At 43.3% G+C, this 72,089-nt stretch overlaps 2 protein-coding genes across 5 annotated transcripts; both read right to left on the bottom strand.

Annotated features, from left to right (window-relative positions):
- Positions 1-41,087: 41,087 nt before the first annotated feature.
- On the bottom strand, positions 41,088-43,649 carry LOC123120590 (caffeoylshikimate esterase). The gene is made up of 4 exons (XM_044540594.1): positions 43,345-43,649; positions 42,960-43,270; positions 42,293-42,532; positions 41,088-41,610 (listed from the first exon to the last, which is right to left on the bottom strand). The coding sequence occupies exons 1-4, from the start codon at positions 43,496-43,498 to the stop codon at positions 41,308-41,310; spliced, it is 1,008 nt and encodes a 335-aa protein (XP_044396529.1). The 5' UTR covers positions 43,499-43,649; the 3' UTR covers positions 41,088-41,307.
- Positions 43,650-51,498: 7,849 nt separating this feature from the next.
- Positions 51,499-57,971, bottom strand: LOC123124632 (caffeoylshikimate esterase). Of its 4 annotated transcripts, none has more exons than XM_044545219.1 (8): positions 57,840-57,971; positions 57,607-57,700; positions 57,441-57,473; positions 54,506-54,652; positions 54,106-54,236; positions 53,793-53,930; positions 53,603-53,701; positions 51,499-51,788 (listed from the first exon to the last, which is right to left on the bottom strand). In XM_044545219.1, the coding sequence occupies exons 1-8, from the start codon at positions 57,867-57,869 to the stop codon at positions 51,771-51,773; spliced, it is 690 nt and encodes a 229-aa protein (XP_044401154.1). In that variant the 5' UTR covers positions 57,870-57,971; the 3' UTR covers positions 51,499-51,770. The 4 variants fall into 4 exon arrangements, with proteins under 4 accessions (XP_044401154.1, XP_044401151.1, XP_044401152.1 ...); XM_044545216.1 differs by lacking the exon at positions 51,499-51,788 and adding an exon at positions 52,974-53,500; XM_044545218.1 differs by lacking the exon at positions 51,499-51,788 and adding an exon at positions 53,307-53,478.
- Positions 57,972-72,089: the final 14,118 nt, after the last annotated feature.

Here is a 72,089-nt window from a genome sequence, read left to right as displayed (position 1 = left end):
GTGACGTGGGCAGCATGCGTGGGGCGGTTCCCGCACGCATGCGTCACATCATAGTAAATGGGCAGCGCGACCCGCACCTTCCCCATAAGAAGGGGAAACCGTGGACGCACTGTTCCTTTTACCCTTCGCGCAATCCCAATCTCGGAAGCCTCCACTTGTCTTCCTCTTCTTCCCCAAGCTTCGCTCTCGCTCTCCGCCATCGCGTTCCCGCCGCCTTCTGCCTTGCCCTTCTCTCCCAGCCGCCATGGCGCCGAAATCCGTCAAGGGCAAGGGCGTGGCCAAGAACGCCGGGGCGGCGGAGCCGCCGGAGAGTGCGCTGGCGGTGCAGCGGACGCAGTCCGCCTTCTTCCCCTCGACAGTCGACGGGTTCGAGCTTCGGGAATCCTTGAGGCCCCTATGGGGGGTGAAGACGGGGGAAGAGAATTTGGGGCATCCAGCCACGCGCGTCATCCCCGCCGACTACACCGAGGCTGCCCCATATCGGTATCCCTTCTTTGTCGACTATTTTTCTTGCGGACTTTGTCCTCCCTTCTCCGATTTCTTCAGGGACATCATGCACACTTTTGGCTTCTGCCTCTTGGATTTTACCCCGAATGCGGTGGTGTGCATGGCCCTTTTCGCGCACCTCTGCGAGGGTTTCGCCGGAGTGCACCCCAACACGGCGCTCTTCCGCCATTACTTCTTCCCTCGGATCCAGACGGGAGGCGCCATTTCGGGTTGCATCGCCTGGATCCCAAGATCCAAGGGAGCGTACCCGGATGGCGCCATGAAGGAGAGGTGGGAAGAATGGCGGGGCCGGTGGTGCTGGATCGAAGAGAAGGACCCGCCGGCATTCTGCGAAGTTCATCGGGCGTCGCCGGTCCGCAGAAGCGATTGGAGCGACGTCAACGCCGATGACGAGAAGCTCACGATCGCCACCACCAGGATCCTTCGGCTTACCGAGGCCGGGCTCACCCTTGAGATGATCGAGGCGGACTTCATCTGCCGCCGGATCGCTCCACTGCACAACAAGGGGAGGCCGGCCTGGCTCTTCACGAACCCCGCCAACATCATGCGGCTTCGCCCCGGCCTCGACCACAACTTCACGGTGATGGGGCATGCCCATTTCTGCCAGCGGCTCTTCCAGTTCTATGTGGGCCGCGACGGTGAGGTCGAGCGGACCGGCAAGGTCGCGAGGGCCGCCGTGAAGGCCGGCAAGGTCCTCAAGGGGCCTTTGTTCAAGCTGCCGACGGCGGTGGTCCCGCTGTGCAACAACTCGCGCCGGTCTGATATCATCGCCATGATGCCGGACTGCAACGCGCATGGCCCTGACCTGAGCTAGAAGGAGCCGGAGGACGCCGAGGTGCAGCAGTTCTTCGACACCCTGCACGAGGGGTATATCAACACCGACGCCGAGCGGCTGCTCATCCAGGACACCACCCAGGCGGAACTGGATTACATCGCCACCAGGGCAAGGGAGGCACAACTTGCCGAGGAGGCCGGCAGTGCTGGCGGTGTGGAGGACAAGGCCGCGATGGCTGCGGAGGAGGAGGAGCTCGCCCGGTGGGCGGCGGCCGCCGGGGAAGCCAGCAGCGCCGGCCCTGAGGCTCCTCTGGTTGAGGAAGCGGCCGACGAGTCGTCGTAAGAAAAGGCTGGGGCCGTTGACCCTCCGGCCACGGGGAGGGGGCGATTCCTGCGGCGGGCCATCTCCGGCGAGCTGGTGCGGCCTGTCAGGGCCGCACGGCGGCCAAAGTCCCCGGAGGAGGCCGCGCATCAGACGAGAGTTGCGGCGGCGAAGAAGGTGGTGAAGGCCGCGGCAGCGAGGAAGAAGGCATCTGCTCCTTCTCCATCCACGCACCCGCAGACTCCGCCCTCCTCCCCTCCTTCGGCAGACGCCGACGCGGGGGTCACTTTCGATTATGGATCCCTCAGCCCGAGGAGGAAGAGGAAGACAACAGAGGAGGAGGCGGACGACGAGTAAGTATCTAGTTCCTTTTCGTTATCTCTGCCTCCTCAATCTGTGTCGCTTGTCTTGACTTGTCTTTGTCTTCGCAGGGACATGGAGACGCTGGCCCAGAGAGTGAAGAGCGCCAAGGTCTTGGCGGGTGGCCAGCCCCCGGCTGGTACTTCGAGGGCGCCACTGGTGATGTTGAGCAGCCCGGACAGCAGCCCCCGGCATAGCCCCCAGCGTAAGTTCATCACTCTTCCCTCGTTGACATGTGTCAGGGGCACGACACTTTGGTGCTGACCTTGCCAGGTACGCAGGAGGAGAGCAGCAGCAGGAGGAGCCGCAGAGGGCTACTCCCAACACGCCGCCCCCATCGACCATGCCGCCCCGAGGGGCGCCCCCGGCAAGGGCGCCAAGCACCGAGCCCATGCACATGGAGGAGGAGGAGGAGAACTTGGGTGCTGGCGGCTTCGCCTCGACGCCAAATGTTGGCAGGGAGGGGACTTCCGTTTCCCATTCAGGTACTGGCGCTGGTAAGTCGCTCGCCGTTCGTCCCCGTTCCTTTTTCTTTCTGCTCTTGGTCTTGGCCTTGCCTCACTCCCTTCTTTGGTGTCCAGATCCCTTCTCGGTGAACCCAGAGGACGTGGACACCGTCATCGAGGACGTCGCCAAGGCTGCCGAGGCGGACGCCGAGAAGATCGCCGCGGAGGAGGCCACCAAGGGTGCTGCTGAGGACGCCGCCAAGGGGCTCGCCGGGAAGGCCGGCAAGGCCGCCGCTGAGGAGACCGACAAGGGGCCTGCCGGGGAGGCCGGCGGGGCCGCTGCCGAGGAGGAGGAGGAGGTGGCTGATGACCAACCTTCCTCTTCTGCTGCTTCCGGCTCCGGCAAGTACCTGAGGGTGAGTGACGACTTGTTCGTCCACCTTCCAGGCGTGTCGAGCACCAGGACACCCGTTGAGGGAGAGGTGTTCGACGACGAAGTGCTCACCGCTGCCGGGCTTGAAGTCGTCGACGAGCCGATCGTTGGCGGCGACGGCTCGCAGGAACAGCGGCTCCTCCACGCCATGGGCGCCAGCTACCGGAAGCTCCAGGCGCTCCACCGCGCCCGCCTGGACAAAGCTAAGTCCAGGACGGCGGTGGTGGAGCAGGCGGAGGCGGACCTCTAGAAGCGCGTCGCTGAGACGCAGGACTGGTTCCGCGAGGCTCACAAGGAGCTGAAGGCCGCCTAGGGCGAGCTGGCCAAGCGCGATGTGGAGCTCACCATGAAGCTGGCCGACATCGAGAAGCCCCAGGAGACGGCGGAGGGCTTGGCCGCGGCAGTCGAGGCCGCCTGGACTGTAACACCCCGGATGTAACTTTAAGAGCTCGGGAATTGTCTTATCCATCCCTTGCATATTATAGTTCATCACGAAGCTTTTGTAGCTTGGTGGCAGTGATTGAAGAACTCTATCAATGACACTATCAACCGGAAGATTAACTCCCAGTTGAGTCAAGTGATTGTGGTACCTAGACATTCTGAGTATATGTTCACTGACAGATATATTCTCCTCCATTTTGCAGCTGTAGAACTTATTGGAGACTTAATATCTATCAATCCAGGCATTTGCTTGAAATATTAACTTCAACTCCTGGAACATCTCATATGCTCCATGACGTTCAAAACGTCATTGAGGTCCTGGTTCTAAGCCGTAAAGCATGGCATGCTAAACTATCGAGTAGTCATCAGCTTTGCTCTGCCAGGCGTTCACAACGTCTGGTGTTGCTCCTGCAGCGGGTCTTGCACCTAGCGGTGCTTCCAGGACGTAATTCTTCTATGCAGCAATGAGGATAACCCTCAAGTTACGAACCCAGTCCGTGTAGTTGCTACCATCATCTTTCAACTTAGCTTTCTCTAGGAATGCATTAAAATTCAAAGGAACAGTAGCACGAGCCATTTATCTACAACAACATAGACATGCAAAATACTATCAGGTACTAAGTTCATGATAAATTAAAGTTCAATTAATCATTTTACTTAAGAACTCCCACTTAGATAGACATCCCTCTAAACATCTGAGTGATCACGTGATCCATATCAACTAAACCATGTCCGATCATCACGTGAGATGGAGTAGTTTTCAATGGTGAACATCACTATGTTGATCATATCTACTATATGATTCACGCTCGACCTTTCAGTCTCAGTGTTCCAAGGCCATATCTGCATATGCTAGGCTTCTCAAGTTTAACCCGAGTATTCTGCGTGTGCAAAACTGGCTTGCACCCGTTGTATGTGAACGTACAGCTTATCACACCCGATCATCACGTGGTGTCTCGGCACGACGAACTGTAGCAATGGTGCATACTCAGGGAGAACACTTGTACCTTGAAATTTAGTGAGAGATCATCTTATAATGCTACCGCCGTACTACGCAAAATAAGATGCATAAAAAGATAAACATCACATGCAATCAAATAAGTGATATGATATGGCCATCATCATCTTGTGCCTTTGATCTCTATCTCCAAAGCACCGTCATGATCACCATCGTCACCGGCTTGACACCTTGATCTCCATCGAAGCATCGTTGTCGTCTTGCCAACTATTGCTTCTACGACTATCGCTACCGCTTACTGATAAAGTAAAGCAATTACATGGTGATTACATTTCATACAATAAAGCGACAACCATATGGCTCCTTCCAGTTGCCGATAACTTTTACAAAACATGATCATCTCATACAACAATTTATATATGATCATGCCTTGACCATATCACATCACAGCAAGCCCTGCAAAAACAAGTTAGACGTCCTCTACTTTGTTGTTGCAAGTTTTACGTGGCTGCTACAGGCTTCTAGCAAGAACCATTCTTACCTACGCATCAAAACCACAACGATTTTTCGTCAAGTGTGTTGTTTTAACCTTCAACAAGGACCGGGCGTAGTCAAATTCGATTCAACTAAAGTTGGAGAAACAGACACCCACTAGCCACCTATGTGCAAAGCACGGCGGTACAACCAACCTCATGAACGCCGTCATGTAATGTCGGTCTGGGCCGCTTCATCCAACAATACTGCCGAATCAAAGTATGACATGCTGGTAAGCAGTATGACTATTATCGCCCACAACTCTTTGTGTTCTACTCGTGCATATAACATCTACGCATAGACCTGGCTCTGATACCACTGTTGGGGAACGTAGTATTTCAAAAAAATTACCTACGATCATGCAAGATCTATCTAGGAGAAGCATAGCAACGAGCGGGGAGAGTGTGTCCATGTACCCTCATAGACCAAAAGCGGAAGTGTTTAGTAACGCGGTTGATGTAGTCAAACGTATTCGCGATCCAACCGATCCAAGTACCGAACGCACGGCACCTCCGCGATTAGCACAAGTTTAGCTCGGTGACGTCCCTCGAACTTTTGATCCAGTTGAGGCCGAGGGAGAGTTTCGTCAGCACGACGACGTGGTGACGGTGATGATGAAGTTACCGGCGCAGGGCTTCACCTAAGCACTACGACGATATGACCGAGGTGTGTAACTATGGAGGGGGGCACCGCACACGGCTAAAAGATCAACTTGTGTGTCTATGGGGTGCCCCTGGCCACGTATATAAAGGAGGGGAGGGAATAGGTGGCTGGCCCTAGGGGGGCGCGGTAGGTGTGAGGAATCCTACTAGGACTCCCCAGTCCAAGTAGGATTCCCCTTCTCTTTCCTATTCCTAGTAGGAGGAGGGAAGGAGGAGGAGGAGAGAAGGAAAGGGGGGCCGCCACCCCAACCCTAGACTAATTCGGTTTGGGCTAGGGGGCGCGCGCCACTGCCGGGCCGGCCTCCTCTCTTCCACCACTAGGCCAATGAGGCCCAATAACTTCCCGGGGGGTTCCGGTAACCTCCGGTACTCCGAAAATCATCTGAAACGACCCGAACCATTTCGGTGTCCGAATGTAACCTACCAATATATTAATCTTTATGTCTCGACCATTTCGAGACTCCTCATCACGTCCATGATCTCATCCGGGACTCCGAACAAACTTCGGTCATCAAAACACATAAACTCATAATACAAATCGTCATCGAACGTTAAGCGTGCGGACCCTACGGGTTCGAGAACTATGTAGACATGACCGAGACACATCTCTCGTCAATAACCAATAGCGGAACCTGGATGCTCATATTGGCTCCTACATATTCTACGAAGATCTTTATCGGTCAAACCGCATAACAACATACGTTGTTCCCTTTGTCATCGGTATGTTACTTGCCCGAGATTCGATCGTTGGTATCATCATACCTAGTTCAATCTCGTTACCGGCAAGTCTCTTTACTTGTTCCGTAATACATCATCCCGCAACTAACTCCTTAGTAACTTTGCTTACAAGGCTTATAGTGATGAGCATTACCGAGAGGGCCCAGAGATACCTCTCCGACACTCAGAGTGACAAATCCTAGTCTTGATCTATGCCAACTCAACAAACACCATCGGAGACACCTGTAGAGCATCTTTATAATCACCCAGTTATGTTGTGACGTTTGATAGCACACTAAGTGTTCCTCCGGTATTCGGGAGTTGCATAATGCCATAGTCATAGGAACATGTATAAGTCGTGAAGGAAGCAATAGCAATAAACTTAAACGATCACAGTGCTAAGCTAACGGATGGGTCTTGTCCATCACATCATTCTCTAATGATGTGATCCCGTCCATCAAATGACAACACATGTCTATGTTTAGGAAACTTAATCATCTTTGATTAACGAGCTAGTCTAGTAGAGGCATAGTAGGGACACACTATTTGTCTATGTATTCACACATGTACTAAGTTTCCGGTTAATACAATTCTAGCATGAATAATAAACATTTATCATGATATAAGGAAATATAAATAACAACTTTATTATTGCCTCTAGGGCATATTTCCTTCAACTACGTTCCCCAATAGTGGTATCAGAGCCAGGTCTATGCGTAGATGATATGCATGAGTAGAACACAAAGCATTGTGGGCGATAATAGTCATACTGCTTACCACCAACGTCTTCCTTTGATTCGGCGGTATTGTTGGATGAAGTGGCCCGGACCAACATTACATTACCACGTTCATGAGACCGGTTCTACCGACGTGCTTGCACACAGGAGCCTGGCGGGTGTCTGTTTCTCCAACTTTAGTTAAATCAAGTTTGACTACGGCCGGTCCTTGTTGAAGGTTAAAACATCACACTTGACGAAAAATCATTGTGGTTTTGATGCGTAGGTAAGAACGGTTCTTGCTAGAAACTCATAGCAGCCTAGTAAAACTTGCAACAACAAAGTAGAGGACGTCTAACTTGTTTTTGCAGGGCATGTTGTGATGTGATATGGTCAAGACATGATGAGATATAAATTGTTGTATGAGATGATCATGTTTTGTAAAAGTTATCGGCAACTGGAAGGAGCCTTATAGTTGTCGCTTTATTGTATGAAATGCAATCGCCATGTAATTGCTTTACTTTATCACTAAGCAGTAGCGATAGTCGTAGAAGCAATAGTTGGCAAGACGACAACGATGCTTCGATGGAGATCAAGGTGTCAAGCCGGTGACGATGGTGATCATGACGGTGCTTTGGAGATAGAGATCAAAGGCACAAGATGATAATGGCCATATCATATCACTTATTTGATTGCATGTGATGTTTATCTTTTTATGCATCTTATTTTGCTTAGTACGGCGGTAGCATTATAAGATGATCTCTCACTAAATTTCAAGGTACAAGTGTTCTCCCTGAGTATGCACCGTGCTACAGTTCGTCATGCCAAGACACCACGTGATGATCGGGTGTGATAAGCTCTACACTTACATACAACGGGTGCAAGCCAGTTTTGCGCGTGCACAATACTCTGGTTAAACTTGACGAGCCTAGCATATGCATATATGGCTTCGGAACACTGAGACCGGAAGGTCGAACGTGAATCATATAGTAGATATGATCAACATAGTATGTTCACCATTGAAAACTACTCCATCTCACGTGATGATCGGACATGGTTTACTTGATATGGATCACGTGATCATTTAGATGACTAGAGGGATGTCTATCTAAGTGGGAGTTCTTAAGTAATATGATTAATTGAACTTTAATTTATCATGAACTTAGTACCTGATAGTTTTTGCATATCTATGTTGTTGTAGATCAATGGCCCATGTTACCGTTCCCTTGAATTTTAATGCGTTCCTAGAGAAAGCTAAGTTGAAAGATGATGGTAGCAACTACACGGACCGGGTCCGTAACTTGAGGATTATCCTCATTGCTGCATAGAAGAATTACATCCTGGAAGCACCGCTAGGTGCCAGACCCGCTACAGGAGCAACTCCGGACATTATGAACGTCTGGCCGAGCAAAGCTGATGACTACTCGATAGTTCAGTGTGCCATGCTTTACGGCTTAGAATCGGGACTTGAAAGATGTTTTGAACGTCATGGAGCATATGAGATGTTCCAAGAGTTGAAGTTAATATTTCAAGTAAATGCCCGAGTTGAGAGATATGAAGTCTCCAACAAGTTCTATAGCTGTAAGATGGAGGAGAATAGTTCTGTCAGTGAACACATACTCAGAATGTCTGGGTACCATAACCACTTGACTCAGCTGGGAGTTAATCTTCCTGATGATAGTGTTATTGACAGAGTTCTTCAACCACTGCCACCAAGCTATAAAGGCTTCGTGATGAACTATAATATGCAAGGGATGGAAAAGACAATTCCCGAGCTCTTCGCGATGCTAAAGGCTGTGGAGGTAGAAATCAAGAAGGAGCATCAAGTGTTGATGGTTAACAAGACCACTAGTTTCAAGAAAAAGGGCAAAGGGAAGAAGGGGAACTTCAAGAAGAACAGCAAGCAAGTTGCTGCTCAAGGGAAGAAGCCAAAGTCTGGACCTAAGCCTGAAATTGAGTGCTTCTACTACAAAGGGCCTGGTCACTGGAAGCGGAACTGCCCCAAGTATTTGGCGGATAAGAAGGATGGCAAAGTGAAAGGCATATTTGATATACATGTTATTGATGTGTACCTTACTAATGCTCGTAGTAGCACCTGGGTATTTGATGTCGATTCTGTTGCTCATATTTGCAACTTGAAACAGGGGCTACGGATTAAACGAAGATTGGATAAGGACGAGGTGACGATGCGCGTCAGAAATGGTTCCAAGGTTGATGTGATCGCCATCGGCATGCTACCTCTACATCTACTATCGGGATTAGTTTTAGACCTAAATAATTGTTATTTTGTGCCCGCGTTGAGCATGAACATTATATCTGGATCTTGTTTGATGCGAGACGGTTATTCATTTAAATAAGAGAATAGTGGTTGTTCTATTTATATGAGTAATATATTTATGGTCATGCACCCTTGATGAGTGGTCTATTTTTGTTGAATCTCGATTGTAGTAATACACATATTCATAATATTGAAGCCAAAAGATGCAAAACTAATAATGATAGTGCAACTTATTTGTGGCACTGCCGTTTAGGTCATATTGGTGTAAAGCACATGAAGAAACTCCATGCTGATGGGCTTTTGCAATCACTTGATGCTTGCGAACCATGCCTCATGGGCAAGATGACTAAGACTCCGTTCTCCGGAACAATGGAGCGAGCCACTGACTTATTGGAAATAATACATACTGATGTATGCGCTCCGATGAGTGTTGAGGCTCGCGGCGGGTATCGTTATTTTCTGACCTTCACAGATGATTTGAGCAGATATGGGTATATCTACTTAATGAAACATAAGTCTGAAACATTTGAAAAGTTCAAAGAATTTCAGAGTGAAGTGGAAAATCATAGTAACAAGAAAATTAATTTTCTACGATCTGATCGTGGAGGTGAATATTTGAGTTATGAGTTTGGTCTTCGTTTGAAACAATGTGGAATAGCTTTGCAACTCACACACCTGGAACACCCCAGTGTAATGGTGTGTCCGAACGTCGTAACCGTACTTTATTAGATATGGTGCGATCTATGATGTCTCTTACCGATTTACCACTATCGTTTTGGGGTTATGCTTTAGAAACGGCTGCATTCACGTTAAATAGGGCACCATCTAAATCCGTTGAGACGACACCATATGAATTGTGGTTTGGCAACAAACAATTGTCGTTTCTTAAAGTTTGGGGCTGCGATGCTTATGTGAAAAAGCTTCAACCTGATAAGCTCATACCCAAATGGGAGAAATGCGTCTTCATAGGATACCCAAAGGAGACTATTGGGTACACCTTCTATCACAGATCCGAAGGCAATATATTCATTGCTAAGAATGGATCCTTTCTAGAGAAGGAGTTTCTCTTGAAAGAAGTGAGTGGGAGGAAAGCAGAACTTGATGAGGTAATTGTACCTTCTCCCGAACTGGTAAGTAGTTCATCACAAAAATCAGTTCCAGTGATTCCTACACCAATTAGTGTGGAAGTTAATGATGATGATCATGAAACTTCAGATCAAGTTACTACCAAACCTCGTAGGTCAACCAGAGTACGTTCCGCACCAGAGTGGTACGGAAATCCTATTCTGGAAGTCATGTTACTAGACCATGACGAACCTATGAACTATGAGGAAGCGATGATGAGCCCAGATTCCGCGAAATGGCTTGAGGCCATGAAATCTGAGATGGGATCCATGTATGAGAACAAAGTATGGACTTTGGTTGGCTTGCCCGATGATTGGCAAGCCATAGAGAATAAATGGATCTTCAAGAAGAAGACTGGCGGTGACGGTAATGTTATTGTCTACAAAGCTCGACTTGTTGCGAAAGGTTTTCGACAAGCTCAAGGAGTTGACTACGATGAGACCTTCTCACCCATAGCGATGCTTAAGTCTGTCCGAATCATGTTAGCAATTGCCGCAGCTTATGATTATGAAATTTGGCAAATGGATGTCAAAACTGCATTCCTTAATGGATATCTTAAAGAAGATTTGTATATGATGCAACCAGAAGGTTTCGTCGATCCTAAAGGTGCTAACAAAGTGTGCAAGCTCCAGCGATCCATTTATGGACTGGTGCAAGCATCTCGGAGTTGGACTATACGCTTTGATAGTGTGATTAAAGCATATGGTTTTATACAGACTTTTGGAGAAGCCTGTATTTACAAGAAAGTGAGTGGGAGCTCTGTAACATTTCTGATAGTATATGTGGATGACATATTGTTGATTGGAAATGATATAGAATTTCTGGATAGCATAAAAGGATACTTGAATAAGAATTTTTCAATGAAAGACCTCGGTGAAGCTGCTTATATATTGGGCATCAAGATCTATAGAGATAGATCAAGACGCTTAATTGGACTTTCACAAAGCACATACCTTGATAAAGTTTTGAAGAAGTTCAAAATGGATCAGTCAAAGAAAGGGTTCTTGCATGTGTTACAAGATGTGAAGTTGAGTCAGACTCAATGCCCGACCGTTTTAGAAGATAGAGACAAAATGGAAGTCATTCCCTATGCCTCAGCCATAGGTTCTATAATGTATGCAATGTTGTGTACCTGACCTGATGTGTGCCTTGCTATAAGTTTAGCAGGGAGGTACCAAAGTAATCCAGGAGTGGATCACTGGACAGCGGTCAAGAACATCCTGAAATACCTGAAAAGGACTAAGGATATGTTTCTCGTTTATGGAGGTGACAAAGACCTTGTCGTAAATGGTTACGTCGATGCAAGCTTTGACACTGATCCGGATGACTCTAAGTCACAAACCGAATACGTAGTTATATTCAATGGTGGAGCTGTCAGTTGGTGCAGTTCCAAGCAGAGCGTCGTGGCGGGATCTACGTGTGAAGCGGAGTACATAGCTGCTTCGGAAGCAGCAAATGAAGGAGTTTGGATGAAGGATTTCATATCTGATCTAGGCGTAATACCTAGTGCATCGGGTCCAATGAAAATCTTTTGTGACAATACTGGAGCAATAGTCTTGGAGAAGGAATCCAGATTTCACAAGAGAACCAAACACCAAGAGACGCTTCAATTCCATTGGCGATCAAGTCAAGGAGGGAGACATAGAGATTTGCAAAACACATACGGATCTGAATGTTGCAGACCCGTTGACTAAGCCTCTTCCACAAGCAAAACATGATCAGCACCAAGACTCCATGGGTGTTAGAATCATTACTATGTAATCTAGATTATTGACTCTAGTGCAAGTGGGAGACTGAAGGAAATATGCCCTAGAGGCAATAATAAAGTTGTTATTTATATTTCCTTATATCATGATAAATGTTTATTATTCATGCTAGAATTGTATTAACCGGAAACTCAGTACATGTGTGAATACATAGACAAAACAGAGTGTCCCTAGTATGCCTCTACTTGACTAGCTCGTTAATCAAAGATGGTTAAGTTTCCTAAACATAGACATGTGTTGTCATTTGATGAACGAGATCACATCATTAGGGAATGATGTGATAGACAAGACCCATCCGTTAGCTTAGCATTATGATCATTTAGTTTTATTGCCATTGCTTTCTTCATGACTTATACATATTCCTCTGACTATGAGATTATGCAACTCCCGAATATCGGAGGAACACCTTGTGTGCCATCAAACGTCACAACATAACTGGGTGATTATAAAGATGCTCTACAGATGTCTCTGAAGGAGTTTGTTGGGTTGGCATAGATCAAGATTAGGATTTGTCACTCTGTGTATCGGAGAGGTATCTCTGGGCCCTCTCGGTAATGCACATCACTATAAGCCTTGCAAGCAATGTGACTAATGAGTTAGTTGCGGGATGATGCATTACTAAACGAGTAAAGAGACTTGCCAATAACGAGATTGAAATAGGTATGATGATACCGACGATCGAATCTCGGGCAAGTAACATACAGTTGACAAAGGGAATGACGTATGTTGTTATGCGGTTTGACTGATAAAGATCTTCGTAGAATATGTAGGAACCAATATGAGCATCTAGGTTCCGCTATTGGTTATTTACCGGAGATGTGTCTCGGTCATGTCTACATAGTTCTCGTACCCATAGGGTCCGCACGCTTAATGTTCGATGACGATTTGTATTATGAGTTATGTGTTTTGGTGACCGAAGTTTGTTCGGAGTCCCGGATGAGATCACGGACATGACGAGGAGTCTCAAAATGGTCGAGAGGTAAAGATTGATATATTCGAAGGTTATATACGGACACCGAAATGGTTCCGAAGAGGTTCGGGGATTTTTCGGAGTACCGGGAGGCTATCGGAACCCCCCGGGAAAGTTAACGGGCCTCATGGGCCATAGTGGAGAAGAGGAGGCAGGCCACGGGAGGTGGCGCTGGCCTCCCCCTTGCCCAAACCGAATTGGACAAGGGGTGGGGGCGCCCCCCCCCTTTCCTTCTACCTCTCCTCTCTTTCCCCTTTCGCCTCTCCATTGGAAAGGAAGGGGGGCCGAATCCTACTAGGAGTGGAGTCCTAGTAGGACTCCCCCCCCATGGCACGCCACCCCTTGGGCCAGCCACCTCCTCCTCCCCTCCTTTATATATGGGGCGGGGGCACCCCAAAGGCACATCAATTGTTCTCTTAGCCGTGTGCGGTGCCCCCCTCCATAGTTTACTCCTCCGGTCATAACGTCATAGTGCTTAGGCGAAGCCCTGCGCGGATCACATCACCATCACCGTCACCAGACCATCATGCTGACGGAACTCTCCCTTGACCCTCTACTGGATCAAGAGTTCGAGGGACGTCATCGAGCTGAACATGTGCTGAACACGGAGGTGCCGTACATTCGGTACTTGGATCGGCTGGATCGTGAAGACGTTCGACTACATCAACCGCGTTAATATAATGCTTCCGCTTTCAGTCTACGAGGGTACGTGGACACACTCTCCCCTCTCATTGCTATGCATCTCCTAGATAGATCTTGCGTGATCGTAGGAAATTTTTTGAAATTGCATGCTACGTTGCCCAACAATTAGAGGATATAGGTCTAGTTCTAATTTATCAACTAGGACCAACTAAAACTAGAACTAGAGAACTAGAGGAGGCTCCAAAAACTTGTGTAGACATAAGTGCCCAAAATCTCTAGTATATACAGGTTGGAGGGGAGAGGAGGGGCGCCACAAGGAGGGAAAAGGTCTTCCCTCCTTTCGTCGGCTTAGGGGGGAGGAGGAGTGCTCCCCCACTCCAATTTGGCCTCCTCAAGTGGAAAGGGGGTGCCTCTCCCTATTGGGCCATTGTGGCCCATTCTCCTTCCATCACTTGGCCTTTTAAGGCCCGTTGATATTTAATTAAATATAAAAGCCTCCTAACTATTATTAGATCCTTTTATTATATTAATTTAACATCTCCAGAAACATTTTCCACCTATATATTATTTATCAGTAATACCCGGTATTGCCTGATAAACTCTGAAACCCTTCCAATGACATCGAAACACTTTCAGTTCCTCTTGAAACTATTTTGAATATTAACGAAACTATTTCAAAAATATTTCATCATTACTTCCGTCCTACTAACACTCAGCACATCGTGTTTACCTTAAGCTTGTGACCCTATAGGTTCGGTAAAACATAGACATGAACAAAATCCCCTTTATTCAATGACCGATAGCGGAACCATGAACGTCCATATCGATCCCTATGAATACATGAATGACATTCGAGTGAACCTTTGGTTATCATGTGCTATGCAACACTTTACAAAACCCTAGGTGAGATATATCGGTATCCTATTGAGTCGTACACATGCTCACTATACCGGTCTCCTTGTTACCGGTTTTGTTCTTCTTTCTCGTTGACATGTTTCGGCATCCCCGTGACATAGTCACCTATGTCTGGCAAGACGATGAAGGATGTTGTCACACCGAGAGGGCCCTAAGAATATCTCTCCAGTGCCATAGGAGCAAATTCCACTCTTGAGTTATCTTATCCCCTCTCAAACTTTCTGATGTACCTGAAATTGTCCTTATGATCACTGTGTTACAAATGACGTTTGAGAAAACCCAAAGTCCGCTATACGGTAAGAAGTAACTACAATACTCTCATGGTCTAAGAAACTAAAACACACATTAACACTCCGTGTTATAACAATTGACTTCTGACAAGATTATCACAAAGTATAACAAACAAGTTTGGGTCGATTCAATATGATCGTTCTTCTAACGTCATACTGCCGTGTTGTTTTAGGATTACTGTTACACACGATATCCTAAGATATGAAAAACATGATCACCAACAACACTTGAGCTAGTCTTATAGGCAAGACTAGGAACCTATTTTTTTCATTTATCATTCCACACGTGGATATGTGTAACATCCCAAATTTTTATTTTGGAATATTTTACAATTATAGCTAAGCATCTATTGCATTTTGATTGAAATGAGGTGGCATTTGAATTTGCAGAGGCAACTGAGTTTCCATTTGCATTTTGACTCCTTTTCAAAAAGTTGGCATTTGAATTATATTAAAAAAATACCTGACAAAATACTTTGATCAAAAAGTATGAAAGAAGGTAACATGACACCCCAAAAGTCAGAGGAAAACCCAAAAGAGTTGAAAGTCAAATATGGTTTTATTTGGAATTTTCAAAAAAAAAGGTTTTTTATAAAGTTTCTCCTTTGCCTATGAAAAATAGTTCATGTTTTAGGATTTATTTTTCTGATCATTTCGGTATATAATATGTATATAGTATATTTCTATTTATTTTCTTTTCTTTTTCTTTATCTCTCTATTTTTCAAATAAAAGATAACCCTTTTGATTAGAAACCCAGCACGCGGCCCACCTCTCTCTCTCTATCTCTCTCTCTCACTCTCTCTCTCCCACGCCGCGGCCCACTGGCCAGCTTGTCCAGCCGCGCGCACCCGACCGAATCCCACCGAGTCGGTCGTCCGATTCGGTTTTCTCCCCCCTCTCTCTCTCTGGCACATGGACCCCACCGCCCACTTCCTCTCTCGCCCGTTCACCTCCCCCCTCCGCCCCCGATCACTTTCCCTCCGTCGGAGATCCTCGCCGGATCTCGATTTGCTGCCGATCCCGCACGCCCCCTGCCCTATAAAGAGAACGCCATCCTCGTACGATCCCCCTAACCCCCCTCCCTCCACGCACTCCACCGCACCCAATCCCTCGCCGGACTCTGCTTCTGCCGCCGCTTGCTATCGCTCACTCTGTCGCCCTTCGACCACCCTAGCCCCTGCCACCACCACCCACCTACTCGTGGTCGTCATGCGCATCTCTGGAGCAACTTGTCGGAGCTCGACCCTCCTGGAACACCGTCGCCATCATCCACAGCGCCGCCACTGTCGTTGGAGTTCTTCCCAGCCACCGCCGTGAGCTCCGTTCCTCCCCATGTCGTCTGATCCCGATCTAACGGATAGAATAGATACTGAATCGTTTTCGGTTAGTCTTCGGTTAACGCTCGTTTCCCTCGCACGCACACCCCCTCTACCAAATAGGTTTGCGCCACGTAGCCCATCGCTCGATCAGTAGTTTTTTCTGTTTTTTTATTTTCTGTTTTTAAACAGAATTGGTTTCTGTTTTAGAATTGCAATATCTCCTACAATATTTAATGTTTTAGCTGATTCTTTTTACATTAGGTTTATAATTTTATGAAGTTTTTGTAGATGCAAAGTTTGACCATGTTTGAAAATTTTAAATTTGAATTCATGAATTTCATTCAAACACTAGATTACCAATATCTTTTGTTTGAAAATAGCTTTTAATTTGATTCTTTTTGCAAATGGTCACAGAAATAGTTGTGCATCCAGTAGCACCTCTAATTTTATTTTCGTTTTATTTTAAAATTTATTTTCTAGCAAAAAAGTATTGTTTTAGTATTTTATAGGATTAGTGTCATGTGTGTACTAGCCACCTATGTAATGGGATGTTTGTCGTGTATCACACACATCTTGTATACACGAAACGTTTCTGTTCTCGGCTCAACAGAAACAGTTTATCGGAATGAACTGTATGCCCTCCATTGCACACACCTTGATCTGGCTGAACCATTTCTGTTGCGTTGCCTAATCGAAAATAGTCCATCCGAGTGAACTGTATGCCCTATATCGCACACACCTTGATATGGCTAGCGCCTGGCCGTTTCTTTTGTGTTGCCTAATCACAAATAGTTCCTCCGGGTGAACTGTATGCCGTCTATCGCACACACCTTGATCTGGCTGTCCGTTTCTGTTGTTCCGCCTCATCACAAACAGTTTATCCGAGTGAACTGTATGCCGTATATCTCACACACCATCATCTGGTTGCCCGTTTTTGTTGTTCTGCCTCATTGCAAACAGTTCATTGAACCGAGCCATATGCCAAGCATCGCATACGCAAGTAAAATCTGAACTGTGTATGATATATCTGCCATCGCAAACGTTTTGCATCCTTTTTGATCTATTTTTACATCACCGTTTGCGATTAATGGATTGCACACAGTTTTGTCGAAGGGTCTCCGATTGTAGTGTCGCGTTAGCGAAGGAAATATGCCCTAGAGGCAATAATAAATTTGTTATTTTATATTTCCTTATACATGATTAATGTTTATTATTCATCCTAGAATTGTATTGATCGGAAACCAAAATATATGTGTGAATGCATAGACAAACATTGTGTCCGTAGTGAGCATCTACTTGACTAGCTCATTGATCAAAGATGGTTAAGGTTTCCGGACCATGGACATGAGTTGTCATTTGATAACGGGATCACATCATTAGGAGAATGATGTGATGGACCAGACCCATCCGTTAGCTTAGCATATTGATCGTTCAGTTTTATTTCTATTGATTTCTTCATGTCAAATACATATTCCTTCGACTATGAGATTATGCAACTCCCGGATACCAGAGGAATATCTTTTGTGCTATCAAACGTCACAACGTAACTGGGTGATTATAAAGATGCTCTACAGGTATCACCGAAGGTGTTTGTTGGGTTGGCATAGATCGAGATTAGGATTTATCACTCTGAGTATCGGGGAGGTATCTCTAGGCCCTCTCGGTAATGCACATCATAAGAAGCCTTGCAAGCAAAGTGACTAATGAGTTAGTTGCAGGATGATGTATTACGGAACGAGAAAAGAGACTTGCCGATAACGAGATTGAACTAGGTATGTAGATACCGACGATCGAATCTCGGGCAAGTAACATACCGATGGACAAAGGGAATAATGTATGTTGTCATAACGGTTCGACCGATAAAGATCTTCGTAGAAATATGTAGGAGCCAATATGAGCATCCAGGTTCCACTATTGGTTATTGATCGGAGAGGTGTCTCGGTCATGTCTACATAGTTCTCGAACCCGTAGGGTCCGCATGCTTAACGTTCGATGATGATATTGTATTATATGAGTTATGTGATTTGGTGACCAAATGTTGTTCGGAGTCCCAAATGAGATCACGAACATGACGAGGAGTCTTGAAATGGTCGATAGGTAAAGATTGATATATAGGACGATGGTATTCGGACACCGGAAGTGTTTCGGAGTGTATCGGGTATTTATCGGAGTACCGGAGGGGTTACCGGAACCCCCGGGGGATGTATATGGGCCATATCGGCCATAAGAGGGGAGCACACCAGCCCACAAGGGCTGGCGTGCCCCCCTTTGGCATGTGGCCGAATTGGAGAAGGAAAAAGGGGGGTTCAGCCCTCCCTTCCTTTCTCTCTTCCCCCTTCCTTTCTTCTCCGGTGGAAAAAGGAAAGGGGGGCGCCACTTGGGGAAACCCCAAGTAGGATTCGGATCCTACTTGGGGCGCCCCTGTCTGCCTCTCCTTCCCTCCCACCTATATATATGTGTGGAAGGGGCACCTAGAACACATAACATCAATTTTTCGCCGTGTGTGGCGCCCCCCTCCACAGTTTACACCCGCGGTCATATTCTCGCGGTGCTTAGGCGAAGGCCTACGCGGATCACTTCACCATCACCGTCACCATGCCGTCGTGCTGAGGGAACTCATCTACAACCTCGACACCTTGCTGGATGATACGTCTCCAACGTATCTATAATTTTTGATTGCTCCATGCTATATTATATTCTGTTTTGGACATTATTGGGCTTTATTATATACTTTTATATTATTTTTGGGACTAACCTATTAACCGGAGGCCCAGCCCAGAATTGTTGTTTTTTTCCTATTTCAGAGTTTCGCAGAAAAAGAATATCAAACGGAGCCCAAACAGAATGAAACCTTCGGGAACGTGATTTTCGGAACGAACATGATCCAGAGGACTTGGACCCTACGTCAAGACTTCAATCAGGAAGCCACGAGGTAGGGGGGCGCGCCCTCCACCCTCGTGGGCCCCCTGTTGCTCCACCGATGTACTCCTTCCTCCTATATATACCTATGTACCCCCAAACTACCAGATACGGAGCCAAAAACCTAATTCCACCGCCGCAACCTTCTGTACCCGTGAGATCCCATCTTGGGGCCTGTTCCGGAGCTCCGCCGGAGGGGGCATCGATCACGGAGGGCTTCTACATCAACACTATAGCCTCTCCGATGATGTGTGAGTAGTTTACCTCAGACCTTTGGGTCCATAGTTATTAGCTAGATGGCTTATTCTCTCTTTTTGGATCTCAATGCAATGTTCTTCCCCTCTCTCGTGGAGATCTATTCGATGTAATCTTCTTTTGCGGTGTGTTTGTTGAGACCGATGAATTGTGGGTTTATGATCAAGTTTATCTATGAACAATATTTGAATCTTCTCTGAATTCTTTTATGTATGATTGGTTATCTTTGCAAGTCTCTTCGAATTATCAGTTTGGTTTGGCCTACTAGATTGATCTTTCTTGCAATGGGAGAAGTGCTTAACTTTGGGTTCAATCTTGCGGTGTCCTTTCCCAGTGACAGTAGGGGCAGCAAGGCACGTATTGCATTGTTGCCATAGAGGATAACAAGATGGGGTTTATATCATATTGCATGAATTTATCCCTCTACATCATGTCATCTTGCTTAAAGCGTTACTCTGTTCTTATGAACTTAATACTCTAGATGCATGCTGGATAGTGGTCGATGTGTGGAGTAATAGTAGTAGATGCAGGCAGGAGTCGGTCTACTTGTCTCGGACGTGATGCCTATATACATGATCATACCTAGATATTCTCATAACTATGCTCAATTCTGTCAATTGCTCAACAGTAATTTGTTCACCCACCGTAAATACTTATGCTCTTGAGAGAAGCCACTAGTGAAACCTATGGCCCCCGGGTCTATTTTCCATCATATTAATCTCCCGACAACAAGCTATTTCTGGCGCCGTTATTATTTTACTTTCTTTATTTTGCATCTTTATCCCAAAAATACCAAAAATATTATCTTATCATATCTATCAGATCTCACTCTCATAAGTGACCGTGTAGGGATTGACAACCCCTTATCGCGTTGGTTGCGAGGATTTATTTGTTTGTGTAGGTGTGAGGGACTCGTGTGTGGCCTCCTACTGGATTGATACCTTGGTTCTCAAAAACTGAGGGAAATACTTACGCTACTTTGCTGCATCACCCTTTCCTCTTCAACGGAAAACCAACGCAGTGCTCAAGAGGTAGCAAGAAGGATTTCTGGCGCCGTTGCCGGGGAGTCTACGCAAAAGTCAACATACCAAGTACCCATCACAAACCCTTATCTCCCGCATTACATTATTTGCTATTTGCCTCTCGTTTTCCTCTCCCCCACTCCACCCTTGCCGTTTTATTCGCCCTCTCTTTTCCGTTTGCCTCTTTTTCGTTTGCTTGTCGTTATGGCTAGTCCCCTATCTGTTCCTTTGCCCCCTGAGTTTGAAGTTCTTCACTTTAAACAAAGACAAGGAGAAAATTTGAAAGATGCTTGGTATAGGATGATGGAATCTTATCGTAATTGCACCCTAGAGGTGAGTTTTAGAATTTTGCTTCGCAGTTTTTACGTTGGACTAAATATGTCCCATAGACAACTCTTGGATTGTGTTGCCAAAGGAAATTTTATTGAAATTGATCCCAGTGTTGCGCATGAAATCATAGAGGGGGTAGTGGGAACACTACCCCAACAAAAGGGGCCTCATCATACCCAGGAAGAGACACAAGTTTTTGAAAAAAATTGCGAAGTAACTAAGATTTTACAAAAGTCTCTTGAACCTCTTAAGAACGTTAGCGGAAATATTCACCGCATGAATATGTTGATTACTCTTTGCAATAAGCGGTTGGATTCTTTAGATCTAAAAATTTCTGAATATGAAGGGAAACGTAAAGAACCTCCCAGATTCGAGCTTGATTCTGCTAAAAAATTGAAAGCTAAAGATGGCAATACCTAGATCTATCCTTGCTATTATGCCTTGCTAAGGGCGTTAAACGATAGCGCTGGTTGGGAGGCAACCAAATTTTATTTTTTAGTTTTTTGCTTTTTGCTTCTGTTTAGGAATAAATATTTGTTCTAGCCTCTGGTTAGATGTCTTTTTATGTTTTAATTAGTGTTTGTGCCAAGTTAAACCTATAGGATCTTCTTGGATGATAGTTATTTGATCTTGCTGTAAATTCCAGAAACTTTCTGTTCACGAAAATAATTGTGAACGTGATAAAATATTGATTCCAATTGCTGCTGATCAATAAACAAATTGGCTAGGTCTTCCTATTTTTGTTGAATTTTTGGAGTTCCAGAAGTTTGCGTTAGTTACAGATTACTACAGATTGTTCTGTTTTTGACAGATTCTGTTTTTCGTGTGTTGTTTGATTATTTTGATGAATCTATGGCTAGTAAAATAGTTATAAACCATAGACAAGTTGGAATACAGTAGGTTTAACACCAATATAAATAAAGAATGACTTCATTACAGTACCTTGAAGTGGTCTTTTGTTTTACTTCGCTAACGGAGCTCACGAGATTTTTTGCTAAGTTTTGTGTTGTGAAGTTTTCAAGTTTTGGGTAAAAGATTTGATGGATTATGGAACAAGGAGTGGCAAGAGCCTAAGCCTGGGGATGCCCATGGCACCCCCAAGATAATCTAAGGACACCTAAAAGCCAAACCTTGGGGATGCCCCGGAAGGCATCCCCTCTTTCGTGTACTTCCATCGGTAACTTTACTTGGAGCTATATTTTTATTCACCACATGATATGTGTTTTGCTTGGAGCGTCTTGTATTATTTGAGTCTTTATTTTTTTTTACCACAATCATCTTTGCTGTACACACCTTTTGAGAGAGACACACATGATTCGGAAATTATTAGAATACTCTATGTGCTTCACTTATATCTTTTGAGTTATATAGTTTTTGCTCTAGTACTTCACTTATATCTTTTAGGGCACGGTGGTGGATTTGTTTTATAGAAACTATTGTTCTCTCATGCTTCACTTAGATTATTTTGAGAGTCTTAAATAGCATGGTAATTTTCTTAAATAATTCTAATATGCTAGGTATTCAAGACTAGTAAAAACTTTCTTATGAGTGTGTTGAATACTAAGAGAAGTTTGATACTTGATGATTGTTTTGAGACATGGAGGTAGTGATATCAAAGTTGTGCTAGTTGAGTATTTGTGAATTTGAGAAATACTTGTGTTGAAGTTTGCAAGTCCCGTAGCATGCACGTATGGTAAATGTTATGTAACAAATTTAAAACATGAGGTGTTCTTTGAGTGTCTTCCTTATGAGTGGCGGACGGGGACGCGATGGTCTTTTCCTACCAATCTATCCCCCTAGGAGCATGCCCGTAGTGCTTGGTTTTTGATGACTTGTAGATTTTTGCAATAAGTATGTGAGTTCTTTATGACTAATGTTGAGTCCATGGATTATACGCACTCTCACCTTTCCATCATTGCTAGCCTCTTCGGTACCGTGCATTGCCCTTTCTCACATTGAGAGTTGGTGCAAACTTCGCCGGTGCATCCAAACCCCGTGATATGATACGCTCTTTCACACATAAACCTCCTTATATCTTCCTCAAAACAGCCACCATACCTACCTATTATGGCATTTCCATAGCCATTCCGAGATATATTGCCATGCAACTTTCCACCATTCCGTTTATCATGACGTGTTCATCATTGTCATATTGCTTTGCATGATCATGTAGTTGACATAGTATTTGTGGCAAAGCCACCGTTCATAATTCTTTCATACATGTCACTCTTGGTTCATTGCCTATCCCGGTACACCGCCGGAGGCATTCATATAGAGTCATACTTTGTTCTAGTATCGAGTTGTAATCATTGAGTTGTAAATAAATAGAAGTGTGATGATCATCATTTTCTAGAGCATTGTCCCAAGTGAGGAATAAAAAAAGAGAAAGGCCATAAAAAGAAGGCCCAAAAAAAGAGAGAGAAAAAGAGATAAGGGACAATGTTACTATCCTTTTACCACACTTGTGCTTCAAAGTAGCACCATAATCTTCATGATAGAGAGTCTCTTGTTTTGTCACTTTCATATACTAGTGGGAATTTTTCATTATAGAACTTGGCTTGTATATTCCAACAATGGGCCTCCTCAAGTGCCCTAGGTCTTCGTGAGCAAGCAAGTTGGATGCACACCCACTTAGTTTCTTTTGTTGAGCTTTCATATATTTATAGCTCTAGTGCATCCGTTGCATGGCAATCCCTACTCCTTGCATTAACATCAATCGATGGGCATCTCCATAGCTCATTGATTAGCCTCGTTGATGTGAGACTTTCTCCTTTTTTGTCTTCTCCACATAACCCCCATCATTATATTCTATTCCACCCATAGTGCTATATCCATGGCTCACGCTCATGTATTGCGTGAAAGTTGAAAAGTTTGAGATTACTAAAGTATGAAACAATTGCTTGGCTTGTCATCGGGGTTGTGCATGATGAGAGCATTCTTGTGTGACGAAAATGGAGCATGACTAAACTATATGATTTTGTAGGGATGAACTTTCTTTGGCCGTGTTATTTTGAGAGGACATAATTGCTTAGTTAGTATGCTTGAAGTATTATTATTTTTATGTCAATATTGAACTTTTATCTTGAATCTTTCGGATCTGAATATTCATACCACAATTAAGAAGAATTACATTGAAATTATGCCAAGTAGCATTCCGCATCAAAAATTCTGTTTTTATCATTTACCTACTCAAGGACGAGCAGGAATTAAGCTTGGGGATGCTTGATACGTCTCCAACGTATCTATAATTTTTGATTGCTCCATGCTATATTATATTTTGTTTTGGACATTATTGGGCTTTATTATATACTTTTATATTTTTTGGGACTAACCTATTAACCGGAGGCCCAGCCCAGAATTGCTGTTTTTTGCCTATTTCCGAGTTTCGCAGAAAAAGAATATCAAACGGAGCCCAAACAGAATGAAACCTTCGGGAACATGATTTTCGGAACGAACATGATCCAGAGGACTTGGACCCTACGTCAAGACTTCAATCAGGAAGCCACGAGGTAGGGGGGCGCGCCCTCCACCCTCGTGGGCCCCCTGTTGCTCCACCGACGTACTCCTTCCTCCTATATATACCTACGTACCCCCCAAACTACCAGATACAGAGCGAATAACCTGATTCCACCGCCGCAACCTTCTGTACCCGTGAGATTCCATCTTGGGGCCTGTTCCGGAGCTCCGCCGAAGGGGCATCGATCACGGAGGGCTTCTACATCAACACTATAGCCTCTCCGATGATGTGTGAGTAGTTTACCTCAGACCTTCGGGTCCATAGTTATTAGCTAGATGGCTTCTTCTCTCTTTTTGGATCTCAATACAATGTTCTCCCCCTCTCTCGTGGAGGTCTATTCGATGTAATCTTCTTTTGCGGTGTGTTTGTTGAGACCGATGAATTGTGGGTTTATGATCAAGTTTATCTATGAACAATATTTGAATCTTCTCTGAATTCTTTTATGTATGATTGGTTATCTTTGCAAGTCTCTTCGAATTATCAGTTTGGTTTGGCCTACTAGATTGATCTTTCTTGCAATGGGAGAAGTGCTTAGCTTTGGGTTCAATCTTGCGGTGTCCTTTCCCAGTGACAGTAGGGGCAGCAAGGCACGTATTGTATTGTTGCCATAGAGGATAACAAGATGGGGTTTATATCATATTGCATGAATTTATCCCTCTACATCATGTCATCTTGCTTAAAGCGTTACTCTATTCTTATGAACTTAATACTCTAGATGCATGCTGGATAGCGGTCGATGTGTGGAGTAATAGTAGTATATGCAGGCAGGAGTCGGTCTACTTCTCTTTGACGTGATGCCTATATACATGATCATACCTAGATATTCTCATAACTATGCTCAATTCTGTCAATTGCTCAACAGTAATTTGTTCACCCACCGTAAATACTTATGCTCTTGAGAGAAGCCACTAGTGAAACTTATGGCCCCGGGGTCTATTTTCCATCATATTAATCTCCCGACAACAAGCTATTTCTGGCGCCGTTATTATTTTAATTTCTTTATTTTGCATCTTTATCCCAAAAATACCAAAAATATTATCTTATCATATCTATCAGATCTCACTCTCGTAAGTGACCGTGTAGGGATTGACAACCCCTTATCGCGTTGGTTGCGAGGATTTATTTGTTTGTGTAGGTGCGAGGGACTCGTGCGTGGCCTCCTACTGGATTGATACCTTGGTTCTAAAAAACTGAGGGAAATACTTCCGCTACTTTGCTGCATCACCCTTTCCTCTTCAAGGGAAAACCAACACAGTGCTCAAGAGGTAGCACTGGATCAAGAAGGCGAGGGACGTCATCGAGCTGAACATGTGCAGAATTCGGAGGTGTCGTACATTCGGTACTCGATCGGTGGAGCGCGAAGAAAGTTCGACTACATCAACCGCGTTGTGAAACGCTTCTGCTTACGGTCTATGAGGGTACGTAGACTCACTCTCCCCCTCGTTGTTATGCATCTCCATGGATAGATCATTGCGTGTGCATAGAATTTTTTTTGTGTTCCATGCAACGATTCCCAACAGTGGCATCATGAGCCAGGTCTATGCATAGATGATATCCACGAGTAGAACACAAAGAGTTGTGGGTGGTGTTAGTCATACTGCTTACCACCAACGTCTTATTTTGATTCGGCGGTATTGTGGGATGAAGCGGCCCAGACCAACCTTACATGTCCACGCACATGAGACCGGTTCCACCGACTGACATGCAACTAGTTTTGCATAAAGGTGGTTGGCGGGTGTCTGTTTCTCCTACTTTAGTTGAATCATATTTGACTACGGCCTGTCCTTGAAGAAGGTTAAAACAACAAACTTGACGAAACACCATTGTGGTTTGATGCGTAGGTAAGAACGGTTCTTGCTAGAAGCCCATAGCAGCCACGTAAAACTTGCAACAACAAAGTAGAGGAAGTCTAACTTGTTTTTGCAGGGACATGTTGTGATGTGATATGGTCAAGACATGATGTGATATACGTTGTTGTATGAGATGATCATGTGTTGTAAGTTATCGGCAACTGGCAGGAGCCTTATGGTTGTCGCTTTATTGTATGAAAGGTGGCGAGACGACCACGACGCAACGACGGAGATCAAGGTGTCGAGCCGGTGACGATGGAGATCATGACGATGCTTTGGAGATGGAGATCAAAAACACAAGATGATGATGGCCATATCATGTCACATATTTTGATTTAATGTGATGTTTATCTTTTATGCATCTTATTTTGCTTAGTACGGCGGTAGCATTATAAGATGATCCCTTAAATAAATTTCAAGGTAAAAGTGTTATCCCTGAGTATGCACCGTTACGACAGTTCGTCGTGTTGAGACACCAACTTGATGATCAGGTGTGATAAACTCTTTGTTCACATACAACGGGTGCAAGACAGTTTTGCACATGCAGAATACTTGGGTTAAACTTGACGAGCCTAGCATGTACATACATGGCCTCGAAACATTGGAGACCGAAAGGTCGAACATGAATCATATAGTAGATATGATCAACATATAGATGTTCACCATTGATGACTACCCAATCTCACGTGATGATCGGACATGGGTTAGTTGATTCGGATCACGTATCACTTAGATGACTTGAGGGATGTCTATTTAAGTGGGAGTTCTTAAGTAATTTGATTAATTGAACTTAATTTATCATGAACTTAGTCCTGATAGTATTTGCATATCTATGTTGTAGATCAATAGGTCGTGTATAGCTCCCCTGTTTTATTTTTGATATGTTCCTAGAGAAAACTAAGTTGAAAGATGATAGTAGCAATGATGCGGACTGGGTCTGTGATCTGAGTATTATCCTCATTGCTGCAAAGAAGAATTATGTCCTTGATGCACTGCTAGGTGACAGACCTATTGCAGGAGCAGATGCAGACGTTATGAACGTTTGAAAAGCTCGGTATGATGACTACTTGATAGTTTAGTGCGCCATACTTTACGGCTTAGAACCGGGACTTCAAAAATGTTTTGAACGCCATGGAGCATATGAGATATTCCAAGAGCTGAAAATGATATTTCAGACTCATGCTCGTGTTAAGAGGTATGAGACCTCTGGCAAGTACTTTGCGTACATGATAGAGGAGAATAGCTCAGCTAGTGAGCATCTGCTCAGAATGTCTAGGTACTACAATCGCTTGAATCAAGTGGGAGTTAATCTTCCTGATAAGATAGTGATTGACATAGTTATCTAGTCACTATCACCAAGTCACTATTCCCAAGCTCTTCGCAACGCTGAAATCGGCGAAGGTAGAAATCAAGAAATAGCAGCAAGTGTTGATGATTAACAAGACCACTAGTTTCAAGAAAAAGGGCAAGGGAAAGAAAGGGAACTTACAGAAGAATGGCAAGCAAGATGCCACTCCCGTGAAGAAGCCCAAAGCTAGACCCAAACCTAAAACTGAGTGCTTCTACTGCAAAGGAAATGGTCACTAGAAGCGGAACTGCCCCAAAAACTTGGCGGATAAGAAGGATGGCAAAGTGAACAAAGGTATATTTGATATGTACTTTACTAGTGTTCATAGTACCCCCTGGGTATTTGATACCGGTTCAGTTGCTAAGATTTGTAACTTGAAACAGGAGTTGCAAAATGAATAGAGACTAGTTAAGGGCGAGGTGACGATGTGTGTTGGAAGTGATTCCAAGGTTGATTAGAACACCATCGCACAATCCCTTTACCTTTGGGATTAGTGTTGAACCTAAAATAAATGTTATTTGGTGTTTGCGTTGAGCGTGAAAATGATTAGATCATGTTTATTGCAATACATTCATTTTAGTCAGAGAATAATTGTTGTTCTGATTACATGAATAAAACCTTCTATGGTTATACACCCAGTGTGAATGGTTTATTGAATCCGATTGTAGTGATACACATATTCATAATATTGATGTCAAAAGATGCAAAGTTGGTAATGATAGTGCAACATAATTGTGGCACTGCCGATTAGGTCATATTGGTGTAAAGCGCATGAAGAAACTCCATGCAGATGGACTTTTGGAATCACTTGATTATGAATAATTTGATACTTGCGAACCATGCCTCATGGGCAAGATGACTAAACTCCGTTCTCCGGAACAATGGAGTGAGCTAATGACTTATTGGAAATAATACATACCGATGTATGCGGTCCGATGAGTGTTGAAGCACGCGGCGTATCATTATTTTCTCACCTTCACTGATGATTTGAGTGGATATGGGTATATCTAGTTGATGAAACACAAGTCTCAAACATTTGAAAAGTTCAAAGAATTTCAGAGTGAAGTTGAGAATCATCGCAACAACAAAATAAAGTTTTTACAATCTGATCGTGGAGGCAAATATTTGAGTTACGAGTTTGGCCTTCATTTAAAACAATGTGGAATAGTTTGACAACTCACGCCACCTGGAACACCACAGCGTAATGGTGTGTCCGAATGTCGCAACTGTACTTTATTAGATATGGTGCGATCTATGATGTCTCTTACCGATTTACCACTATCGTTTTGGGGTTATGCATTAGAGACAACTGCATTCACGTTAAATAGGGCACCGTCTAAATCCGTTGAGACGACACCGTATGAACTGTGGTTTGGCAAGAAACCTAAGCTGTCATTTCTTAAAGTTTGGGGTTGCGACACTTATGTCAATAGGCTTCAGCCTGATAAGCTCGAACCCAAATCGGAGAAGTGCGTCTTCATAGGATACCCTAAGGAAACAATTGGGTACACCTTCTACCACAAATCTGAAGGCAAGATATTTGTTGCCAAGAATGGAAACTTTCTAGAGAAGGAGTTTCTCTCGAAAGAAGTGAGTGGGAGGAAAGTAGAACTTGATGAGGTAATTATACCTTCTCTCGAATTGGAAAGTAGCACATCAGAGAAAACTGTTCCCGTCATGCCTACACCAACTAGAGAGGAAGCTAATGATGATGATCATGAAACTACGGATCAAGTTACTACAGAACTTCGTAGGTCAACCAGAACACGATCCGCACCAGAGTGGTACGGGGATCCTGTACTGGAAGTCATGTTACTAGATCAAGGCGAACCTATGAACTATGAAGAAGCTATGATGATCCCAGATTCCGACAGATGGCTTGAGGCCATGAAATCTGAGATAGGATCCATGTATGAATCATGAAGTTCAAGGGGTCGACTACGATGAGACTTTCTCACACGTACGATGCTTAAGTCCGTCCGAATCATGTTAGCAATTGCCGCATTTTATGATTAGGAAATCTGGCAAATGGACGTCAAGACTGCATTCCTTAATGGATTTCTTAAAGAAGAGTTGTATATGATGCAACCAAAAGGTTTTGTCGATCCTAAAGGTGCTAACAAAGTGTGCAAGCTCCAGCGATCCATCTATGGACTGGTGCAATCATCTCGGAGTTGGAATATACGCTTTGATGAGGTAATCGATCAAAGCATATGGTTTTATACAGACTTTCGGAGAAGATTGTATTTACAAGAAAGTGAGTGGGAGCTCTGTAGCATTTCTAATATTATATGTGGATGACATATTGTTGATTAGAAATTATATAGAATTTCTGGATAGCATAAAAGCATACTGGAATAAGCATTTTTCAATGAAAGACCTCGGTGAAGCTGCTTATATATTGGGCATCAAGATCTATAGGGATAGATCGAGGCGCTTGATAGGACTTTCACAAAGCACATACCTTGATAAAGTTTTGAAGAAATTCAAAATGGATCAGTCAAAGAAAGGGTTCTTGCCTGTGTTACAAGGTGTGAAGTTGAGTAGGACTCAAAGCCCAACACGGCAGAAGATAGAGAGAGAATGAAAGTCATTCCTTATGTGTAACGCCCCGGACACACCCGCTAGTGGTCGTTACTCCTGGCGGGATCTAGACTGGCCCCACAGATCAATACTAGTATTTTCTGCGCACTTTGTCCTCACTCGTGCACACCCGGGAGCAACTTCCCGGTTGGTCACCCATCCTCAAATTACTCCAAGCTGAGCACGCTTAACTCTGGAGTTTTGTCCGAATGGGCTTTCAGAAAAGAAGTAATTCCTTATTGATATGAGTAGTCTAGCATCCCTATTAAGCCAGGCTATCACATACATCCCCACTCAGAGGAACCGACGTCCTCGTCGGGCCATAGGAACGTTCCCTCTTGGCACATACGTCTGTGCATCCAGTCCGGTACATGTGTCATGCCGTGTGCCACGACGGGTCACTAACGTCATGAACAACATGACCGCGCACCTATCCGCAAACATCCGTGTAACCATGAGGGTTGGCTCTGATACCAACATGTATCACCCCGGACACACCCGCCGGTGGTCGTTACTCCTGGCGGGATCTAGACTAGCCCCATAGATTAATACTAGTCTTTTCTGCGCACTTTGTCCTCACTCATGCGCACCCGGGAGCAACTTTCCAGTTGGTCACCCATCCTGAAATTACTCCAAGCTGAGCACGCTTAACTTTGGAGTTCTGTCCGAATGGGCTTCCAGAAAAGAAGGAATTCCTTATTGATATGAGTAGTCTATCATCCCTATTAAGCCAGACTATCACACTATGCCTTAGCCATAGGTTCTATAAAGTATGCCATGTTGTGTAACAAACCTATTGTGTACCTTGCCATGAGTTTGGCAAGGGTGTACGATAGTGATCTAGCAGTAGATCACTAGACATCGGTCAAAATTATCCTTAGAGGACTAAGGAAATATTTCTCGATTATGGAGGTGATAAAGAGTTCGTCGTAAAGAGTTACATCGACGCAAGCTTTTACACCGATCCAGATGACTCCGAGTCTCAATCTGGATACGTATTGAAAGTGGGAGCAATTAGCTAGGGCAGCACCATGCAGAGCATTGTAGACATAGAAATTTGCAAATATACATAGGGATCTGAATGTGACAGACCCGTTGACTAAACTTCTCTCACAAAGCAAAACATGATCACACCTTAGTACTCTTTGGGTGTTAATCACACGGCGATGTGAACTAGATTATTGACTCTAGTAAATCCTTTGGGTGTTGGTCACATGGCGATGTGAACTATGGGTGTTAATCACATGACGATGTGAACTATGGGTGTTAAATCACATGGCAATGTAATCCAGATTATTGACTCTAGTGCAAGTGGGAGACTGAAGAAAATATGCCCTAGAGGCAATAATAAAGTTGTCATTTTATATTTACTTATTCATGATAAATATTTATTATTCATGCTAGAACTGTATTGATCGAAAACCCAAATACATGTGTGAATACATAGACAAACATTGTGTCCCTAGTGAGCCTCTACTTGACTAGCTCGTTGATCAAAGATGGTTAAGGTTTCCTAACCATGGACATGAGTTGTCATTTTATCTAGGGATCACATCATTAGGAGAATGATGTGATGGACAAGACCCATCCTTAGCTTAGCATATTGATCGTTCAGTTTTATTTCTATTGCTTTCTTCATGTCAAATACATATTCCTTCGACTATGAGATTATGCAACTCCCGGATACCGGAGGAATACCTTGTGTGCTATCAAACGTCACAATGTAACTGGGTGATTATAAAGATGCTCTACAGGTATCTCCTAAGGTGTTTGTTGGGTTGGCATAGATCGAGATTAGGATTTGTCACTCCGAGTATTGTAGAGGTATCTCTGGGCCCTCTCGGTAATGCACATCATAAGAAGCCTTGCAAGCAAACTGACTAATGAGTTAATTGCAGGATGATGTATTACGGAATGAGTAAAGAGACTTGCCGGTAACGAGATTGAACTAGGTATGTAGATACCGACGATCTAATCTCGAACAAGTAACATATCGATGGACAAAGGGAATAATGTATGTTGTCATAATGGTTCGACTGATAAAGATCTTCGTAGAATATGTAGGAGCCAATATGAGCATCCAGGTTCCGCTATTGTATATTGACCGGAGAGGTGTCTCGGTCATGTCTACATAGTTCTCGAACCCATAGGTGTTGGAAATATGCCCTAGAGGCAATAATAAAATGGTTATTATTATATTTCCTTGTTCATGATAATTGTCTATCGTTCATGCTTTAATTGTGTTATCCGGAAATCGTAATACATGCGTGAATACATAGACCATAACATGTCCCTAGTGAGCCTCTAGTTGACTAGCTCGTTGATCAATAGATGGTTACGGTTTCCTGACCATGGACATTGGATGTCATTGATAACGGGATCACATCATTAGGAGAATGATGTGATGGACAAGACCCAATCCTAAGCATAGCACTAGATCGTGTAGTTCGTTTGCTAAAGCTTTTCTAATGTCAAGTATCATTTCCTTAGACCATGAGATCGTGCAACTCCCGGATAACGTAGGAATGCTTTGGGTGTAGTCACAACGTAACTGGGTGGCTATAAAGGTGCACTACAGGTATCTCCGAAAGTGTCTGTTGGGTTGGCTCGGATCGAGACTGGGATTTGTCACTCCGTATGACGGAGAGGTATCTCTGGGCCCACTCGGTATTGCATCATCATAATGAGCTCAATGTGACTAAGTAGTTAGTCACGGGATCATGCATCACGGAATGAGTAAAGTGACTTGCCGGTAACGAGATTGAACGAGGTATTAGGATACCGACGATCGAATCTCGGGCAAGTAAAGTACCGATTGACAAAGGGAATTGTATACGGGATTGCTTGAATCCTCGACATCATGGTTCATCCGATGAGATCATCGTGGAACATGTGGGAGCCAACATGGGTATCCAGATCCCGCTGTTGGTTATTGGCTAGAGAGGTGTCTCGGTCATGTCTGCATGATTCCCGAACCCGTAGGGTCTACACACTTAAGGTTCGATGACGCTAGGGTTATAAGGAAGGTTTGTATGTGATTACCGAATGCTGTTTGGAGTCCCGGATGAGATCCCGGACGTCACGAGGAGTTCCGGAATGGTCCGGAGGTAAAGATTTATATATGGGAAGTCACCATAGAGTCACCGGAAATATTCGGGGGTATACCGGTATTGTACCGGGACCACCGGAGGGGTTCCGGGGGTCCACCGGGAGGGTCCACCTGCCCCGGAGGGCCTTATGGGCTGTAGGTGGAAGGGAACCAGCCCTTAGTGGGCTGGGTGCCAACCCCCCCTAGGGCCCATGCGCCTAGGGTTTGGGGGGAACCCTAAAGGGGGGCGCCCCCCTTGCTTGGGGGGCAAGCCACCTCCCCTGGCCGCCGCCCCTCCGACCAGATGGGATCTGAGGGGGCCGGCCCCCCTCTCCCTTGCCCCTATATATAGTGGAGGGGTGGGAGGGCAGCCACACCTTGCCCAAGGCGCAGCCCCTCCCCTCCCCAACACCTCTCCTCCTCCGCGTGTGCTTGGCGAAGCCCTGCCGGAGAACTGTCACTCCACCACCACCACGTCGTCGTGCTGTTGGAGCCTTCTTCCTCAACCTCTCCCTCCTCCTTGCTGGATCAAGGCGTGGGAGACGTCACCGCTCCGTACGTGTGTTGAACGCGGAGGTGCCGTCCGTTCGGCGCTTGGATCATCGGTGATTTGGATCACGACGAGTACGACTCCATCAACCCCATTCTCTTGAACGCTTCCGCTCGCGATCTACAAGGGTATGTAGATGCACTCCTCCCCTCTCGTTGCTAGTAAACTCCATAGATTGATCTTGGTGATGCATAGAAAATTTTAATTTCTGCTACGATCCCCAACAATAGGGTCCGCACGCTTAATGTTCGATGACGATATTGTATTATATGAGTTATGTGATTTGGTGACCGAATGTTGTTCGGAGTCCCGGATGAGATCACGGACATGACGAGGAGTCTCGAAATGGTCGAGAGGTAAAGATTTATATATAGTACGATAGTATTCAGACACCGGAAGTGTTCCGGTGTGTATTGGGTATTTATCAGAGTACCGGAGGGTTACCGGAACCCTCGGGGAGGTATATGGGCCATATAGGCCATAAGAGGGGAGCACACCAGCCCTGGCGCGCCCTCCCTTGGCATGTGGCTGAATTGGAGAAGGAAAAAGGTGGGGTTCAGCCCCCCTTCCTTTCTCTCTTCCCCCTTCCTTTCTTCTCCGGTGGAAAAAGGAAAGGGGGCGCCACTTGGGGAAACCCCAAGTAGGATTCGGATCCTACTTGGGGCGTCCCGTGGCTGCCTCTCCTCCCCTCCCACCTATATATATGTGGGGAGGGGGCACCTAGAACACATAACATCAATTGTTAGCCGTGTGCGGCGCCCCCCTCAACAGTTTACACCCCTGGTCATATCCCCTCTCACTTCACCATCACCGTCATCACACCATCGTGCTGTCGGAACTCATCTACAACCTCGACACCTTGCTGGATCAAGAAGGCGAGGGACGTCACCAAGCTGAATGTGTGCAGAACTCGGAGGTGCCGTACGTTCGGTATTCGATCGGTGGAACGCGAAGAAATTCGACTACATCAACCGCGTTGTGAAACGCTTCCGCTTGCGGTCTACGAGGGTACGTAGACACACTCTCCTCGTTGATATACATCTCCATGGATAGATCACTGCGTGTGCGTAGATTATTTTTTTGTTTTCCATGCGATGATTCCCAACAGTTAGCAGCATCCTGCAGTAGTGATGCCTACTTCCATCACATGAATAGAATGCCAATGAAACACAAGGGAACCCAATGAAAAGAAAGGAAGAAAATTCTATTCTAATACAGTAGAAAACCCAGTTTAAATAGATTAATTTTCAGTTTTCTAGCACAAATCAATGTGGGTTGATTTGGTTACTAGGGTTGGTTGATCCTATACAATGAGATGTTGTGTTCGATTCCCATGTACACCTCTTTTTTCCTCCTCTCGGCGAGTAATTTTTGTTGACTCATATACAAAGAAAAAAAATCGAGACAGAGGTAGACCGGGGGGTAGAAAAACCGGGACAATATACAAAGAGAAAAAGGGGATAGAAATAGACAAGGGAGGGGGCGGAAAAATCGGGACAAAAGAGACGAGAAAAGCACAACAGAAAGAATACCTAGCCGAGTTGGTAACTTATCATTCGGATCTGTCCCAACAAACAGGTCGTTCGGAAATTATAATTGTCAATTTATAAAATTGCAACCCATCAAAAAATGTTTCCATGTCTTTAAAAAAACTATCATTACTATTTTAAGGAATGTTCAAGCACCTAAGCACCTGTTTAAAAATGTCCATTGTATATTAAAAAATATGTTCAATGTGCATCTGCAAATTTTCGACAAGTATCAGAATAAATATTCAACTTGTATTTATAAAATGTTTACGAAAACACTAACGCCCACACGTGTGGGCGTCTGGCAACTCCCCCACACGCATGGATCCTCGTCCAACCAATTCTGCACGAATCTTGGCGCGTTCTAGCAGTTTTTGTGTGCCACGTAGAACTAAGCTGGTGTGTGGGCATTCATCCGGTCGCCCACACGTCCTTTTTCACCACACAGGGGGCTGGTGTGTTGGCTTTTAGCAATTCGCCCACACACCAGTTTTCACGCATGCAGAGGAGGCTGGTGTGTGGGCGTTTATCACTTCGCCCACACGCCTGTCTCCTCGCCCACACCCAAAGCTGGCAGTTGCCATGTGTTTCTGCAGGGTACATGGCAACTGCCCTAGCTTTGCTTGTAAGCAGATGGCAACTCTCTTTCACCCGAGTTGCCATGTGTTTTCTGCATGGTACATGGCAACTGCCCTAGCGTGCACGTAAGCAGATGGCAACTCTTTCTTTTACATGGCAACTGCCCTAGCGTGCTTGTGAGCACATGGCAACTCTCTCTTTTACCCGAACATGTTTTTTGCCATGCCTTTTTGTAGTGCTACATGGCAACTGCCTATTGTTAGTGGGTGGAAACTCCTAAAATTTTGAAATTATGGCAACTGCAGTAGACCAGACCATACATGGCAACTGCAGTTGAGCAACCATGGCAACTGTAGTTGTCCGACATGGCAACCGAAGTTCAGCGACATGGCAACTACAGTTAAACGAACATGGATGAGGGTTTGGACCATGGCAACTGCGGGACGCGCGGTGAATGTCACGCGGGGCGTGCAGGACCACGAGATACGAGGCCTGACTTACGGGGCGTGTGGGCGTTATCTATTTCGCCCACACGCACGCGTGTGAGAGGATCAGGAGGGAGAAAAAGAGGTGTGTGGGCATTACTTGTTTTGCCCACACGTAGGTGTGTGGGCTGTTCCTCTTATACACCACACAAAATGTGTGGGCAGACCCCCTAACGCCCACACGTGTGGCACTTATCGGCGTCCAATGTTTAACATGTACCGTGTACGTGTAAAATGTTCAACATGTATTTCTGATGTATATGAAAAGTAAAATAAAAATAATGAAAACAACAAAAACAAAAAATAAAAATGCACAAAATAACAAATAGGGAATAGTGAAAGGAAACCGATGAAAAATAAAAATAAAAAACATGCAAAAGGTTCTAAAACTGGTCTATACCGGCTTATAAGAGCTTTCCAAAACCACGCTACATTGGGCCAGCCCACTAACTGGAAGCCTTGAGGCGACGCTCCCTTCCATCTGGTAGTGAGACATAACATTGACGAGATGCAATGGGAATTTACTATTCGAGCGTCAAAGTGTCGTCCCTTCCCAAAGGGACGAGAGAGAGATGGAGTGGCTAGACCATAGGTAGTTTAGCACAACCTTTTTTACGGTTTTCTACCGGTGATAGGAAACTTCTAAAAGGTTTTTCAACAATTTTTTTCATGTTGGTGTCTTATACTGGATTTTTGATTCCTGCTGTTTTTATTTCTCCTTTTTATTTTTATTTTTATTATATATTTTCAGATATTAATATTTTTTTAAAAGAACAAGATCTTCAAAATTTGATCAAAATTTCAAAAATTCCTCACTTCCGAAGTTTGTCCGAGTTTCAATTTTTTGATCACGTTTTTAAAAAATTGGCGATGTTTCTAAAAAAGGTTCGAAATTTGTTCGAATTAAAAAATTGTTAGCTTAGAAAAATATTCTAAATATCAAAAAAAAATCAAGTTTTCTAAAAAAATATCATTTTTCTAAGAAATGTTAAATGTTTCGAAAATTGTTCACTTATTCCAAAAATGTTTAGAATTTACTAGTGAGAATTTTAAAAGAATTCAAATAATAGGAAAAAGTTGGGACTTTAGAAAATGTGCTCAGTTTTTCAATTTTTGTAGGGTTTTAAAAAATTCAGAGTTTTTTTCATTTTTTTTAAATTGTACGTAATTTGAACTTTGTTCTTATTTTCAGAAAAATTGCACGTGTTCTTCAGAAAATGCAAATAATTCTTTTTGAGGGATAAAATGCAAATAATTTAGAAATGCAACATCACTACATTACCTTGCTACAACCCGTCGCTCCAATCGGTAATGGGATGGCCTAGTTCGGTTGCCCCTATGTGTCTCTTTGTGGTTGGACATAATGGGCGGCGTATAAAGAAAATGCTATGTATCACTCGTTGTATTTTTTAAGGGGTATCACCAAGTTTTATTGCTTAAATTCCACATGATGTGGAATAGAAAAGGGTTCTTGTGGTTGGAGAAACCAGACGTGTCGCCCCTGATCAAGAGAACGCGAAAACTTTGCTAATCTATCGGCATAGCAGACCGGCCTTCAAAGGAAAAAAATACAATTAAATAGTTGAGACCTACTATTAATCTCCCTAATAATGTTCCCATATGATCCTTGACTTCCTTTCTCTATGTTCTTGACAATCTGTTTCGAATCTGAGGCTACAAGAAAATTTTGGAGTGTGAGGTCTTCTACTAGAGATAAAAAGCATGTCGACACACAATAGCTTCCAGTGCAGCTGCATTATGTATGCCATAAACTACCAAAGCGGACCTTCCCATATAATTTCCTTCTTCATCTCGACATATAGCAGCTGACGCACCCCTCACATGATTTCTTGCTGTGGCCGTATCCACATGTATTTTTCATAACACCTGGTGGGGTGCCTTCGGTCTCACCATTGTTCTGTCCAAAACCACAGTAGTAAAAGAACTCTTCACCTGCTCCATATTTAGTTCATCAAAGAATCTGCATATAAATACATGTGTGGCTGACGGGCTTTGAAAAATCTCATCATGAATTGCTATTAGACGGGCCCACCAGATGGCTCAGAGCGCGACAGCATATCTTACAAATGAAGCATGTGATAGTGTGTCTATCATTGAGAAGATCCACTAGCTCGTACTAGTTCAGTTGTTTCGCATAAGTGTTCAGCTGTATCGCTCGTTGTATGTGTTGAGCTTTGAATCGCCCACAAGGTTTGGAAGATGGGCTGGCCCAATGATAACCGTAGCTAAGCAAGCGTCGAACCCTTGGCTGAAGTGATGACGGGTTTTAGGAAACTTCTTTTCATTTTACTTTGAAAAAAAGGAAACTTCTTTTCATGGGCTCCCCCCTTTTTATATATGTTTTCATCTTTTCTTTTCTTTTTAGTTTTTCCGCTTCTTTTTTTCTTTTCTTTAGTTATATTCATAAATATAAAAAATACTTACATTTTTCAAATATTCTTTTCGTTAAAAAATATTAAGGATTTCGAACATTGTTCGCGTTTATAAAAACTGTTTAAAATTTTAAAAATTGTTCACAATTTCGACAAATGTTCGTGTTATTAATAAAATGTTTAGAAATTCACAAAAATTTCACAAGTTCAATAATGTTCATAAAATTAAAAAATTGTTCGTGTTTTTCATTTTCTTGGAAGAAATCATAAAAAATTTGGAACTTAGAAACAATTCATTAATTGAAGACATTTTTAAAATAGGAGAACTTGTTAAATTCATATTGTTTTTAATTCATAATTTTTCTTAATTCACAAAGATTTTTTTATTCACAAACATTTTCAAATTCACCGATTTTTAAAATCGATAATTTTTTTCTAAATTCATAATTATTTTCTTGAAATTGCCAATAATATTTGAATTCACGAACACGTTTTGAAATTCACAATCTTCCACTGAATCTATGATATCTTCTGAACATGCAAAATAAATTGAGTTCAGGAACATTTTGCCTAATTCATGAACATTTTCTTGAATTTGTGAACATTTTAAAATTGAAATATGTTTTTGAATTGGCATGAATTTTGTTTAATTGACAACATTTTAGAAAAATTCAAGTAAAAATTAAACCGACGAAAAATAAAAATAAGAAATGAGAAAGAAAACTCTCTACTAACTCTGTTCAAGCTCACTCGGCCAGTCCCAGCTGGCGCGAGCAATGCAACTGTAGCGGTCGCTACGAGCGATACCTAGCAGCGCCCAGCATATAGGAGGTCCTTATGCAAGGGCGACATTGAACAAGACCATTGATGTGTCTGGGCCAATTGGTGGAAACCAAAAGTGCTCAAATATATAGCTTCAAACTGTTTGTGCCGTGCTACATATATAGTTTGTGACAGGAATTGTAGATTTGGGCTGATTTATTTGCTAACATGCATTAGAAAAATCTACTTAATTTTAAAAAAAATCTCAACTCACACTAAAAAATGTCCATGAAATGTAAAAAATTGTTAACCCAATTTTTAAAAATGTTCATAGAAATAGAAAAAAAGGTCCGTGACTTATAAAAATGGTCGTTAGTTCATACATCTATTTAAAATTTTCATGATAATTAAGAAGTGTTTGTGTAATTTGTAGAAAAAATGATCATACATTAAAAAAATGTTTAGGCCATTTATAAAACATTTTTGTAATCAAAATTTTTATTACCTTTTACAGAAATGTTAATGAAATTTAAAAATTAGGTCGTGCAAATGTAGGAAAAAGTTCGTAACTTATAAAACATTTTTTGTGCCATTTTAAGTAAATGTTGCAACACATAAAAAAATTGTTGCATGTATTTAAAAAATATTCATGACATTTTTGGAAAAAAATTCAAACGTGTGTTTAAATATATTCATTGTTGCAAATGTTCAACATGTATTTCTAAAATGTTGAACATGTTTCTAAAAACTATTCAACAGATGTATGTAAAATGTTCAACATGTATTTTAAAAAAATTGACATGTATATGGAAAATGAAAAAGAAAACGACAAAAACAAAAAAGTAAAAACACCAAATAACAAACAGAAAAAGAAAGACGACACTGAAGGAAAAAAACCGATGAAAAATAGTAGAGACAACTAACAAAAAAGAAAGAGAGAAAACTGCGTGGAAGGTTATAAAATTGGTCTGTACAGCCCCATAAAAGCTCACCAAAACCGTACTATTGGGCTGGCCCACTAAGACGAACCCCTTGAGGTGACGCTGCCTTCCATCTTGCAGTAAGCAAGACATAGCATCAGCGGGATGCAAGGACGACATTGAACAAGAGCATCAATAGTGGGGATGCAAAATTTCCCGGGTTAGTTGATGAAAATCAAAAGTAGTCGAATCCCTATTGGGATTTTGGAACTGTTTGTGTCAGGCTGCATATATAGTTTGGGCCAGGAGATGTAGATTTGTGCTGGTTCATCTGCCCACTTGCATTTCGCGCAGACGAAAAATCTAAGATCTGTCATGTCTCAAAACAAAAAAGAAGTGCTCAGATCCATGACTGCTCCTCAACGCCATCAAGTACCTTTGCCTTTGATTATCTCTACTACAGTATCTTATAAATTGGAGTTGGTGGTGATTGGTGAGTTTACTACCCCACTCCATCCCAATCCTCCTCATCTATCTTGAAACTGGTAGACTCCTTTAGTTTGGAGATAGAGAAAAATCATATCTTTCATTGGTGCTTCAATCGCTGACGCAATTACACAAGTGTGGTGTTGGTTGCTTGATTGAGCTTCTTCCCCACAGTGTTGCACGTGCATTGGTAGTTATACATTGCTAATCCAATACAACTAAATCATTTTTGTGGATCGATAGCAACGCAGGGGCGTGATGCAAGTCACATGTAAATACGACGATGAAGATTTTGTAAAACTGAAATAGCACTGCTATATGATATATCTTTGAAAGATCCAGGTTGCATGGTATTCTGGTTTACAAGAAGACAGAAATTGACGAACTAGCTAGCAAGTTAGTACAATAATGGATTAATACACCACACTTGTAGCCAGCCAGTTAACTTAACATGATTCCAAATCCCAGCTGTACTTAACCATGCCTACAGCTGCTCATTGTCATTAACTTTCGTGCTATTGCTTGTCGATATTCTGCTCATCGTGCTTGGCCTTCTGTTCCATCTCCGATGACAAGTCCAAGGCGGCCGCCGACGATGATGATTTCGGGGATGATCTTTGGTCGAGCCATGCGATGATATCTTGGAAGACGGTGTGGATGTTTTCGGGGCTCTCGCCGGAGGTGAGGGCGTGCCACATGCCCGGGTAGAGGTTGAGCTTCTTGTCCTGGCTCACCGCTGAGCGGTAGAGGAGGTCGCTCACCGATGGGTCCGTCACCTTGTCGTCGCCTCCGTGAACGATCAGGAACGGCAATGACACCTGCATACATATGCACGATCCATCCATCAGCATCACTCTTGTTGCTTACAAAGCTAATTATAGTTAGGAGCTTATGGGTATATATCTATCTAGAAAGATGAGGAAAAAGTCGTTGTTATGTGAAAGAAACAACAATTATTATGAGACCACGACAACAAAATAAGTCATCAAGCTCCTAACTGGAATTCATTGAACGGGCCACTCACGAGAAAAATACCTTGAGTGTGATCTAAACAGAGAAGAGGCGTGAGACGTAGAGAGAGTATGCTTTAGAAGCCAGACCCAACTAACCGAACAGGGACGTCACGCGAGCAAATCAACGTATTGATCTTAATTGGAGAAAAAGAGATCGATTGAGATGTGTAGATGCGGGCACATTACCATTAAGAAAAATAGTACTCAAAATTCATTTATTAAACATATCTCCCTCTGCAAGCGTGCTAGCTACTCCAGTTGATATATACCCCATGGAATACTATATGCGGAGACAAAGGGAATCCTTTTTTGCTTTAGTAATTATTAAGTGCTCCCTCCATTCACAAATATAAAATGTTTTTGAATATTCGAATATAGACTAGATAAAGATTGAAATGAGTGAACACTACAACATGTCTATATATAATCGATGTATAAAGAAGTTAGAACATGTTCGCAAAAAAGAAGAAGAGATAATTAATAGCACCTTTGAGAGTACGTTGTTCTCGAGGTTGAGGCTGACTTTGAGGAGCTCGTAGGCGGTCTTGAGGCGCGGCTTGCCCTGGTAGCAGTGGGGGTTGTTCCTGATCTCGTCGCGCTTCTCCTGCATCCTGTAGGCGGCGTCGATGACGTCGGTGGTCGGCACGATCTTCCACGTGGGGATGATGTTGGTCATCAGCTTGAGGACGCTCACCACCACTGGATGCGGCCGCATCTCATCAGCGATCTGAAATACCCCAGCCTTAGTTTTACGTACTTTGAATTGGTCCAAATTAATGAAAGCAAACATTCATCGATCAACAAAGATAGATACTACAACTACTAGAATATATGTCGTTATCGGGCGAGTAGCCTGAATGGCCGGCCGGGTCAACTGCTCCGGCATGGATTGGATTAAACTAAACAAGTGCGAAATCACTAACGGCCCGGCCGCACGCGGGGCGCCATCTCGATCTACCCGGTCAAAAGTCAAATGATGACGGCAACTAGCTTGCATACGCGGCCGGATTGATCGTGCGTGCATGCATCTCGTTTCCGTCTCGATCGTCGCCGCGTACTACTAGTAGCTAGTCTAAAGTTGCGGTAGTCTGGACTCTGGAAGATGATTCGGAGGGAGGCCGGCCGGAGGAGTGTGGGTAAGCATGCACGTGTACCTTGCACATGGGGGCGACCAGGACGGCGCCGGTCCAGTACGCCGGGCGCATCCGGTGGAGGAGCAGCGCCACGGCGCCGCCCATGGACTCGCCGAGGATGAAGCGGGGGAGGTCCGTGTTGGCGGTGGAGGCGACGACGGCGGTGAAGAAGGCGTCGGTGTCGCTGACGAGGAGATCGAAGGAGGGGATGTAGCCCTGGAGCCCCTCCGACTTGCCGTGGCCCTCGTAGTCCACCCCGTACACGGCGTACCCGGCCTGCGCCAGCCGCACCCCCGTCCCCCGCATCGTCACGCTGCACTCCACCGCGTACCCTGCACGCACGCATGGATGTTGGTTGGTTGGATCATTCGCCATTAGAGCGGCGAGGAAGGAAAGAAGGGCGTACCATGGCAGAGGAAGACGTGGGCCTTGACTATTTGGCCCTTGGGGGGGAGCCATCTGCAGGTGAAGAGCTTCATCCCGCGGGAGTTCTGCACCGACTCCTCCTCGTACTCGTAGCCGCCATCGCCCGCCGCGCCGCTGCCGGACTTGCTCGTCATCGACCCCTTCCTCTTCTTCTCCGACGACGGGCACTCGGTCGCAGGAAGGAAGCAGCCAGCCACGAGAAATTAAAGAGCGGAGAGAAATGTTGAATTTTTGCGAGACGGGAACCCAAGCGAGCGAGCGAGCGAGGCGAGGAGGATCAGGGCGGGGGGGTCGATGACAGCTATATATGTGGACGCCGTTGTGAACAAAAGGAATGCTATTACTCCACCAGTATTATAATATTTATCACTATTCTAATATAATATTATTTTCTTACTGAGAGTTCAATGGCTGCTAAATCAATCAATAAATCACTCCTCCGTAATGTTAATTCGGAAGATCAATTGGTGCGAGCGCTGAAACGTCTGGACTGGGCGCCTTTCAGTTAACGTCCATTCACCTGCACGTCATGCAAAGAAAGATAATAATAAACACAACCGTCCTTGACAGTAACATTTCAGAGTAACTGCGTCTCACATATGTCGCCATAGGCTCATCTATCGTGTCACCTTCTCAACTAAATTTCTAACACTATTACTACAGCTACCCAAAAGCTAATAGCACCAAGTATACAGCCCTTCCTCACAAAAAACAACAAAAACTAATTTACAGTCACAACCAAATAGTACTTCCGAGGATTTAAGTGTGTACGCACAAGAGGGAAAACAAACTGCCATTCACGCTGCCTGGCTACAGCTGTATTTCCACTGTAATAGATTTAACGCTGGTGGAGCTTAGCCGGAAGTGTTTGTGCATAAATTTTGTTTGGGTTCTCTTTTTTTTTTTTGCTTGCAACATGAACCTGCATTTTGTTTGGATTACACGAGCTCCATGGAAATTTGCGCAGACGACTCTAACTCAACCAAAAAGCGTGTAACAATTAATCCAGTTGTGCTATTATAAGGTTGCTCTCAATGCTGCACCATGGCGGTCTTCTTAGGTCGCCATATCAGTTTTCTTTACCTATGTGGTGTGTAATTAATTAATCAAGAGAGCGGATGAAACGATCTCTTATTTTAGATACGGTGTACATTCTATACACCCAATTCTATGCATATATCAATAATCTTGACATTGTCATCCACTTAGAGTCAAGGTCCTACAGAGATGAAGACATGATAGAGGGGTTTAGAGGAAGGCTCCCTTTTCCAGTTTAATGGTTGCTTCAAGAAAATATCATATATGGTAGCGCCTCCACATAGGACAACTCAATTCTAGATCCACATGTCGGATGTAACCTCGCCAACTTAAAGATAATTTTCTAACTTATCTTTTAGAAAAGTTAAGTGCTAACGTACTAATGAAGAAACTAAGGAGATAAGGAGGATAATCCATTGGTGCAAGTGTTCACTCTTGACTTATACTGGGGTGTGACACCATAGTGGTGGCATGCCATGACATCATCCCCTTTTTACGTGTGCAGCTCCTCAAGCTTATATTTTGGATAATACATAGTGAAGTCATCCAAATCTTTCCATGTGGTTTTGGTTGGCGGCACAACTAATCCATTACGCTAGCACTTGCCGCACATCACAATAGGCGTGGCTGATGGACCTTGGTGGTGGACCACACGACACATCCTTCATGTTAACAATACCAACATAGGTAAGACTTAGCGTGGTTTAGTATTGAATGATTTAAGATTGTTCACATGAAATACGTCGAAGGTGAGCTTGGGTGGATGCTAGAGGTAATATGATGGGATCCTACATGCACGGTGATCATGTAGGACTCGTACTAGCAAGCAAGCTTGCAAGGGCAGAATCGGTGATGAAGGGACGGTAGAGGTTATGAAGATGAAGGCATACCCAATCTCCAGTTGGGACTCAAAATATTGTAGGGCATCTTCTATCTTCTATTTATAGTCACACCCGAGGATTTAAGTGCATACAGACAAGAGGTAAATCAAACTCTGCCATTCACCCCGCCTGGCTACAACTATATTTCAACTAGTAGTAGATTTTGGTTAACACTGATGGAGCTTATTCAGATGTGTTGGTTTAGTGAGTAATTTTTTTTGCAACATGAACCTGCATTTTGTTTGGATTAGATGAGTTTAATAGGAATTTGCACAAACAACTATAACTCAGCCAAAATCATACAACAATGAAGTTGTTCTATTATAAGGCTGCTCCCGATGCTCCACCCCTCGCGATGTTTCTTAGGTCACTGCATCAAAACAAGTTATCTATGTGGCGTGTAATTAATCAGGAGAGAGGATGAATTAGTCGCTTATTTAGATACGTCTACAACCCAATTCTATGCATATATCAGTAATTCTCATATTATCATCCAATTAGAGTCAAGGTCCTCTGAAGATGGAGGCATGATGGAGATGGGATTTGGAGGAAGCCTCCCTTTTCTAGTTTACTGGTTGCGTCACGAAAAATAGCATATATGGTATATCTTTGCATAGGCAACTCAATTCTAGATCCACACGTCGGATATAACCTCGCCAACTTAAAGATACTTTCCTGACCTATCTTTTGGAAAAAGTTAATCGCTAATGTGACAATGAAGAAACTAAGGAGATAAGGAGGCTAAGCCGTTGGCGGAAGTGTTCACTGGCTTATACGGGGGTGTGACACCATAGTGGCGGCCTGGCATGACATCGTTCCCCTTTTATGCGTGCAACTTGTCCTCGAGCTTATATTTTGGATAAGACATAGTGAAGTCATCCAAATCTTCCCACATGGTTCCGGCGGCGGCACGACTAATTCATTATGCCAGCACTTGGTGCATGTCACAACAGACGTGAAAGTGTCTTGACGGTGGCCCACATGCACATCCTTCGTGTAACACTACCGACGTCGGTAAGGCTTAGAGTGGTTTAGCATTGAATGCTTTAAGATTGTTCACATGAAACACATCGAAGGTGAGCTTGGGTGGACGCTAGTCGCTAGAGGTGATGAAGACGAAGGCATACCCAATCTCCACTTAGGACCCAAAATAATGTTGCTTGGCATGCTCTATGTTTTATAACTATATAGTTAGCCCACTAACATATTTCTCTCAACATGCACACAAGCCACCTCATCATGAAAACATGCATGGAAAAGACCCACCTCAAAATGCAGAAAGGGGAAGAACAGCTGAATTAATTAATTACAATAAATCATATGTGTTTTTAGTTTTAGTTCTCATATTATTCATCCAAATATTCATGTTCAAAATAATCAAATATGATGAAAGCATATTGCAACCAAATTTCCCGCTGCAACGCGCGATTTATCATCTAGTTGTAATAGAGTGTGTCGCACTATTATGCTAGAAGTAGGTGTTCATGGATGTTTTGGAGGAATTCGTCATGGTCCTTGAGTAGGGCGTCAATCTCACAAAGCAGTGGGTTGCCAGTCTCAGGATTCACAAATAGTTCACATTCAGGCACCACCTTCAGCGGTGTATTGCCCATGGCCGATTGTTAGGATGTGTTTCAACTACCAAAGCAGGTCACTAGAGCCACTTACCCAAACTATCATTTCTAATGCCACTACGGAGAAAACATTAACTAACCCAATCTGGTCATGATACCATGGTTGGAATGTTGAGCTCATCAGTAGACACATCCCAGCAATGCAAAAAGAAGAAGGTCGGACCATCATCAACAAGTGCAGACGAGTCTTGATCCGACACTTTTTGATTTTCCCATAAAAAACAATGTTAGTAAATAAGGCGACAACAACGGAGGAAATTGAATAAGGATGTGACTGGAATGAAAACTTCTACCTTAAAAAATGTGATCCACAACTAAGAGATTCGTCAGCTTGTCATGGATGCGAGGAAACCCCTCCAAGAAATCCATGGCGACTCTTCCAAATCCAACTAGAAACCTTGAGGAATTGTATTTGCTATGTTTTAATTACACAAATTGATACCATTTAACTAGAGCCATCCGTAGTCACTTAATAAAATGACCCAAATTGATCGCCTTATCTGAAATATTTTTCGATTAAAATTAAAATTTTCTTAACTAGGCACTTTTGCAAAAAAAACCTCTAAACCTTAGAACCATCATTACTTTTTATCAATAATCCCAAGGTGATACTTTTTGCATATTGACCCCCCATGTAATGCTCTATTCAACAAAACCAAGTAATTTTAATTTTGCACAACTCAAATTTGAATTTTAACCTTTGTTGGGCCTAAAATGCAAACCATAAGTCCAGATGGAGTGGAACTTCTTGAAAATTGATCCTTACGATGTTAACTTTCTAATAAGGCTTTTATTTTTCAAACTCTAATAATTTAAAATTGAACTTGGCCAAACTTTAGTTGCACAACATAAACTACTACCGTGGCAGCCATTTTCTTCTGCCGCGTCACAGGTTTTGGAACAAATTCGGATTGTTATTTTAATTGATTATAAATTTTGGAATATGAATTCTAATTCATCAATTCTTTTTTGCTTTGTTTTCTAGGATAGGTTCACAAATGACTAGTAGGACCTAACCACCAAATTTGGAGTTTACAAATTCTAATTGGCTTGAATTTGAATTCAAAACTTATTTTAACCTAGAAATCAAACCACGAGTCCAAATCTTTTTGCAAATTGATTAAAATAATTATCGCAACCTATTTAAATTATTTGAGGCGAACCCTAACCATTAACATTTGAATCCTTTCAAATTGGAATTCAAACTTACAACAAATCATAACTTCCAAAACCATTGAAATCCAACATGAATTCTTTTGATATTGATTCAAATAATGAGGTCAACCCATTCAAGCCTACTGAATTCAATTATATAAGGCCATTCAAGTTTGAATATGAACTTGTTTGGCCTTAATACACAAGACCACACACCCAAATGCAATGATTCCTTTTGCATAGTGAATCATGCATTGACCTTTAGCTAATACTATATTACTATAAGTTCTTATATGGTTCTTCTTGCCATTCAACAATTTTTTTCCTTTGCATGAGTCTTTGGTTCTTATGTTGTTATTCCTAGTATATCATTTTAATGTATAGATTGCGAGGAGTGCAATGCGTGCCATTGTGAGGAGTGTTCCTTTGACAGCAACAACCAAGGCATGTGGAACATTTTGATCATATCACACTATTTTTTATTATGAACGTAATATGTCATCATAGAGTGTGAGTTTAGCGCTATACTACTAATATGATATGATATGATATGAAACCTAGTAGGATAGCCATATGTTCCTTACCCCTTTCCGTGTGGCCAATGTGTAGTTACATTTCTTAGCCATGCTATGATTATACACGGGGAGGGACCAGATCAGTTATGAAAGTGGATATTTGACCAATGACCATTTAATGAAAGGTTAAGTTAAAGAGTCATCTGGGCGGATTGGTTGATTGGATAAGAGAGTGTAAGTTTGTGGGATCCACCGTCTATGTTCAAAGAGATTGTACGGGTTCCGAGGGATAGTTTTCATGTGTAGTTTTGTGTCATTATGGGCTCTGGCTTAAGTAAGTAAGTTGCGAGGACCTGACCTCGTATGAATAGTAGATGTAGGTGTGATATGTTGTGTGGGTCATACAACGTGGGCTCAGGGAACTACTTCCCAAAGGCTTCAGCTTGGTATTCCCAGTTACTTAACACCGTGAGTTTAGCAAGTGGTATCGAGTAGGTCATGCAGGCAAAGTAAACAAATCTCTCGAGAGTGTAAAATTTGATCATGATTAGCCACGTATTTGGTTATGGACAACTTTGAGAAACTTGGCCAGGAACTGTTGGGAAGATCTCATCACCATAATTTTCCCAACTAAAATTTGTTGTGTTGAACAAGGGAATATGATCTCTGTTGGAAGCAAGCAATGGTAAAGGTCTTCCATTGGGATTGATCCAATGGGCTAGGGTTACTGTTGAGCCAGTGTACGCAATATACTATTACAAGTTAGGATAAAACTACTTTGCTTTATGCAAAACAAAACACAAACCTCCGCTTACCCCCAAATTGCACGTAGACGAGGTAGGTCTATTATAATCTTCATTGTAATATTTACCGGCACAATCAATGTATTGACCCTTGTCGCCGCAAAGCATTATGTTGCAGGGGACTAGTAAGAGGGGTGATGTTTACTTAGGGTCACGAATCTCCCCATGACCTGGTTCGTTTATGGCATAGGTGGGATTCTTTGGAGTTTATTTGTGTTCCTGTTGTAATGCTACTTATTTGGACTAGCCTTGGGCTAGAGTTGGACAATATTATTTTGGATCCTTGCGATGTACTAGAATAATGCATTTCTGTTTGGTATTATCGGTACCGTGTATGCTGGTGACTGTCCTGGGGCTGGCGTGTTAAGCATGGAGGCCTAAACCTTATCAGGTTGGTCGTTACACATCTTGTGTATGACAGGAGTCCTACATCAACTCATCAATTCCACTAATCATGTGTAATGTTCACCACATTTTCCCTTCTGTCACCATGATACGTCTCCAACGTATCTATAATTTATGAAGTATTCATGCTATTATATTATCTGTTTTGAATGTTTATGGGCTTTACTAAACACTTTTATATTATTTTTGGGACTAACCTATTAACCCAGAGCCCAGTGCCAGTTTCTGTTTTTTTCCTTGTTTCAGTGTTTCGCAGAAAAAGAATATCAAACGGAGTCCAAACGGAATGAAACCTTCCGGAGAGTTATTTTTGGAACGGAAGCAATCCAGAAGACTTGGAGTGTACGTAAGGGAAGCAACGAGGAAGGCACGAGGTAGGGGGCGTGCCCACCCCCCTGGGCGCGCCCTCCACCCTCGTGGGCCCCTCGTGGCTCCCCTAACCGACTTCTTTCGCCTATATATATCCATATACCCTAAAACCATCGGGAACAGAATAGATCGGGAGTTCCGCCGCCGCAAGCCTTTGTAGCCCCAAAAAACCAATCAGGACCCTGATCCGCACCCTGTCGGAGGGGGGATCCCTCCCCGGTGGCCATGTTCATCATCCCGGCGCTCTCCATGACGAGGAGGGAGTAGTTCACCCTCGGGGCTGAGGGTATGTACCAGTAGCTATGTGTTTGATCTCTCTCTCTCTCTCTCTCTCTCTCTCGTGTTCTTGAGGTGATACGATCTTGATGTATTGTGAGCTTTGCTATTATAGTTGGATCTTATGATGTTTCTCCCCCTCTACTCTCTTGTAATGGATTGAGTTTTCCCTTTGAAGTTATCTTATCGGATTGAGTCTTTAAGGATTTGAGAACACTTGATGTATGTCTTGCCGTGTTTATCTGTGGTGACAATGGGATATCACGTGATTCACTTGATCTATGTTTTGGTGATCAACTTGCGGGTTCCGCCCATGAACCTATGCATAGGGGTTGGCACACGTTTTCGTCTTGACTCTCCAGTAGAAACTTTGGGACACTCTTTGACGTACTTTGTGTTGGTTTGAATAGATGAATCTGAGATTGTGTTATACATATCGTATAATCATACCCACGGATACTTGAGGTGACATTGGAGTATCTAGGTGACATTAGGGTTTTGGTTGATTTGTATCTTAAGGTGTTATTCTAGTACGAACTCTATGATAGATTGATCCGAAAGAATAACTTTGAGGTGGTTTCGTACCCTACCATAATCTCTTCGTTTGTTCTCCGCTATTAGTGACTTTGGAGTGACTCTTTGTTGCATGTTGAGGGATAGTTATATGATCCAATTATGTTATTATTGTTGAGAGAACTTGCACTAGTGAAAGTATGAACTCTAGGCCTTGTTTCAACGCATTGCAATACCGTTTACGCTCACTTTTATCGTTAGTTACCTTGCTGTTTTCATAATTTCAGATTACAAAAACCTATATCTACCATCCATATCGCACTTGTATCACCATCTCTTCGCCGAACTAGTGCACCTATACAATTTACCATTGTATTGGGTGTGTTGGGGACACAAGAGACTCTTTGTTATTTGGTTGCAGGGTTGTTTGAGAGAGACCATCTTCATCCTACGCCTCCCACGGATTGATAAACCTTAGGTCATCCACTTGAGGGAAATTTGCTACTGTCCTACAAACCTCTGCACTTGGAGGCCCAACAACGTCTACAAGGAGAAGGTTGTGTAGTAGACATCACACCACCATGTGCACTTATATGTTCACCATGTTTACTCCAACATGCATATCCCAACATGAATCCCCTCTTGATCAAATGTGTCTGGATCTCTGTAGTGCTTTTAATATTTTTGCAATTTTCAGACATGAGACATGGGTAACATGTCCATTTCCCTTCCCTTCTCAATCTATCTTGATCGGTTCCTTCCAAAAAACCTAACAACCCATCCTTGAACTCATTTCTCAAACGGTTCTCGGTGTATATCAAAGCTCGATCCATGCCTGCAACATAACAAAAGCACCACATTAATAACCTACCATTACAAGAAAGTATATGTGCATCATAATTATATAATTAACACAATAGCGCATATGTTTTATTTTACTCTTCATTAACTTTGTTTAAAAACAATTCTTTGTAAACTTTGCCCAACTTTGTAGTCATATTTATTAGCATATACAATATCAAATCTCAATACCATTGAATTCATCTACACATGCATAACATCTACTTCACTTAAGGAACATGCAAAGTACATCAAACACATAGGGAGTGTGTGCCTTCGATTCAGTTACAAAGGGATAACAGAAGCCCCCCCCCCTCAAAATGGCGCCCGACGACAACACACCACTTCAAATCGATGACTGGCAGCAGCCATCCCTCATAATGGTGCTTGACAACAGCCATCCACCCCAAATCGATGATCGGTGGCATCCATCCCATCAAAATGGTGTCCGGCAACAACCCTCCATTTTGAATCAATGATAGCGACAACAGTAGCCTCCCCCCTCAAAACGATTACCAGCGACAACCCTCCACCTTAGATCGATGACAAGCAATAGCCTCCATCCCACTCGGCACGATCAAGAGCGACAACACTGCCCACTCAAGTGAATGGTTCCCAGCAAAATCAGAGTCGGCCAGATTGGTTACCAAAGTATTGGAGGCTGTTTACAAATTGCGACCACCACTGTGTATTCTCAAGTATTGGAGGCGGTTTCGAAATTGCAACCGCCACTGTGTATTCTCAAAGGTGGTTTCGTTTCATAACCGCATGCAATAAATAAGTATTGCGTACGGTTTCTGAACTGCAATCAGATACTCATGTGGAACTACCTCTATTGTTCAGCATTACATACGACTTTGTTCCTCTGGGTCACAACTGCTTAGGTGGGGGCAGTGGCAGAGCATAAAGCAAATTTTAGAGGGGCTAGATAAGTGTATGACATAGAAAAGATATGGTGATAGCCTATTTGGCAAAAAAATCTTGGAAGGGGGGGGGGGCAGGGACCGGGTTTGTCCCGCCGAGGCTTCGCCACTGGGTGGGTGGGTGGGGGGGACTTTAATGCCTGTTTTTCTACTAGTGCGGCCTCACATGACAAACTTATGATGTTTGTGTATTTCTCCATAGTGAAACACATGAATCGCTTATCGTGAACAATCTGTTGAAGAGACAGCCCCCAATATGAGTAAAGTTTTGCGAATTGTTATTTACATGTAGAACGTGAATTTAAACACAAAATTTGCTAAAAAGGATACAACAAGAAAAATAGAAGCTTGCTATCCAATGCTTCCAAAAAAACTACCATGCTCTGCCCTAAAAAACTTGCACTAAGCTATTAGTTTTACAATTTAATGTAAGTAAGTACATTCTAGATCTTGACTCATTGTAGCAAATATATATATATACACACCCTAGGTCACCTTATACCCACTGCCTTGGCAACATGGAGTATATAAACATTTTTAGGCTCTATAATATTAGTTATGATTCTTTTTGAACCAATGCCCTCTCATCAAGCCACTGAATGATATCTGAAAACACAATGTCAATGTTGTTCTCTGGTTCACCGGAAGTCAAAGCATGGCACATCCCTGGGTAGAGCTTCAACGTCTTGTCTTTACTCTCAGCTAGTGTATATAGTGCCTCGCTTACTGCTGGGTCAGTCACAGCATCAGCACCACCGTGGACTATAATGAATGGCAGGGTTACCTTGTTGTAAAATGTGAGAAATTTAGATGAACAACAAGCAATTTAAGGAAATACTTCAGGATTACCAGTTCAATGTATAAATATACTGCAGCTTACTCGTACCTTTTCAAGATTGCTTTCAATATCCAAGCTTGCCATAAAAATTTCGTAACCAGTCTTTAGTCTAGGCCTTCCTTTATAGCAATAAGGATTGTTTCTGACCTGATTACATGTATAATTTGTTTTATAATGATGCAGACGATTCAGTGATAGAAAAAGTAATGTAGCATGATTTAGATCTTGAGCATTCTACCTCTTCACGCCATTCTTGGCTTTTAATTGCCCTATCAATGATGTCTTCATTAGGAATAATCTTCCATGTAGGGATTACATTGCTGAGCTTGCTTAAGATTGTAATCACCATGGGACTAGGCTTCATTTCTTCTACGATCTGCATCATGTTACCACATCAATAATTAAGTCCCACCATGCATTGTTGAACTTACCCACATATAACAATTCATGGTAACACATGGGGGTGCAGATTGTAGATCTCAAAAAGTTCTAGACAATAACAAAATGACACTAGCAGCAAAAACAAGATTAGCTAATCTTGGGCACTTAACCTTGCACATGGGGGCAACTAAAATGGCCCCATCCCAAAAGGTAGGTTCCTTCCTATGAAGCATCAACGCGATAGCTCCTCCCATGGACTCACCGAGCAAGAACTTCCGTTTTCTCCTGTGCTCCTCTTTCTCTATAATGAGGGGAACACGTCATTAAATTTACAATTTTAACTGTTAGTTTTTAAAAAGAATTTAAAGTTTTATAAACATCTACAAATCACCTAAATCTGCCAATAATCATGAAAAATGCCAGTCATTGTATAAACATATGGTTACTGATTATTTATGAACAGAATGACTACTAATGTAGACAATACATAACTATGGAGATTTGGAGTAGATTTTACAAGTTATATGACACAAGTAATAGAATATATGAGACTAGTAGTATAGAACATACCACAAACACTAGCAAAGTAGGTAAAGCAATCAGACACGACATCATTTAGATTGCTAATATAGCCTTGAAGTCCTGAAGACTTTCCATGGCCTTCATAGTCCACTCCGTGCACCGCAAATCCAGCCTTCGCCAGCCGTGTGCCGGTTCCTGAGAACAAAAAATCCGTTAACTCATCGTCCCTACTCTATGATACTCCCTCCGTTCGCAAATATAAGATGTTCTAACACATCTTATACTCTCCATTCCTAAATATAAGACTTTTCCCAGCTTCACTCGCCGTTGAGGGATGATCCGTTGGCAGGGGTGCCACGGCATCGTCCTTGCCTCCCCTCTGGTGGCGGTGTGCTACCGGGGAGCTCGCCTTTGCCCCGGAGGGGCATGGCGGGGCGGTGGTGGCCAAATCTGGCCGACCCGGGGGTGGGTGTGGACTTGGGGCTGTGCAGGGGTGGGGAAGGAGGTCCCTTCCAAACCCATCTCTTTTGTCATCTTGGTTGCAAGCGTGGGGCGAGGGTGGCGGCGGAGCTATGAATACCAGGGTGGCGGCCTTGGTGGTGGGAGCCGCGGTGCTCGGGGGCGGAGCTCGCGGCTTGGGTGTTGCCTGGGTGCCATGGTCGTGCGGGCGGCGTGGTGGCCAGAGTTCGACGGTCGGTGGCGTTGGTGTGGCAGGCATGTGTGGCCTGTTGTACTACGTCTTGGAGGAGAAGTGCTTGCCGCGGGTAAGCCTGCTCTAGCTCTGCCAGGCCAACGACGGCGGCGCTTGTGTGGGCGTCGGTTCCTTCATAAGGCGACGTCGTGGTTACTCTTCTTCCTCCATGTTGCTTTGAGGGAAACCTTGATCCTTGGATCAAGCGATGGCGGCGCTCCGATGTCGCTCCCTTCTTGAAGGCACCGCCTTGGAGTACCCGGCTCGTCGTACACGACTTCGTCTCTTCGCGTTGACTTGCTCACAGTCGAGAGCTCCGAAGACTCCAAGCGGTTCTTGTGTAGTGTGCTTCGAGTGTTTCGGGGTTGTGTAGTTGTGCATTACCACCCTTGTATCTAGCCTTGTGTGCGTGTGTTGTGGTGTCGTGTTGTATGGCTTGCTTTTTATGATCATTGCTTTATACGAAAAAGGGTTCCCCCCTTTGTATTATAAAGCAACCAACTTCGATACAGCCAACGATAGGTGCTGGGGCGGAAGCAGCACAGTCACGCCAAAAAGAAATGAAAGAGAAAACAAAAAAGAAACAAATGCGAACAACGACGGGTCAACGAAAACGATGAAGACCCACAACCGCTGCGCCCACCGGAGAATTCCACCACACTCCGAGCACTCCGGACCGCCGCATACCAAGCAACACCTTCAAGAAGGACTGCGACGCCGATGACGCTGCTGCCCGGACAAGTCCTAGGGTTTCCCCCGGTATGTAGAGGATTGCGGGGGAAGGGGCAAAGCCGACGCCCTTCAGGAAGGCACGGCGGCGCCCACAGACGTCACCGCGTCGGTGCCGGACAAGCCGACACGGATTTCTCCGGACCACCAACCACCCACGACTCCAGACGATCCGTCGTGCGCCACCAAACACGCCGCCCACCAACATGCGCCACCACGGCCGTGCAATCCCCATCGCCGTCTCACCGTGGCAAACGAAGCGAGACCGGCGGAACAGAGAAGGCAACCGGGAGGGAGAGGCGGCAGCAACAGCAGCCACGCAGGAGGGGACAACCTCCACCGCCCGTGGCGGGAACCGACCGGACGTAGCAACAGGGGCAAACCAGGCAACCGCGACCAAATCGACCGGGGGAAAGGGAAGGTGGAGAAGTGGCCCATGGCCACGACCTGCGCTGTGCCGGCTCCAGCTCCCCTGCGAAACCATGTTTCGCCCCCGCGCCAAAGGCCCAGATAGGCCCGGCCGAGCCCGAGACGGGCTCGTGAAGCCCTCGTCGCCGCGCTGCAGTACACGAGCCGCCGTCGCCGCTACCCCCCGCACGAGTCGCCCCGCCGTCCGCCGGAGACGCCGCAGAGGAGTTCCGGCCAGGCCCGCCCCGACCCAGATGGGGCCCAAAAGGGCCCAGATCTGGGCCGGGAGGGCATCGCCACCAGCCACTGCAACGCCCCGCCGCCACCTCACCACCCGGCACCGCACCATCCAAGGAGCCACGCCGCCGCCAGATCCGCTGCCGCCGAAGCACGCCGCCGTCCGCCGCCAACCACCCGAGCCGTGGCGCTGCGCGGGGGGAAAGGACGGGGCCGCCGCCGCCGGCACCACCCGAGCAAGGCCCGGTGGTCCAGGCCGGCGGCGGCAGGAGGGGGAGAAGGGGAGGGGAGGTGCTGGGGAGGGCGGGGAGGGAGCCCCCGGTCACCTCGCTCGGGGAGGCGACGCGGGGGTACGGTGGAGCGGGAGGGGGAGGGGGGAAGGGAGGTGGACGGGGTCAGGGAGGGCTAGCGGCGGCGGGCGCTGGCCGCGGCCGCGGCTACCCGCGACGGGGAAGCCGGCGGCGGCGCGGGCGGAACCCTAGGGTGGGGGAGCCGTGAGAGCCACTGATCCTATAGTTACAAGAGTGCAAGCATGTGGCAAGCTCGGATCATGATCATTGCTTTATACATATATAAAGCGGGGCGAGAGCCTTTTTCGGCAAATATAAGCCTTTTTAGAGATTCCAATGGACTACATACGGAGCAAAGTGAATGAATCTACACTCTAAAATACTTCTATATACATCCGTATGTGGTCCTTATTGAAATTTTTAAAAAGGCTTATATTTAGAAACGGAGGGGGTACTTATTTGGTTGCTCTTCTTTAGCGTTAAACCAAATAAAAATAGGATTGCCGCATGGGTATATGATCACATCTTTTAAATTTTGTGTATTATTAATTATGAATCAGCGCAGAGGCCATTTTTTTATACTAAGTTGAGCACAGGGACATAAAAGCCAAACGGTCATGCTATTTACCTCTCATTGAAATGCTGCATTCCATGGCATATCCTACAAATATAGGAAGAACAACAGGCGTACAGTTAAACTATATGACCCAAAACACTGCAGAGTTCTATTTTTCTTGGCAAATATCATGGTATTTTAAATTTGAATGTAATATATTTCAACTAAATGAATTTACCATGGCATAGGAAGATGAGAGCTTTTGGTTCGCCATTTGAAGGGGTCCATTGGCATGTAAAGAGGTTCAATCCGCGTGCATTTGAAATATATTCCTGCAACCAATTTTCCAAACGGATCATTCAGTAACATGCTATTACAAAATTAAAGTATCTCATCAAACATAAATACAGAACTCAATGCCGAATGCACCTTAAAAAATAGTCAGCATAAGGTAGGAACGAATATACTAACCTCTTGATATTTGATATCATCATTGGCCATTGCTCTCGATAGGAAACGATGACTTCATGGCTAATGTATATGTGCAAAACTCAGACATTAAGAAATGATTAAAAAAAGAGCGGTCGTTATATATATGTCTAGATCTGTGGACAGTTCGCATTTTGTTCGTCCTGTTCTTTATATCCATGCATGAAGTTGCGGCATGTATGGTCTAGGAGTGATCAATTTTAACCAACAAGGCTAAGTTTAGTTTGAACTACCTACCTCAATTAGACCATCCTAGATTAGGTCTGAATTTTTTTGTGTTTATATAATGGGAAGAAAAATAGTTGTACCCCGTGTATGGCACGAGATAATCGGTTGTTTTCGTTCTATCTGTCATTGTTTGGTCAGGAAAAATGCCAGAGAATTGCGTTTTAAACACATGTTGCTGATCAACTGACGAGTCCATGTCAATGAACGTGTGGCATATAAACATCATGATCGGCCCATTTGCTCTGACTTGAATTAAATGTGATGTATATAAGATAAGACCTGGAGCTGCACCAGTCCAAAACTGTTGGTCGTTGCTCGGTTGTTATCACACCCTACTGTAGCCTTTGGAAAGGAGAAAGCAGAATATATGCAAGAATCAGCAGGCGTCCAAGCAAAGTCTGTTCTTTGAACAGTGAACATCCAGATACACACAAATGTGTCCCCATTTGTGCAACTTTGTGTTGTTGATTCAGGCAAAAATCCAGCCTATTGAATTATTCAGTGCAGGTTCAGAAAGACGAATCCGAACATGTAAATCACTTGATGCGTTGGAGCAAAGTGCTTTCTGCTTTATTGTCAGGAAAACGTGTACAGATTCTCCAGAAGATGGGAGAAGAATATGTATAGGCATCAGCAGATTAAGAACCTGGTTTGTTTTCAGTGGTTATGGAGGAATCTTGATCGATCGGCTACATATATAACGGACGTGCGAGCAATCGAGAGCCGGCCGCGAGACCCAAGCTCCCTGACCCGCTGTCCAGATTTAAGTCACACCGAACCGTTATTTTACAGTTTTTTAAAACATCCCTGACTTTTTAGGTATTCCATCCACGGATCATATTTAAGTCAAACAAATGCTTTTCTAAACCATCCATATCTTTTAAACCGTAACTCCGATTTAAACATGTTATATATGAAATTTGATTAGAAAAATATGTAGAATATGAATATAAGATTATTTCAACCTGTTAAGTATTTATAAATATTATTTTGAAAGATATTTAATTCAAACAAATGGTTTTCTAAATTATACATATATTTTAAACCGTAACTCCGATTTTAATATGTTATATATGAAATTTGACTAGAAAAATGTGTGAAATCTGTATATGATGTTAATTTTACCTGTTAAATATTTTTTAAATATTGTTTTGGAAGCAAACTTATAACTATAGCACACGATCCATTTTTCTTTCCTACAGGCGGCGATCCGGATTACAAATAAACATCCACTATAATCATATAGGGAAAAGAAAATATCGAGAACTACACATGCATACCTCTGAATACGTCACAGGGGAAAACAAAAGATTTCTCATCGCGAGCATGAGAGAAAGCGAGAGAGAGAGGGAGGAGAGAGGGAGAGAGGGACGGAGGGACGTCTTAAGATTAACCACATTCTAACACGTTTTGGTTTGTGTGAACACTAAGGCCGCCGTTGGCGAGGGTGAGAAGAAGGATAAGTGGCAACACAAATATGATGCGTCGCTAAAATAAAGGAGATGGACCTATTGTGGTCTTGAGTGATGGTTATTCTCCCCGCAAAAAAAAAAAGAGTGATGGTTATTCGGTTAAGAGTGTGTGTTATGTAGGTATGCTAAAGTGAGCCTGAGCGCATAATTATCTATCCTGCGCGCTGGTCAGGCTGCGCGCATTGCTCTCAGGAAGTTAGCGATCCTACCTTAATCTGCCTAATCTTGGAAAGCATCGTAACGATAGACCAACGATTACTACTCGTGCCTTTGCTCGGCATAACCACCTATTATCTAGTGCATGACAGTAAAATCAGCAGAAAATATAGTAACCGAATTAATCTGTTTACTACTACACCCGTAGCTTCTCCGTCCACCACATAATTAGGATGCATAGTAATAAGCTATGAAAAAATAGTAACAATAGTAATTAGATTACTGCTTGAGCACCCACCATCTACACTATGGTGGTAATCACACATGCAAGTAAAGATAAACATGTGCAGTTGTATTACTATACAAGATTGTTCTTTTTCAATAGTAAATGATTGTACCTTTTATGGTAACGTCGTGTAAAGTACGTAATGCTTAAAATTCATGTTGCCTATATTGTGTTACTATATCTGCTAGTTTTTTACCATACGCAGAGTTGTGTGTACCAAATAGTAACAGATTTAATTTCATTACTATATTTGCCAATTATTTTACCAGGGTGAGGAGAATGGTCTGTTTGCGGGACCGAAAGTTGTGCATTCTTAGTAGTAACCGGGCAGTAATCGATTTAATTCCATTACCATCATTAGCAATACATGCCAATTGGTTGGTTGAGCGGTGCACCAAGCGTGATCGGAGGGTACGATTAGAGTTAATGCGCTCACGCACAATAGGGATTGACTATTCGTCACCCTGGGTGAAGAATAGTTATTCTTCGCCCCCTCTATTTTATCATCAATGCACCGTAATTTTATATTCCGTAAGTTTTGTCTTATTTCCGACATAAAAAGAGACCGTAATAATATATATAATCGTCGTAAAAAATATTTCATGTTATGTAAAATTACAAACGTAAAAACATAGTGTAAAATACACATAAACTGCAAATTTTCTTACCTTATGACCTATATTTTTATTTTTTATGCCAAATTTTACGTAGTGAATCAATAGGAGTAACTATTTGAATTCCAAACGTAATTTAGTTATGATATGATCGTAAGATTACCTCGGGTGAAGAATAACTTATTGACTATTCGTCATCCTGGGTGAGGAATAGTTATTCTTCAGCCACCTCTATTTTAACATCTGTGCACCGTAACTTTACGCTTCATAAATTTTGTCTTATTTTAAACATAAAAAAAGAACGTCAGAAAACCTATAATCATCGTAAATATTTTTTTAGTTACGTAAAATTACAAATGTAAAAGCATAGTGTAAAATGTACATAAAATACAATTTTTGACCTATATTTTTTTCTTATGCCAAATTTTATGCAGTAAATCAATATGAATGTAACTATTAGTATTTAAAATGTAATTTATTTATGAAATGATCGTAAGATTACCTCGGGTGAAGAATAACTTATTCTGCACCCTGGGTGATGAATAGTAACTCTCTCTCTCTCTCTCTCTCTCTCTCTATATATATATATATATATATATATATATATATATATATATATATATATATATAGCGCTATTCGTCACGCTGACGAGGAATAGTTATTCTTCACCCCCCTCTATTTTAATATCAATACACCGTATTTTTACATTCCGAAATTTTCTCTTACTTCATACGTAAAAAGAGAACGTAAGAAAATTATAATCGCCGTAAAAAATATTTTATGTTACCTAAAATTACAAACGTAAAAACATAGTGTAAAATATACATAAAATGCAAATTTTCTAGATTTAAAACCTATATTTTTGTTTTCTTATGTCAAATTTTACGTAGTAAAATCAATATGAATGTATACAAAATGTAATTTATATTTGAAATGGTCATAAGATTACCTCGGGTGAAGAATAACGTATTCTGCACCCTGGATGGTGAATAGTATTATATATATATATATATATATATATATATATATATATATATATATTACTAATAAAAAAATAGGTATTCTTGGTCCGTCATTGCTATTTTGCAGAAAACCCCATTATGTTTTTTGGTAATAAACCCGTAGTACATATTAATCGGTTTTTTAAACGTTCATAGCTTTTTAACCGTAACTCCAAATTTAACATGTTATATATAAAATTTGATTAGAAAAATATGCTGAATCTGAATATGATATTATTTTTAACTGTTAACCATTTTTAAAAAGTGTTATTTACAATGAAACACTTTGGCAGGCAAAACCAGGATGGGGAACAAAAACAAAATCTACAACCACACATGCACGCCTCGTCACAACTTCACAGAAAAAAAATAGATTTATCATCCTATGCCGAAAGGGAGACGTCTTAAGATTGACAACATACAAACGTGTTGTGATGGTGTGAACACTGAGGCCAGCGTCGACGAGAGTGGGAAGAAGGATAAATAGAAACACAGATGGGATGTCATGTGTTGAAATAAAGGACATGGACCTACGAATTCATGGTTATTAGATTAGTGAGTGGCTTTTCACCCGTTGCAACGCACGAGCTCACTTGCATCGTATGCCCAGAGGGAGACGTCTTAAGATTGACATCATTCAAACGTGTTGTGATGATGTCAACACTGAGACCAACGTCGACGAGAGTGGGAACAAAGATCAATAGAAACTCATATGGAATGCCATGTGTTGAAATAAAGGACATGAACCCACTGAAGTTTGGACTCATGATTATTAGATTATGAAGTGTTTTTTTTCACCCATTGCAACGCACGGGCCTATTTGCCAGTCCTTCTCAAATGTGAGAGGAAGTTTTATCAAAACAAAAAAAAAGTGAGAGGAGGTGCGCCGGACTATTTAGCGCAGGGTAGCGTATGATTTACTACCGGTTTTGGGAATTATTTTGCTATACTATTTCTTTACTGGTTTTTCCCATTCTTTCCTTTTATTCTTTTATTTTTTCTGTTTATTTTATTGCATTTTATTTTATTTCAAAATATCACGAAATTAAAAAATGATGTAATTTTATAAAAAATGTTCACAATTTCAAAAAATCTTCTTGTTTTCGAAAAAATGTTTAAAAATTTAAAAAATTGTTAGCCTTTCAAGTAAGTTCCGAATTTCAAAAAATGTGCGTGTTTTCAAAGAATAGTTAAAATTTAAAAAATATTTAGATTTTCAAAATATGTTCATGTTTTCAAACAAATGTTTATAATTTCAAAAAATACAAATTTTTTAAATAAATTTTCAAAATAATCATGTTTACATGTTTGGGAATTTTTTAAAAAATCATATTTTAGAAAAGTTCCCAATTTCCAAAAAATGAAACTTCAAAACTTGTTTGCATTTACAAAAAGTAATTAGAAATTTCAAAAAATGTTTGTGTTTTCATAAAATGTTTGAAATAAAAAAGACTAAAAAACGGGTTGCTGTAATGAATCGGTCGCTAAAGTGTGTGATTCGCATGGGTGAACCTGATCTCTATAGTAGCCGACTTGGTACAGTTCATTCTCGCTTGGTGCCGGCGGCTCCACTGAACAAGCCTAGTCGGGCGGGAGCCCATGTTCATAGCGTGTATATTGATGCAAAACACTTGGGAGCACAGTTTAGGTCACGCTGGATGCACAGATTTGCTTGGAAAAAAACCAGTGAAACCTCTCAACATAGGATCTAGTTTTGAAGATCTCAACGCGATAAAAATAGCGGTGTAAATGGTTCATGATTTGAACACACGGTTTAAGAGATAAATCATTTTGAAAATACAAGTATATGAAAAAACACAAATTCAACCTCCCATCTTCACGCATGGGGTGGGTTTTCTCACCGAAAATCTGTGATTGCGACAAGTGACGGGCATGCAGTAAACTACTCAGCATAAGATAAGATGGGTTAATAGTGCAGAGGAACCATGGATATCAGCATTAACCCGCCATCAAACCGCCCATCTGGCCCATACCCCCTTTACACCTAGACTATATATTTGTCCCCCGTTTCTCAAAAAAAATTTGCCCCTCTTGATCAGTTTTAGGTTCAGTAAACCAACTACCTAGACCTTGAGAGAGCTATGCTTGTCTTACCTCCTCCTAGAGGTTCAAGACCTCACAAGGAGAAGGATTCTCTATTGGATCATGGTTGATGCCCCTTGAGAACCGGTTTGAATAGCAAAAGGTTCCCATACCCTTTCCTCGGTGACTGACTCTGGGTTACTGAACCACGAGAGGATGTGCACTACGACAGAGAATCAAACAAGTTATTGTTATCGAATTAAATTCCAGTTTTTAAACCAGACCTCTAACAACCCTTTTGGGTGCAAACACTTATATGAAAATAAGCATGGGTATTAGGTCTTATTGTCAACCTTACATTTGTGCTTGGGATCTTATCTTGATAATAAACATAGCTCTGGAAGACAACCAATATGATGTGCTTGCTACGTGATGAAGTGGGGGATCATCCCATGGTACGTCTTGACCGGTGCTCGACCTGCATCAAGAGTCAGTTGTCTAACCGGTGGCCCGTATTGTCACACGATGTTACCTCGGTTATTAATAATAAATATTTAGATAAAATCTGTTGACATTTAATGACTACACCTCATTTATCCCTAAGGAATTGTTTTCCGCTACCATACTAACCCTTCTCTCACTACTCTTCGGGATAGCGTTCCATGGCCTCCTCGCTCCTTACCTTCTCCTTGATCGATCTACGGGATCCTGAGTACCCATAGGGCCTTAGAACAAGAAGAAGACAAGAGACGTTTCCATTCTAATTGGACACATATAAATAACGTCAAATATACACAAAGTCATACCAACAATACCATGCACAAATACAGGGTTGCAAAGCCTTTCCTCAACCCATTGCCTTACTGAATTACTCACATATGTGTTGGGGAACATAGTAATTTCAAAAAATTTCCTACGCACATGCAAGATCATGGTGATGCATAGCAACGAGAGGGGAGAGTGTTGTCCACGTACCCTCGTAGACCGAAAGCGGAAGCGTTAGCACAACGCGGTTGATGTAGTCGTAAGTCTTCACGATCCGACCGATCAAGTACCGAACGCACGGCACCTCCGAGTTCAGCACACGTTCAGCCCGATGACGTCCCTCGAACTCCGATCCAGCCGAGTGTTGAGGGAGAGTTTCGTCAGCACGACGGCGTGGTGACGATGATGATGTTCTACCGACGCAGGGCTTCGCCTAAGCACCACTACAATATTATCGAGGTGGACTATGATGGAGGGGGGCACCGCACACGGCTAAAAGATCAAACGATCAATTGTTGTGTCTCTAGGGTGCCCCCCTGCCCTTGTATATAAAGGAGCAAGGGGGGAGGTGCGGCCGACCAGGAGGGGGCGTGCCAGGAGGAGTCCTACTCCCACCGGGAGTAGGACTCCCTCCCTATTCCTTGTTGGATTAGGAGAAGAGGGGGAAAGAGGTGGAGGAGAAGAAGGAAGGGGAGGGGCCGCCCCCCTCTCCTTGTCCTATTCAGACTAGGGGGAGGGGCGCGCGGCCCTTGCCCTGGCCGCCTCTCCTCCATTAACCCCCGGGGGGTTCCGGTAACCCCTCCGGTACTCCGGTAAAATCCCGATTTCACCCGGAACACTTCCGATATCCAAATATAGGCTTCCAATATATGAATCTTCATGTCTCGACCATTTCGAGACTCCTCGTCATGTCCGTGATCACATCTGGGACTCCGAACAACCTTCGGTACATCAAAACATATAAACTCATAATATAACTGTCATCGAAACGTTAAGCGTGCGGACCCTACGGGTTCGAGAACTATGTAGACATGACCGAGTACACGTCTCCGGTCAATAACCAATAGCGGAACCTGGATGCTCATATTGGCTCCCACATATTCTACGAAGATCTTTATCGGTCAGACCGCATAACAACATACGTTGTTCCCTTTGTCATCGGTATGTGTTACTTGCCCGAGATTCGATCGTCGGTATCTCAATACCTAGTTCAATCTCGTTACCGGCAAGTCTCTTTACTCGTTCTGTAATACATCATTCCGCAACTAACTCATTAGTTGCAATGCTTAAGTGATGTGCATTACCGAGTGGTCCCAGAGATACCTCTCCGACAATCGGAGTGACAAACCCTAATCTCGAAATACGCCAACCCAACAAGTACCTTCGGAGACACTTGTAGAGCACCTTTATAATCACACAGTTATGTTGTGACATTTGGTAGCACACAAAGTGTTCCTCCGGTAAACGGGAGTTGCATAATCTCATAGTCATAGGAACATGTATAAGTCATGAAGAAAGCAATAGCAACATACTAAATGATCGAGTGCTAAGCTAACGGAATGGGTCAAGTCAATCACATCATTCTCCTAATGATGTGATCCCGTTAATCAAATGACAACCCATGTCAATGGCTAGGAAACATAACCATCTTTGATTACCGAGCCAGTCAAGTAGAGGCATACTAGTGACACTTTGTTTGTCTATGTATTCACACAAGTATTACATTTCCGGTTAATACAATTCTAGCATGAATAATAAACATTTATCATGATATAAGGAAATAAATAATAACTTTATTATTGCCTCTAGGGCATATTTCCTTCAGTCTCCCACTTGCACTAGAGTCAATAATCTAGATTACACAGTAATGATTCTAACACCCATGGAGCCTTGGTGCTGATCATGTTTTGCTCGTGGAAGAGGCTTAGTCAACGAGTCTGCAACATTCAGATCCGTATGTATCTTGCAAATTTCTATGTCTCCCACCTGGACTAAATCCCGGATGGAATTGAAGCGTCTCTTGATGTGCTTGGTTCTCTTGTGAAATCTGGATTCCTTCGCCAAGGCAATTGCACCAGTATTGTCACAAAAGATTTTCATTGGACCCGATGCACTAGGTATGACACCTAGGTCGGATATGAACTCCTTCATCCAGACTCCTTCATTTGCTGCTTCCGAAGCAGCTATGTATTCCGCTTCACACGTAGATCCCGCCATGACGCTTTGTTTAGAACTGCACCAACTGACAGCTCCACTGTTCAATGTAAACACGTATCCGGTTTGCGATTTAGAATCGTCCGGATCAGTGTCAAAGCTTGCATCAACGTAACCATTTACGATGAGCTTTTTGTCACCTCCATAAACGAGAAACATATCCTTAGTCATTTTCAGGTATTTCAGGATGTTCTTGACCGCTGTCCAGTGATCCACTCCTGGATTACTTTGGTACCTCCCTGCTAGACTTATAGCAAGGCACACATCAGGTCTGGTACACAGCATTGCATACATGATAGAGCCTATGGCTGAAGCATAGGGAACATCTTTCATTTTATCTCTATCTTCTGCAGTGGTCGGGCATTGAGTCTTACTCAACTTCACACCTTGTAACACAGGCAAGATCCCTTTCTTTGCTTGATCCATTTTGAACTTCTTCAAAACTTTGTCAAGGTATGTACTGAAGGAAATATGCCCTAGAGGCAATAATAAAGTATTATATATTTCCTTATATCATGATAAATGTTTATTATTCATGCTAGAATTGTATTAACCGGAAACATAATACATGTGTGAATACATAGACAAACAGAGTGTCACTAGTATGCCTCTACTTGACTAGCTCGTTAATCAAAGATGGTTATGTTTCCTAGCCATAGACATGAGTTGTCATTTGATTAACGGGATCACCTCATTAGGAGAATGACGTGATTGACTTGACCCATTCCGTTAGCTTAGCACCCGATCGTTTAGTATGTTGCTATTGCTTTCTTCATGACTTATACATGTTCCTATGACTATGAGATTATGCAACTCCTGTTTACCGGAGGAACACTTTGTGTGCTACCAAACGTCACAACGTAAATGGGTGATTATAAAGGTGCTCTATAGGTGTCTCCAAAGGTACTTGTTGGGTTGGCGTATTTCGAGATTAGGATTTGTCACTCCGATTGTCGGAGGGGTATCTCTGGGCCCACTCGGTAATGCACATCACTATAAGCCTTGCAAGCATTGTGACTAATGAGTTAGTTGCGGGATGATGTGTTACGGAACGAGTAAAGAGACTTGCCGGTAACGAGATTGAACTAGGTATTGAGATACCGACGATCAAATCTCGGGCAAGTAACATACCGGTGACAAAGGGAACAACGTATGTTGTTATGCGGTCTGACCGATAAAGATCTTCGTAGAATATGTGGGAGCCAATATGGGCATCCAGGTCCCGCTATTGGTTATTGACCGGAGACATGTCTCGGTCATGTCTACATAGTTCTCGAACCCGTAGGGTCCGCACGCTTAACATTACGATGACAGTTTTATTGAGTTTTGATGTACCGAAGGAGTTCGGAGTCCCGGATGAGATCGGGGACATGATGAGGAGTCTCGAAATGCCGAGATGTAAAGATCGATATATTGGACGACTATATTCGGACTTCGGAAAGGTTCCGAGTGATTCGGATATTTTTCGGAGTACCGGAGAGTTACGGGAATACGTATTGGGCCTTATTGGGCCATACGGGAAAGAAGGAAAAGGGCCTCAAGGGTGGCCGCACCCCTCCCCTTGGTCTGGTCCGAATTAGACTAGGGAAGGGGGGCGCCCCCTTCCTTCCTTATCTTTTTCCCTTCCTCTTTTCCTATTCCATATGGGAGGTGGAATCCTACTAGGACTAGGGAGTTCTAGTAGGACTCCACACTTGGTGCGCCCCCTCCTAGGGCCGGCCTCCTCCTCCCTTGCTCCTTTATATACGGGGGCAGGGGGCACCCCATAGATACAACAATTGATCCTTGAGATCTCTTAGCCGTGTGCGGTGCCCCCTCCACCATATTACACCTCGATAATACCGTTGCGGAGCTTAGGCGAAGCCCTGCGTCGGTGGAACATCATCATCGTCACCACGCCGTCGTGCTGACGAAACTCTCCCTCAACGCTCGGCTGGATCGGAGTTCGAGGGACCGAGCTGAACATGTGTAGAACTCGGAGGTGCCGTACGTTCGGTACTTGATCGGTCGGATCGTGGAGACGTACGACTACATCAACCGCGTTGTGATAACGCTTCCGCTGTCGGTCTACGAGGGTACGTGGACAACACTCTCCCCTCTCGTTGCTATGCATCACCATGATCTTGCGTGTGCGTAGGAAATTTTTTGAAATTACTACGTTCCCCAACAGTGGCATCCGAGCCTGGTTTTATGCGTTGATGCTATGCACGAGTAGAACACAAGTGAGTTGTGGGCGATATAAGTCATACTGCTTACCAGCATGTCATATTTTGGTTCAGCGGTATTGTGAGATGAAGCGGCCCGGACCGACATTACACGTACGCTTACGCGAGACTGGTTTCACCGTTGCGAGCACTCGTTGCTTAAAGGTGACCGGCGGGTGTCTGTCTCTCTCACTTTAGTTGAACCGAGTGTGGCTACGCCCGGTCCTTGCGAAGGTTAAAACAGCACCAACTTGACAAACTATCGCTGTGGTTTTGATGCGTAGGTAAGAACGGTTCTTGCTAAGCCCGTAGCAGCCACGTAAAACTTGCAACAACAAAGTAGAGGACGTCTAACTTGTTTTTGCAGGGCATGTTGTGATGTGATATGGTCAAGACATGTTGTGATATAATTTGTTGTATGAGATGATCATGTTTTGTAACCGAGTTATCGGCAACTGGCGGGAGCCATATGGTTGTCGCTTTATTGTATGAGATGCAATCGCCATGTAATAGTTTTACTTTATCACTAAGCGGTAGCGATAGTCGTAAAAGCAATAAGTTGGCGAGACGACAACGATACTACGATGGAGATCAAGGTGTCGCGCCGGTGACGATGGTGATCATGACGGTGCTTCGGAGATGGAGATCACAAGCACGGTGCTTCGGAGATGGAGATCACGAGCACAAGATGATGATGGCCATATCATATCACTTATATTGATTGCATGTGATGTTAATCCTTTATGCATCTTATCTTGCTTTGTTTGACGGTAGCATTATAAGATGATCCTTCACTAAATTATCAAAGTATAAGTGTTCTCCCTGAGTATGCACCGTTGCGAAAGTTCTTCGTGCTGAGACACCACGTGATGATCGGGTGTGATAGGCTCTACGTTCAAATACAACGGGTGTAAAACAGTTGCACACGCGGAATACTCAGGTTAAACTTGACGAGCCTAGCATATAACAGATATGGCCTCGGAACACGGAGACCGAAAGGTCGAGCGTGAATCATATAGTAGATATGATCAACATAGTGATGTTCACCATTGAAACTACTCCATCTCACGTGATGATCGGACATGGTTTAGTTGATATGGATCACGTGATCACTTAGAGGATTAGAGGGATGTCTATCTAAGTGGGAGTTCTTAAGTAATATGATTAATTGAACTTAAATTTATCATGAACCTAGTCCTGATAGTATTTTGCAAATTATGTTGTAGATCAATAGCTCGCGTTGTTGCTTCCCTGTGTTTATTTTTGATATGTTCCTAGAGAAAAATTATGTTGAAAGATATTAGTAGCAATGATGTGGATTGGATCCATGATCTGAGGATTATCCTCATTGCTGCACAGAAGAATTATGTCCTTGATGCACCGCTAGGTGACAGACCTATTGCAGGAGCAGATGCAGACGTTATGAACGTTTGGCTAGCTCAATATGATGACTACTTGATAGTTTAGTGCACCATGCTTAACGACTTAGAATCGGGACTTCAAAGACGTTTTGAACGTCATGGACCATATGAGATGTTCCAGGAGTTGAAGTTAATATTTCAAGCAAATACCCGAGTTGAGAGATATGAAGTCTCCAACAAGTTCTATAGCTAAAAGATGGAGGAGAATCGCTCAACTAGTGAGCATGTGCTCAGATTGTCTGGGTACTACAATCGCTTGAATCAAGTGGGAGTTAATCTTCCAGATAAAATAGTGATTGACAGAATTCTCTAGTCACCATCACCAAGTTAGTAGAACTTCGTGATGAACTATAGTATGCAAGGGATGACGAAAGTAATTCCCGAGCTCTTCGTGATGCTGAAATCGACGAAGGTAGAAATCAAGAAAAACATCAAGTGTTGATGGTTGACGAGACCACTAGTTTCAAGAAAAGGGCAAAGGGAAGAAAGGGAACTTTAAAAAGAACGGCAAGCAAGTTGCTGCTCAAGTGAAGAAGCCTAAGTCTGGTCCTAAGCCTGAGACTAAGTGCTTCTACTGCAAAAGGACTGGTCACTAGAAGCGGAACTACCCCAACTATTTGGTGGATAAGAAGGATGGCAAAGTGAACAAAGGTATATTTGATATACAGATTATTGATGTGTACTTTACTAGTGTTTATAGCAACCCCTCGGTAATTGATACTGGTTCAGTTGCTAAGAGTAGTAACTCGAAACGGGAGTTGCAGAATAAACAGAAACTAGTAAAAGTGAACAAAGGTATATTTGATATACAGATTATTGATGTGTACTTTACTAGTGTTTATAGCAACCCCTCGGTAATTGATACTGGTTCAGTTGCTAAAGAGTAGTAACTCGAAAACGGGAGTTGCAGAATAAACAGAGACTAGTAAAAGGCGAGGTGACGATGTGTGTTGGAAGTAGTTCCAAGATTGATATGATCATCATCGCACACTCCCTGTACTTTCGGGATTAGTGTTGAAACTAAATAAGTGTTATTTGGTGTTTGCGTTGAGCATGAATATGATTTGATCATGTTTATTGCAATACGGTTATTCATTTAAATTAGAGAACAATTGTTGTTCTGTTTACATGAATAAAACCTTCTATGGTCATACACACCAACGAAAATGGTTTGTTGGATCTCAATCGTAGTGATACACATATTCATAATATTGAAGCCAAAAGATGCAAAGTTAATAATGATAGTGCAACTTATTTGTGGCACTGCCGTTTAGGTCATATTGGTGTAAAGCGCATGAAGAAACTCCATACTGATGGGATTTTGGAATCACTTGATTATGAATCACTTGATGCTTGCGAACCGTGCCTCATGGGCAAGATGACTAAAACGCCGTTCTCCAGAACTATGGAGAGAGCAACAGATTTGTTGGAAATCATACATACAGATGTATGTGGCCCGATGAATATTGAGGCTCGTAGCAGGTATCATTATTTTCTGACCTTCACAGATGATTTGAGCAGATATGGGTATATCTATTTGATGAAACACAAGTCTGAAACATTTGAAAAGTTCAAAGAATTTCAGAGTGAAGTGGAGAATCATCGTAACAAGAAAATAAAAGTTTCTACGATATGATCGCAGAGGTAAAATATTTGAGTTACGAGTTTGGCCTTCAGTTAAAACAAAGTGAAATAGTTTCACCACTCACGCCACCTGGAACACCACAGCATAATGGTGTGTCCGAACGTCATAACCGTACTTTATTGGATATAGTGCAATCTATGATGTCTCTTACCAATTTACCACTATCGTTTTGGGGTTATGCA

Source organism: Triticum aestivum, chromosome 5D (genome assembly GCF_018294505.1).
Source record: "Triticum aestivum cultivar Chinese Spring chromosome 5D, IWGSC CS RefSeq v2.1, whole genome shotgun sequence".
In the NCBI taxonomy this organism is placed as follows: domain Eukaryota; kingdom Viridiplantae; phylum Streptophyta; class Magnoliopsida; order Poales; family Poaceae; genus Triticum; species Triticum aestivum.
The sequence above is the reverse complement of the archived record's forward strand: the minus strand, read 5'-3'. Positions and strand labels throughout refer to the sequence as shown.

Excerpts from the sequence above, each read along its gene's own strand:
- LOC123120590 (XM_044540594.1), bottom strand. The coding sequence starts at position 43,498 with ATGACGAGCAAGTCCGGCAGCGGCGCGGCGGGCGATGGCGGCTACGAG. Across the intron at positions 43,271-43,344 it reads CCACGTCTTCCTCTGCCATG|GGTACGCGGTGGAGTGCAGC; the intron begins GTACGCCCTTCT and ends GCGTGCGTGCAG. Across the intron at positions 42,533-42,959 it reads TGGTCGCCCCCATGTGCAAG|ATCGCTGATGAGATGCGGCC; the intron begins GTACACGTGCAT and ends GGGGTATTTCAG.
- LOC123124632 (XM_044545216.1), bottom strand. The coding sequence starts at position 57,869 with ATGGCCAATGATGATATCAAATATCAAGAG. Across the intron at positions 54,237-54,505 it reads CTACTTTGCTAGTGTTTGTG|AGAAAGAGGAGCACAGGAGA; the intron begins GTATGTTCTATA and ends CCCTCATTATAG. Across the intron at positions 53,501-53,602 it reads TTGAAAGCAATCTTGAAAAG|GTAACCCTGCCATTCATTAT; the intron begins GTACGAGTAAGC and ends TTTTACAACAAG.